The sequence below is a fragment of the Hyperolius riggenbachi genome, chromosome 12 (assembly GCF_040937935.1).
Source record: "Hyperolius riggenbachi isolate aHypRig1 chromosome 12, aHypRig1.pri, whole genome shotgun sequence".
Lineage (NCBI taxonomy): Eukaryota > Metazoa > Chordata > Amphibia > Anura > Hyperoliidae > Hyperolius > Hyperolius riggenbachi.
The window spans coordinates 137508176-137580264 of NC_090657.1; positions in this window are offsets into that span (position 1 = coordinate 137508176).

The following is a 72089-nucleotide window of genomic DNA, read 5'->3' on the forward strand; positions in this document are numbered from 1 at the left end:
GTAGTTCACAGATCTGTCAGTGACACCCCACCCTTGGTGTCACTCACACTCTGGTCCTTCCTTTACTCGGCCTGACTCCCCCCCCCCCCCCTTTGGGAGCCTCAGGGCGAGGAAGGAGCCTGTCCTTCAGGCAGTATCCCATACTGCCTTGTATCCCCTTTACGGGGACCCTCCTCAAAGTATTACTGTTGCACCAAACACTCATATTACTCAGGTGTCCAGAGGTTAGAGATATATCTGATTATCGGTGATACTGCAGATCATCAATAATCGGGTATATATCTGTATTCTCGGTGATACTGCAGATCACCGGTAATCAGATCCTCTCTGTGTTACACCGATCGTTACAGATTCCTTATGAGAGTGTTCTCATCTGAGCAGTTCGTTTACGCTCAGCAAAGTGCAGCCTGTACCATTTTCTGAGCGTTTTTGCTCAATAGAAGGTATAAGGAAATCGCAAAGCGCTCGAAAAAGCGCTTTGTATAGCGATTTCCCCAGCACTTTGATAAATAAATACATTGTATTCATTTTCGGGTCAAAGAGTTCACTTCCTGACTTGTGTCAGGAAGTAAAAAAATCCCAAAATCGCCCACAAAATTGCAAATCGCTGGCTTCAGCAATTGCGATTTTATATGTGAACAAAGCCTTACAGTGGTACAGGTAGTACTACTCAGAACAAGGTCCTATATTTTACTTTGCATGGGGCACCCAAGAGATTGCCTTATGTGTACCATGTGTAAGATTAACAATTAACAATATTTTTACGGATTCTGATGGTGGGCTCGCAATAAAGTACAATTGCTTTCTGGCACAGCAGCCGTTCTGAAGACCTGTTTCCAGATTGCCACAGAATCTAAAGGGAAACATTTCAATATGATTCAAGCCATTCTTTCAAGCATCCATGAGGGAGAGAAATTATGCTTGGGGGGGGGATCCTTATTTAATATTTACTAATGTCTGTGGCCAGATTTGACAAGTGTGATACAGGTTTATACAATTATCAAGCAAGACCTAAGCCAGCCATTTCACTGTCATTTTCAGCTCTATATACAGAATATAATTGATAACTTTGGTAATTTCATCTCTGTAGCTTTGACAGAACTGAAAGACTTCAAATATATCAGCTGCAGTGTCATCTTCTGACGGTTAAGAGTATTGCAGGAAGCACTGCACATGAAATAATGAGGGGGCAGGGTACGACCTACAAAATCTTAGACATGAGGCATGACGCAAGTTCTCGAAAAATGGGTCACATCATGTTTGGAAGAAGCAAAAAATATTCTAATCTGAAGCAATGTATAAGGCACGGTTACAGCAGAAACTACTTAGGGAAGAAAAAAATGAATATGCACTAAGCTACAGAACTAAGCTCTGAACAGAAACGATATTCACAGAAATAGCAATATACATTATTCAGTATCTTCTAACGGATTGTGAAACTAGTCGCAATTATTACTGTTGAATAACAATAATGAAACAACACTGCATACTTGTTTGCATAAGAATTAGAGCTGTTTGGATACCTATGATATGAAATGTAAATTTTAAGACAAGTTCTAAATTCTAAGATCAAAGACCATTTGTACAGTGGTTGAAAATATTAAGCTTATCAAGATAAACTGCAAATATCATAGCAGCATTGGTGGCTAAGTGGCTAGCACCATTTGCTTCTCAGCTTTTTAGAGACACAGGTTCTAATTGTGGCGTGACTACTTTCTGCATTAGGTTTACTTGCTTTCCAAACGTTTGTGTGAGTTATATCTGTGCATTTCCTCCTACATCTCAAAAACATACAGGTAGGTTAATGACCTTTTATTATTATTATTGTTACTTATAAAGCGCGAACATATTACACAGTGCTGGACAATAAATAGGGATACATACAATGTAAACAGGGCCGTGCAGAGGATCCTCAAGGGGGTGGTGCTCACATTTGAAAAAGGGGCCCTAATCAATCAATCGTGCTAAATGTTGCATGTAATACCTCTTCTCCTGAACGCAGAATTAGGCAGTCTTAGCCCCCACCCTCCTTCCTTTATAGCTGTATCGGGCAGGCTTTGTGTCTCCTTCCAACCAAGTCTTTTGGCGCCTCCACCTTTAAAACAGCAGTGATTGGTGCCCACTATTACAGTGGGCACAGTGCAGCCTGATGTAGGCACGGACTCACCTTTCATTACTGGGTCCTCTGTCCCTCTTGATCAGCACCCAAGATTCTTTTCAGGCAAAGAATAAGTGGTTGCCAATATGCAGTGGTTACTAAGTAGGTGCAAACTGCAGTAGCAGATGGTGATAAACAATAGTGGGTATCATGTGAGTGCTAATTGGTACTGGGAGCCATGTGAGTGCTGAGTACAGGCCAAGAGTGGGTACTGGGTGCATGGAGGTGCAGTGGGCAGGACATGAGTGAGTAGGGAGTGCCATGTGTGGTCTGGATGTGTTCCAAGGGAGAGTACTGAGTCTCATATGGATTTGGACCAAGGGTGGGTACTGGGTGCTATGTGGGAACTGGCCATGGACGGGTACTAGATGCATATTGTGGCTTGGGAACTTGGTGCCATGTGAGAACTGTGCCATGTGGGTGTTGATTATGGGGGGTTATAGGGTGTCATGTAGGTCCTAGGTGCAAATTCTGAGTGCCAAGTGGGTACTGGGATTGAGTACATGTTGCCATATGGGTGATGGGTGCTGGCTAGTGGGGTATTTGTTGTCACGTGGGTGCTAAATGCAGATGTTGCATGCCATGTGGGTTCTGGGTGCTGGCACAGGGTGTCATGTAGATTCTGGCTGTATGGGTGGGTATCAAGTATCTTGGGGGTTGATTGCAGGTACTTAGTGCCTTCTGAGTTCTGGTTGCATGTACTGGATATCATGTGAGTGCCTGGTGTGGGTGCTGGGCACCAAGTGGAGGCTTGGTGCAGCTGAAACTACTGCAGAGAAACATGTGGGTGTTGGGTGCAGGTACTGGGTATCACATAGGTGTAAATACTTGGTGCCATACCTGCACTGGGTGCTAGCTATGGGTGGGCATTTTGTGTCATGTGGGTTCTGAGTGCAGGTACTTCGGTGCTAGTACTGGTTATGTGGGTGCAGATAGTGGATACCGTGTGGAGGCTGTGTATAGGTGGGTGCCATGTCGGGGCTGGGTGCCATGTGGCTGTTTGATGCAAGTACTAAGTGCCATATGGAGTCCGGATGCGAGTAAGTGTGTGTGTGTGTGTGTGTGTATGTCTAGACCGGATATCATGTGGGTGCTTGTTGCAAGTACTGTGTGCTTGCTTTGCTATAGTATGGGTTACTGGCTGAGTGTAATGTGGGTGCTGGATATTGGTGGGATTGCTTTGGGTGGAGGGGGTGGGAGGTCACTGTGGGTGCTGCTATGAATGGCATAGTTTATGCTATGGGAGGTAGAGGTCAGTGTGGTTGCTGGGGAGGTAGAGATCACTGAGGGAAGGGTAGGTCAAAGTGAGTGCAGGAGACGTAACTGTGGGTGCTGTGGAAGGTAGAGGTCAGTATGTTTTCTGGAGGAAAGGGAGGTCACTGTGGGTGCTTGGGAGGAGGTCACTGTGGGTCTTAGGGGAGGAAGAGGTCATTGTAGGTGCTGGAGGAAGGGGAGGTTGCTGGGAGAGGTCAGCGTGGTTACTGGAGGAGGGAGAAGTCATTGTGGATTCTGGGTGTTGGGGATGGTCACTGTGGGTGCTGGAGGAGGTAGAAGTCAGTGTGGGTGCTGGGGGAAAGGAAAATCACTGTGGGTGCTGGTAGAGGTCAGTGTGGTTACTGGAGGAGGTAGAAGTCATTATGGATGCTGGGTGTTGGGAGAGGTCACTGTAGGTGCTGCTTTTGGTATGGAAGATCCCTGTGGGTGCTGCAGGGGACAGGAGGGTAGCCACTGAGGGAGGGAAATATCTGTGTGGGTGTTGGGGGAGGGATAGGTTAGTGTGGGTGGTGGGGGAAATCACTGTGGCTGCTGGGGAGGGAGGGGTCAGTGTGGGTGCTACATGGAGGGAGAGGTCACTGTGGGTACCAGGTGGATGGAGAGGTCACTGAGGGTGCTGTGGGAGGGAGACGTCACAGTGGTTGCAGGTTTTAGGGAGACCCCATCTTACTTGCTCCCACACAGCTGATGGAATAGCCACACTAGGATTCATGTGTGGGTCTCTTCACTGCAAAGTTTCCCATGTGGGTGGGGCTTTTACCGGTCAGGGGCAGAGCTTATTTTGTGCGGCCAGGTGGGCCTTTTTGAAGATTTTAAAAAGGGGGGTGTCTGGGTGTCACCCCCCCCCCCCCCCCTCTGCATGTGCCTGAATGTAAACAAGGGGTGACAGATAGAGAGGTAGCAAACAGCTATACAACATAGCTCAAGGTTATACATGCAAACAGGGTATAAGATGCATGATCATGTGATTTTACAGAGACCAGCAAATCAAGTCCGAGTTAGTCCATGAGAAGTGTGACATAGCTGGGGTTGCAAGATCAAGAAGGACACACTAAGGTGGGGAAGACTCTTCCAAAGGATTACAATCTACAATCTTTCCTCAACAAAACTGGTTCAAGGTTATGATAGCGGTTATAGACTATGCCTATGCCAGAGACATACGTTTATGAGCTCTTTTGAGGGACCTTTGAGGGTTTGAGTTGAGAGGGGTGGTGAGACACATCACTGGAGGGAGGGATTAACCGATTCAGGACCACCACTAGATAAAACTATGCTGCACTGTTGGCAGCCTAAACCTGATGCGGCATATTATGCTGGGGTCTCCCGTGCACGGAACACGATTGTGTCTCCACACCGGTACAGAACGCAGCTGTCTCAGATGCCTATGAGAGGTGATCACTGATTGAATCTGGGGGGAGGGAAGGAAATAATAAAAAATTAAAGGGGAACTTCAGCCTAAACAAACATACTGGCATTAAGTTACATTAGTTATGTTAATTACAATAGATAGATAATATAATCTCTTACCCACCTCTTTATAAAAGAACAGGCAAATGTTTGTGATTCATGGGGGCTGCCATCTTTGTCAAGGGGCAGCCATTTTTTTGGTTGAAAGGAGGTGACAGGGAGCAGGAGACACGGTTCCAACTGTCCTGTGTCCTGATCACCCCTCCCAGCTGCACGTGCTAGGCTTCAAATGTCAAATTCAAAATGTAAAAAAAAAAAAAAATTTGCACCAAAACAGCAGAACGAGAACAACAACATCAGAAATCCCATCATGCTTTGCACAGCATTAGGGGAAAAATGCCTGGGCAGTTTTTTTCTGCGCAGCTAAAAATGAGGCTTGTATAAGCGAAAAAAAAGTTCTGATGCTGTGAAACAGTTAAAGAAACACCACGCCTTTCCAGTGCTGCTGAGTCAATTTTTAGTCTGGAGGTTCACTTTAAGGAAATTTAATTAAAAAAATGCTTTATAAATTCATAAAAATTGATTTGTGTGCTAAGTTGTATGGCCCTGCAGCGAGCTGTTAAAGCTGCAGTATGCTGAATTGTAAAAAAATGCCCTGGTCACTAGGGGATGTAAGCCTGTATTCCTCAACTGGTTAATAAGTTTATTTTAGAAATTTTAATTTAATTTTTTTACATAATTTTGTATTTGAAACTTTTATTAAACTCAAAATGGATACTATACCCTTGCTTGATGACCTTTAGTAAGTTGCAGGGAAAAACTTCACGAAGATTAATTGAACCACGTTTTGCACAGAAATCCTGTGGAAAATTAACTCCAGGGAGGTTAAAAGGGCCAGAGCATGTTAAAGTAAAAGAAAAATTGATTTTTTAATAGGGCTTAAAATCTAATGCTAGGTACACACCATACAATTTTCTGTTAGATTCTTCTGTTAGATTTACCTACAACATGGAAAAAAGCTATCTGGCAGGTAAATCTAAGAGTAAATCTAACAGAAAATTGTATGGTGTGTACCTAGCATTAGAAACACTTGTCAGCACAGTTGAAAAAAATGTTATGAACTTTGTTTTGTCCATCGCGGTCCAAGTTGAGTCTGAAAATGAAAATAGCCTGATGAAACAGAGATTGCAGTCTCAGAGAAATGCGTCACATTTTAAATAAACTATTTCCCCTTTTCTTATATTTCTAAGAGTCCTCTAGCCTCCCTGTTTTTAGTTGTCACCGCTGCGGTGCTTAACAACCGTGTGACGCTGCTATTGTGCATATGACTACCAGCCACGCATGACGTAGGGACACTGCTCTCTCTCTTCCTGCACTGACCTCGAGGAGAGCATGCGCCTACCCCCGAAGGATCTAGCTCGTTGGCAGTTACACTGTGGATCATCCCAGCCAGCAATCTGAGAGCCCAGCCTGCCTGCAGCCCCCACTGGTTACTGCACCAGTGTCTTGGTTAGATCGAGAGCCCGGTCACTCCCTGTCTGTAAAAGGGATGAATGCTGAGAGAGGCTGCCTTTGACAGCCACTTTTAACCAGTTGAGACCTGTCTGGAAGAGGGTGAAATTTTTATTTATTTTACTGACACTTAAAGCGCTCTCTCCTTTGTGTGTTTTTATTCTGAAAATGAAAATAAGGTTTGTTACTTTGTTTATGATTACCGGTGACATCAGTCCTATCAAATTTACCCAGGCCTTTCAATCATAGGCTTCATCAGTGTGCTAATTTTGGCCGATGGGTATTTGTTTGCCTCATTGTCTATAAAAGGTTATACTGTACTTCTGTTTATTTCTTGTTTAACATATATGCTATGAGGATTTAAGTTATGATAGTATTATAAATAAAGGAGTGACACACCGAAGGAAAAAGGAGAGGGGGAGGTGGAAAAGAAGAGAAGATATTAAAAAAAACCTATAGACTCTGCAAACTCATTCAAGATCATTCGCTCATAGGTCTGTTTTTTCAGCAGATACCGTAGATGGCTCGAAAGATCATTTCCAACAGGTCCAATATGATTTCGATTGTTTTCTGATCGATTTTCTTATAGAAGTGAATGGAAATCAATCAGAAAAAGCGATCAGAAATTCAATTGGAAAAATAATTGAAAAATCGATTGGAAAGTAAATCTGCCAAAAAAACTCATTGTGTATTCCCAGCATTAGGGTGTCAGCACAATTTCTTCTGTATATTGATTTACTACTTGTTCCCATCTATTCTGTATTTGTTGCATAACTCTGGATGGAGGCAGTGTATCCCTTTCACCAGTGTCTATTAGCAACAGATATGGTGTACAGTTGACCCATTCTTTTAATGTCGGTATGTATAATCTTTTCCATTTGTCAAAGTATACGTTTTTTTTTCTTGCGGTTAGGGTTAGCATAAAGAATATGGTGTTCTGTAATATGTTAGTATGTTAGTCTAGCCTCAGTATAATCCCCCAGTATAATCATGCCTGGATCCAATTTAAGATATTTTTCTAGAAACCATACAATCTGGTTCCAGGATGGCTGCTGCTACGAGCAAACTAGGCAGTGCACAAAACCTGCATTGTGCTTTTTTTAATTTTTCAGGGCCCTTTCACACCAGGCATGCTCATGCCCGTTGTGGCGCAATGTGTTTCGTGTGTGGTTTACGAGGTAAAACAAAATTCCATAGACTTTCATTTACCTTTTACATCTAGCAAAGCGAACCATTTCCTGTCAAGTTAATTAGTATTAGCAACGCTGATTCCCACTGAAACGCAACTTCCCGATGTCTACTGTGCTTCGTAACATGTGCATGAAATTGAGTTAAATAGTGGGAAAGGGGCCTAAGGGCTCGTTCACACTTCAGCGGGAATCGCGCGATTCCCGCTCAGTGCAAAACGCTAGCGGTTTTTAAAAACCGCCAGTCCATGTAAGCCTATGGCAGTGTTCTCACTGCTGCGTTTGCGGTTAGCGTTTACTGCAAACGTGTAACATGCAGCGTTTTGCCGGCGATCCGCGATCGCGATTAGCATGCATAGCACCGCTAATCGCGATCGCTCCCAAAGCCTAGAACACTAACCCACCCCACTTGCCAACCATCAGCCTAACCTAGCCGCCCACCCACTCCACTAGCCACCCATCAGCCTAACCCTCCCACTCCACTAGTCACCCATCAGCCTAACCCACCCACTCCACTAGCCACCCATCAGCCTAACCCACCCCACTAGCTACCCATCAGCCTAAGCCACCCACTCCACTAGCCACCCATCAGCCTAACCCACCCACCCCATTAGCTACCCATCAGCCTAACCCAACCACCCCATTAGCTACCCATCAACCTAACCCATCCACCACCACACTAGCCAACCATCAGCCTAACCCACACACCCACCCCACTAGCCACCCATCAGCCTAACCCACCCACCCCACTAGCCACCCATCAGCCTAACCCACCCACCCCACTAGCCACCCATCAGCCTAACCCACCCAACCCACAGCCTAGAACACTAACCCACCCCAATTGTCACCAAGATCAGCCTAGATCACCCACCCACCCCACTTACCACCCATCAGCCTAGCCCACCCACCCCACTTGCCACCCATCAGCCTAGCCCACCAACCCACCCCACTTGCCACCCATCAGCCTAACCTAGCCACCCACCCACCCACTCGCTACCCATCAGCCTAACCCACCCACCCCACTCACCCTCCCACCCTACTAGCTACCCATCAGCCTAACCCACCCACCCACCCCACTAGCTACCCATCAGCCTAACCCACCCACCCACCCCACTAGCTACCCATCAGCCTAACCCACCCACCAGCCTAACCCACCCACCCCACTAGCTACCCATCAGCCTAACCTACCGACCCACCCCACTAGCTACCCATCAGCCTAACACGACCACCCACCCCCCTAGCCACCCATCAGCCTAACCCACCCACCCACCACACTAGCTACCCATCAGCCTAACCTACCCAGCCACTCCACTAGCTACCCATCAGCCTAACCCACCCACCCTACTAGCTACCCACTAACAGCCTAACCCAGCCACCACACTTTCCATCAGCTTAACCCACCCACCTCACTAGCCATCAGCCTAACCCACCCACCAACCATCAGCCTAACCCACCCACCAACCCCACTAACCATTTGCTTAACTCACCCCACTAGCCATTGGCCTAACCCACCCACCCCACTAGCCATCGGCCTAACTCACCCACCCACCCCACTAGCCATCGGCCTAACTCACCCACCCACCCCACTAGCCATCGGCCTGACCCACCTACCCCACGCCTGACCCACACAACCACTCTACTAGCCATCGGCCTGAACTACCCACCCATCCCACTGGCTATCGGCCTGACCCACCCACACATTCCACTAGTCATCGGCCTGAATTATTTATTACTTTATTCTTTATTAGTTACATTTTGCTAGTACTGAGTTGGACCCCTTTTTGCTTTCAGAACTGCCTTCATTCTTCATGGCATTCCTCAGATTTTGGTCATATTGACATGATAGCATCACGCAATTTCTGCAAATGTTTTGTCTGCACATCCATGATGTGAGATCACCACATCATGGTTAAAATGCTGCATTGTTGTGTGTGGGTTTTTTTTCTTTGTTAGGGAAATGCTGCCTTTTTATATGTGTGCTTTTTGGGGAAAACTTTGTCCAATTACATTTATGGTCACTTTGCCAAACTGGGTTTTGGGAAAAAATTCAGGGCCCTTCTGAGTTACACTGTTACATTACAGTTGGCTACAGCCATGCCCATTTTGAGGCACTCACGGCATGGCAATGCCCATTTTTTGCAGCAGCGCACTCTACCTTTCTCCTTGGTGCCCCATAGTGTCACATAGTGGTGCTCAAATACCCCTTTTAAAAATTCGAGTTAGGTCGAATTCGAATAGTAAATTATTCGAGGTCAGTCGAATATTCGAGTCGAATAATTTTTACTATTCGATTCGACCTCGGAATTCGAGCTCACTATTCGAGTCGGTATTTGAGCTCATTATTCGAGCTGACTATTCGAAATGGCCTTAAATAGCTTCCAACACTTGTTTTGAGGGTGAATGATGCAAGAAACCTCTTTTTTTCCAAGTAACAACAGCAAGTGATTATGTGGGGATGTTCCTTTAAAAAAAAAAAGTTGAAAAGAGAAGTTGTGTCCAGAAATTTGTTCAGTACTGTATATACTTCTTCTTCTTCTTTATCTTCTATATCTTCTTCTTCTTCTATATCTTCTTCTTCTATATCTTCTTCTATATCTTCTTCTTCTTTTATATTGTCTTCTTCTTCTTCTTCTTCATCTTCTTCATCATCATCTTCTTCTTCTTCATCTTCTTCTTCTTCATCTTCTTCATCTTCTTCATCTTCTTCTTCATCTTCTTCATCTTCTTCTTCATCTTCTTCCTCTTCTTCTTCATCTTCTTCATCTTCTTCATCTTCTTCTTCTTCATCTTCTTCATCTTCTTCATCTTCTTCTTCATCTTCTTCATCTTCTTCTTCGTCTTCTTCATCTTCTTCATCTTCTTCTTCATCTTCTTCATCTTCTTCATCTTCTTCTTCTTCTTCATCTTCTTCTTCTTCTTCTTCTTCTTCTTCATCTTCATCTTCTTCTTCTTCATTATCTTCATCTTCTTCTTCTTCATCTTCTTCTTCTTCATCTTCTTCATCTTCTTCATCTTCTTCATCTTCATCTTCTTCATCTTCTTCATCTTCTTCATCTTCATCTTCATCTTCTTCTCCTTCTTCTTCTTCTTCTTCATCTTCTTCTATATCGTCTTCTTCTTCACTTATTTCTCTTTTCAAATTTTTTTTTTTAAAGAAATGCAGCTATTTTTGAGCGTAACAAATAGCTGGTGGCGCACGCATGTTGGAAGCGCCATTGTATGTGCTCCCTGGCAGTGGAAACACACAGACAGCAGGAGGTAAATTCAGCAGCAGGAGGAGGAGGATGAGTGTGTGGCAGCAGGCAGTCAATGAGGCAGGCAGCGTGACATAATAGCCCTGGTACCTAGCGGTGATACCAGGGCTGTAAATAAACACAGCAGGCAGGAGGTCCCAGACAGCGGTCGTGCAGCCCACATTGTGTCCAATACACAACTGGGACAACACAGTTTTCAACCCGGGCACCTCAGAAAAATCAAACCTTTTTTTTTTTTTGGTTTTTTTGTTTTGTTTTTACAACAAATTACACAGATATAGCTATTTTTTGACGTAATAGCTGGTGGCAGAGTGGCAGCAGAAGGTAAATCTGTGTACCCTGGCAGTGGGAAACACAGACAGACAGCAGCAGCAGCAGGAGGAATGGAGGAGTAATTATGTGTGCAGCTATTGTTTGACGTAATAGCTGGTGGCAGAGTGGCAGCAGAAGGTAAATCTGTGTACCCTGGCAGTGGGAAACACAGACAGACAGCAGCAGCAGCAGGAGGAATGGAGGAGTAATGTGAGCAGCTATTGTTTGACGTAATAGCTGGTGGCAGAGTGGCAGCAGAAGCTAATTCTGTGTACCCTGGCAGTGGGAAACACAGACAGACAGCAGCATCAGCAGGAGGAATGGAGGAGTAGTGTGAGTGTGGCAGCAGGTAGGCAGCGTGACATAATAGCCCTGGTACCTAGCGGTGATACCAGGCCGTAAATAAACACAACAGGAGGTCCCAGACAGCGGTCGTGCAGCCCACATCGTGTCCAATACACAACTGGGACAACACAGTTTTCAACCCGGGCACCTCAGAAAAATTAAACCTTTTTTTTTGTAATGGTTTTGTAGTTTTGGTTTTACAACCAATTACACAGATATAGCTATTTTTTGACGTAATAGCTGGTGGCAGAGTGGCAGCAGAAGGTAAATCTGTGTACCCTGGCATTGGGAAACACAGACAGACAGCAGCAGCAGCAGGAGGAATGGAGGAGTAATTATGTGTGCAGCTATTGTTTGACGTAATAGCTGGTGGCAGACTGGCAGCAGAAGGTAATTCTGTGTACCCTGGCAGTGGGAAACACAGACAGACAGCAGCATCAGCAGGAGGAATGGAGGAGTAGTGTGAGTGTGGCAGCAGGTAGGCAGCGTGACATAATAGCCCTGGTACCTAGCGGTGATACCAGGCCGTAAATGAACACAACAGGAGGTCCCAGACAGCGGTCGTGCAGCCCACATCGTGTCCAATACACAACTGGGACAACACAGTTTTCAACCCGGGCACCTCAGAAAAATTAAACCTTTTTTTTTGTAATGGTTTTGTAGTTTTGGTTTTACAACCAATTACACAGATATAGCTATTTTTTGACGTAATAGCTGGTGGCAGAGTGGCAGCAGAAGGTAAATCTGTGTACCCTGGTGTTGGGAAACACAGACAGACAGCAGCAGCAGCAGGAGGAATGGAGGAGTAATTATGTGTGCAGCTATTGTTTGACGTAATAGCTGGTGGTAGACTGGCAGCAGAAGGTAATTCTGTGTACCCTGGCAGTGGGAAACACAGACAGACAGCAGCAGCAGGAGGAATGGAGGAGTAGTGTGAGTGTGGCAGCAGGCAGGCAGCGTGACATAATAGCCCTGGTACCTAGCGGTGATACCAGGCCGTAAATAAACACAACAGGAGGTCCCAGACAGCGGTCGTGCAGCCCACATCGTGTCCAATACACAACTGGGACAACACAGTTTTCAACCCGGGCACCTCAGAAAAATTAAACCTTTTTTTTTGTAATGGTTTTGTAGTTTTGGTTTTACAACCAATTACACAGATATAGCTATTTTTTGACGTAATAGCTGGTGGCAGAGTGGCAGCAGAAGGTAAATCTGTGTACCCTGGCGTTGGGAAACACAGACAGACAGCAGCAGCAGCAGGAGGAATGGAGGAGTAATTATGTGTGCAGCTATTGTTTGACGTAATAGCTGGTGGCAGACTGGCAGCAGAAGGTAATTCTGTGTACCCTGGCAGTGGGAAACACAGACAGACAGCAGCAGCAGGAGGAATGGAGGAGTAGTGTGAGTGTGGCAGCAGGCAGGCAGCGTGACATAATAGCCCTGGTACCTAGTGGTGATACCAGGCCGTAAATGAACACAACAGGAGGTCCCAGACAGCGGTCGTGCAGCCCACATCGTGTCCAATACACAACTGGGACAACAGTTTTCAACCCGGGCACCTCAGAAAAATTAAACCTTTTTTTTTTTTTAATGGTTTTTTGGTTTTGTTTGTAAAACAAATTACACAGATATATAGCTATTGTTTGACGTAATAGCTGGTGGCAGAGTGGCAGCAGAAGGTAAATCTGTGTACCCTGGCAGTGGGAAACACAGACAGACAGCAGAAGGGCAGTACACAGCAGCCCACTGTAGGTGTAAAATGTGTGGCTGCAGGCGACGTAATAGTCAAAGTGAACCAGGCTGGCTTAGTGAGCAGGAGCCAGGAGGTGGTAAAGGGTGGTAAGGCACATTAACGATGGTTCTTAGCCAGTTCATGTCCCCCTCTCGCCGACAACAGGGGCCAGGAACTCGCCTTCCACCCACGCCTGGTTCATCTTGAGAAACGTCAGTCTGTCCACAGACTTGTGAGACAGACGTGAGCGTTTCTCGGTGACCACACCACCAGCTGCACTGAAGCAGCGCTCGGACAGCACGCTGGAAGGGGGGCAGGACAGCACTTCCAGGGCGTACTGCGCCAGCTCGCTCCAGATCTCCAGGCGCTTGACCCAATACTCCATGGGATCAACAGGGGCATCGCTGTCAAGCCCGCTGTAGGACCCCATGTAGTCAGCCACCATGCGGGTCAGGCGCTGGCTGTGACCGGTGGAGGATGCTGCTGCATGCACCTCCTCTCTAGTCACTGCTGCCGGAGCCTCTACAGTCCTGTAGAGCTCGTGGCTGAGAGACAGCAGGTCTGTGGGGCGCTTGCTGCTGGATGCAGGCACCTGCTGCTGCCTCTGTGCTGGCTGCTGGACAGTGGGGGTGGAAGGCTGGGGGAAGGCTTCCTCCAAGCGCTCAACAAGGGCCTGCTGCAAGCTCCTTATTTGTTGCGCTGGGTCTCCTCCTGCAGGCGGCAGGAACTGGCTCAACTTCCCCTTGAGGCGTGGGTCCAACATCATGCTGATCCAGATGTCCTCCCTCTGCTTCATCTGGATCACCCTGGGGTCTCTGCGCAGGCACGTCAGCATGTGCGCTGCCATTGGGAAGAGGCGGGCCACGTCTGCTGGCACATCGACGGCAGTGCTGCTGTCCTCATCCTCCTCCTCTGCCTCGTCAGCCTCATCCTCTCTCCACCCCCGCACCAACTCAGCTGCACTGTGCTGCTCCCCCTCATCAGCAGCAAGGTCAGGGACCTCCACCAAGTCCTCCTCCTCCTCCCCCTCAGAGGTGGACTGTGCAGCTGCTTGCCGCTCCTGCTGGTCCAAGGCTGCCGCTCCCTGTTCCAGCAAAGCATCGAGGGCCCTGTTCAGCAGACAAACCAGGGGCACCCACTCGCAGACCATAGCATGGTCCCTGCTCACCATGTTAGTGGCCTGCAGAAAGGGAGCCAGCACTAAGCACACCTGCTGCATGTGCCTCCAGTCATCATCGGGGACGATGGACGGGATGTTGCTGGTCTTGTCCCTTCTCTGAGCGGCAGAAACAGTGGCCAGGGCAAGGTACTGTTTGACAGCGCGCTTCTGTTCAACCAGACACTCCAACATCGCCAGGGTGGAGTTCCAGCGAGTCGGAACGTCAAGGATCAGCCGATGGCGTGGCAGATCCAGCTCCTTTTGCACGTCTTCCAGGCTCGCACAGGCTGCAGCCGAGCGCCGGAAGTGACGCACAACGTTCCTTGCCGTTTCCAGCAGTTCGCCCATCCCCTGGTAGGTGCGCAAGAACTTCTGCACCACCAGGTTCAGCACGTGGGCAAGACAGGGGATGTGGGTCAGGTTTCCCCTGTCTATTGCGGCAACCAGATTGGCCCCATTGTCGGCCACCACCTCTCCGGCTCTGAGGCCTCTGGGGGTCAGCCAAATCCTCTCCTGCTCCTGGAGTTTGGCCAACACATGGGTTGCCGTCAGCTTGGTCTTCCCAAGGCTGACCAAGTGCAGCAGCGCTTGGCAGTGGCGGGCCTTCACGCTGCTGCTGAGGCGGGGGGTTTGGCCAGGTGTGCCGGAGGATGGCAGAGGATCGGAGGAACCTGCTGCAGTTCCCCTGACCCTGCGGGGTGGCACCACCCACTGTGTTGCTGCTGCTGCTGTGCCCGCTGCTGCTCTCCCATCCTCACCCCCTTCCACCAAGCTGACCCAGTGGACAGTGAAGGACAGGTAGCGGCCTGTCCCGAAGCGGCTGCTCCAGGAGTCCATGGTGACGTGGACCCTTTCACCAACCGCGTGCTCCAGCCCTCGCTCCACATTGGCCATCACAAAGCGGTGCAGTGCAGGAATGGCCTTGCGGGCAAAGAAGTGTCTGCTGGGGAGCTGCCAGTCTGGGGCTGCGCAAGCAAGCAGCGCACGAATGTCGCTCCCCTCCTGCACGAGCGTGTACGGCAGGAGTTGGGAGCACATGGCCCGTGCCAACAAGCCGTTCAGCTGCCGCACGCGACGGCTGCTGGGAGGCAGAGCCCTAACCACCCCCTGGAAGGACTCGCTCAAAAGGCTCTGACGTGGCCTTTTGCTGGCACGGGAATCAGCAGACACAGCGGAGGAGGCCACTGAGGACTGGCTGCCAGAACAGGCCTCAGTGTCGGCGGCAGGAGTTGCAGAGGGGGGAGGAGCAGTGCGTTTCCGCACTCCTGCTGGTGCTGCTGGAGGAGCAGGAGGGCGGGTGGCTGCTGTTGCTGCTGCTGCTGAAGGCTGTGCAGTGATGGGTGTGGTGCCACTGCCAGCACCAGATGCCTTCAGCCTCTGGAACTCCTCATGCTGGTGGAAATGTTTCGCAGCAAGGTGGTTGATGAGCGAGCTGGTGCTGAACTTTAAGGGGTCTGCACCTCTGCTCAACTTCCGCTGACAGTGGTTGCAAGTGGCGTACTTGCTGTACACAGTGGGCATGGTGAAATATCGCCAGATTGGTGACAGAAACATCCCCCTACGGCATGGAAGCGCTGCTGCCTGTCTCCCTGTGGTGGTTGGGGGGGGGGCTTGGGTGCGGCTGGTGGTGGTACTGGCAGATGCTGCTGCTGCTGCTGCTGAGCCTGAGACACCAGCAGGCTGTGGGACCTGCCTACTGCTGCCAATGCTTGCAATGATGCGCCTCCTTGCAAGGCCCACAAGCGCATCCTCCTCCTCCTCCTCAGAGCTGCTGAGGACGACATCCCCTGGAGGTGGTGGCACCCAGTCTCTGTCTGTCACCGGGTCATCATCATCCTCCCCCTCCTGAAACATGTCCTGCTGGGATGATGACCCCCCAAACTCCTCTCCTGATGCATGGATGGGCTGCTTGACTGTCGCCACAGTCTTGCTGTCCAATCCCTCATCCCCCAAAGTGCCCATCAGCATCTCCTCCTCCAAATCGCCAACAACAGCAGACAATACCCTGATGGTGCCTGGGGTAAAAATACTGCTGAGTGACAGGTCGCCAACTTGTGACGGTGAACTGGCCTCCTCCCCAGACCCTGCTGGGCGGCTGCTGCGAACAGGGGTGGTGGTGGTGGTGAGGGTGGAGGCCTCGGATGCAGAGCTGATGGCGGGCTGCTCATCCTCCGTCATCAGTTGCACCACAGTGGATGCATCCTTTTCCTCAATGGGACGTTTCCGACCCGGCTGGAGGAAAATAGGAGCAGGTGCTACACACTGCTGCTGCTGTGTCTCTGCAGCGTGAGTTGCAGATGCTCCTGCTGGGCGGCGCCCAAGGCGTCCACGGCCAGTGGCTATGGGAGGAATGTTAGCCACTGACGCTGCTGCTGCGGAACTGTGCATGGTGGCGCGGCCGCGGCCTGCCACAATGCTGCTCCCTCTCCTCCTGATTCCCTTGCTGCCCTTCCCCTTGCCCAAACCGCGCTGGCTGCCACTTCCAGACATCTTCGATGTTTTGGGCGTAAAGACAAAAGTTTTTGAAAAGGGCGGGAGAAAAGTGGGGTACTTTAATGGAGTGGGTTGGTGGGTGAGGTGACTGAGTGAGTGTCCCGACTCGCTAGTACAGTAAGTAAGTAGTAACAGTCAGGAAGTACAACTAGCAGCAGTTACAATAATCACTATCAGTAGTAATCACAAGGAAATAGAGTGTGTGTACACTACAGACAGTGAGTGCACGCACGCGCAAACACGCGCAGGAGCTGGCCTATGAACAGAGAGTGAGTGAGTGTCCCTAGTACAGTAAGTAAGTAGTAACAGTCAGGAAGTACAACTAGCAGCAGTTACAATAATCACTATCAGTAGTAATCACAAGGAAATAGAGTGTGTGTACACTACAGACAGTGAGTGCACGCACGCGCAAACACGCGCAGGAGCTGGCGTATGAACAGTGACTGAGTGAGTGTCCCTAGTACAGTAAGTAAGTAGTAACAGTCAGGAAGTACAACTAGCAGCAGTTACAATAATCACTATCAGTAGTAATCACAAGGAAATAGAGTGTGTGTACACTACAGACAGTGAGTGCATGCACGCGCAAACACGCGCAGGAGCTGGCCTATGAACAGAGAGTGAGTGAGTGAGTGTCCCTAGTACAGTAAGTAAGTAGTAACAGTCAGGAAGTACAACTAGCAGCAGTTACAATAATCACTATCAGTAGTAATCACAAGGAAATAGAGTGTGTGTACACTACAGACAGTGAGTGCACGCACGCGCAAACACGCGCAGGAGCTGGCCTATGAACAGTGACTGAGTGAGTGTCCCTACTACAGTAAGTAAGTAGTAACTGTCAGGAAGTAGAATTTACAATAATCAATCAGTAATCAGAAGGAAATAGAGTGTGTGTACAGTACACAGACAGTGAGTGCACACACACACGCAGGAGTCCGAGCTAGTAGCCTAGTATGAACAGTGACAGTGAGTGTCCTAGTACAGTTACAGTAGTATATAACAATCACTAAGTAGTAAAGGGACAGCAGAAATACTGTCTAATACTATCTAATACTAATACTGTCTAATACTGTCTAATACTAATGAGAAATAAACTAACAGAGGACAGGAGGACAGCTGCCCACACAGGCAGGCCCTGAGGCCTAAAGCTGTAAGCCTGCAGCAGCTGGCCTGTCTCTATGTAACACAAAAGCTACTAACTAAAATACAATGTCTATCTAACTAACAACAATATAGGTGTGTATAGGAGGTGTATGTGAGCAAAAACGCTAGGTAAATGACCACAATAAAGCGCTTGCTAAGCCAAAGCACAAAGGAGCAACTCTCTCTCTATGCAAGTCTCAGGCAAGGACGGAGAAACGGAACATGGCGGCCGCTATTTATAGGGTAGGGGCTGGCCAGGGTCCCCCTCTGTGATTGGCTGCCGTCAGAGGGCCTGGGAGCCCTCTGATTGGCTCTAAGGACATCAATCTGGGCTATGACGCTATTCGAGCTCGGTATTCGAGCTCGAATAGCGCCGTTTGCTCGAATAGCTCGAATAGTGAATGGGCTATTCGCGTTTACTCTAATAGCCCATTCGAATAGCCGCAGCTATTCGGAGCTCGAATACCGTGCTCGAATAGCTGGAAAAGAGCTCGAATATTCGAGCTCTGCTGAGCACACTGCCACAAATCTTTTAGGATCCTAGCCTCGCCCCTGGCAAAAACAGTAGCCATTCTGCCTAGTGTGCTCCTAGCCTGTAGCTTACTGCAAGACCTTCGAATACTGGTAATACTAATGATAACTTGTACATTTAATATGAACATATAGAGGGGGATCAATACCTATACAACATCTACAGCACAAACTGGAACATGATCATTAGAGCTAATGAAAGAACTGCAGTTGGGGCCTCATATGGGCCCCTTAAAGGGAACCAGAGATGAACGATTCACACAAAATAAACATATCAGTTGATAGCTTGTAAAGAATAAATGCTCTACCCGATAATTTTGCCACTCTGGTGTGCCTTTTTGAGTGCTTTTTATCCATTATTGCTCCAGGAAATATCCAATATGGCCGCCGGCTCATATTCCTTCTGCTTCCAGGTTATGAGGTGTTCTGGATGTGCTGTCTAGGCTATATGAGACTATAGACAAGCAGGGCTGCTGCAGGCTTTCATCTGTCTGCTTTCAACTTCATATTCTGGTATGCTGTGTGGCTGCCTGTAGGAAGTGTCTCTCATAGTAATGAAACTGCATACAGTAGATAATAATGATGACTGGCTGGACAGACAGAGCACACAGATCACACAGCCACACTTGTCTGTTAGACAGAGATTTTTCCTGCAGCAGCAGCCCCTCCCATGTCATCAGAGCTCTCAGTATGTAAAGCAGGAAATCTGATCCAGGAGGGGGAAGGCTTGAGGTAGCCATACACTGGTCGATTTGCCATCAGATTCGACCAACTGACAGATCCCTATCTGATCGAATCTGATCAGAGAGTGATCGTATGGCTACCTTTACTGCAAACAGATTGTGAACTGATTGCAGCCTGAAACCGTTCACAAACTGTTGTGGTGGTGGTGGTGGTGCTGCCGCCGCTCCCCCCGCCCGCATGCCCGCATACATTACCTGCTCCGCCGGCACGACTCCAGTCCCCAGGTCACCACTGCTCCGTCTCCGCTCTGGTCTCCGGCCCGGCATGCTTTACTTCTTCCTGCCCGGCAGGAAGTTTAAACAGTAGAGCGCCCTCTACTGTTTAAACTTCCTGCCGGGCAGGAGGAACTGAAGCATCCCGGAGACCAGCGCGGACACGGAGCAGCGGTGACCGGGGGTAGTCATGCCGGCGGAGCAGGTAATGTATGTGGCTCTATTGCGTCGGTCGTCGGGTACTCGAACGCCGCTAGCGACGCGCTCCCTACCCGCGGGCGATCGACGGGATTGGACGAAAAGGATCGAAATTCGGCGTGTAGCGCGAACGATTGGCAGCAGATTCGATCCCAGTGATCCCACTGTTGCGACGCGATTTCGCCGGCATTCCGACGCTTGTAAAAATGCATGCGGATGCGTTTCCACATGCGTTTTTACCCGCGATTTCGCGTGCGATTTCCCATGGCAGGGTGCCATGCGAAATTAACCATGACACTGCCAGGGCAAAATAAAATTGAAAAAGGTGCGAAATCGCGGGTAAAAAAGCATGTAACAAACGCATGCGTTTTTACTATTAAATACATTAGCGGCGATTCACATGCATTCCACTCGCAGGCGAATTCGTTGGCTCTTTTGTGCGTTTTTTTACCGCTGCTGAAAAAAACGCACCTCAACAACGCTACTGTGGAAACAGGCCCATCCACTTGCATTACATGTGTGAATCCGCATGCATTGGACGCATGCGGATTCGCGATAGTGGGAACGAGCCCTAAAGGACCTGCTGAGATCATTTCAGTAATCATTTTGTTAACTCAGGTGAGAATGTTGACAAGCAGAATGTAGCCTATTTCCTGTACATGCCTGTACACGGTGGCTCTGGATGTTTCTACTCCAGACTCAGTCCACTGCTTCCACAGGTCCCCAAGGTCTGGAATCGGTCCATCTCTACAATCTTCCTTAGAGTCCGGTCACCTCTTCTCGTTGTGCAGCGTTTTCTGCCACACTTTTTCCTTCCCACAGACTTCCCACTGAGGTGCCTTGATACAGCACTCTGGGAACAGCCTATTCGTTCAGAAATGTCTTTCTGTGTCTTACTCTCTTGCTTGAGGGTGTCAATGATGGCCTTCTGGACAGCAGTCAGGTCGGCAGTCTTACCCATGATTGCGGTTTTGAGTAATGAAACAGGCTGGGAGTTTTTAAAAGCCTCAGGAATCTTTTGCAGGTGTGTAGAGTTAATTAGTTGATTCAGATGATTAGGTTAATAGCTCGTTTAGAGAACCTTTTCATGATATGCTAATTTTTTGAGATAGGAATTTAGGTTTTCATGAGCTGTATGCCAAAATCATCAATATTAAAACAATAAAATGCTTTGAACTACTTCAGTTGTGTGTAATGAATCTAAAATATATGAAAGTCTAAAGTTCATCAGTACATTTCAGAAAATAATGAACTTTATCACAATATGCTAATTTTTTGAGAAGATCCTGTATATGTTGGTTGCTATGGGCAACAACACTACACCTTAGTTCGGCACCATATCACAGGAAGTGTGATAACTCGACTCTCATCACAGCAACAGCATAGGAGATAGAACTTCTTAGACGTCGTCAAAGTTTCAGGAGTTTATTCAGTAAACAGATATGCTTATCTCTACATGTTCATTACACCTCAGTGAAGCAATTGGTCTGTAGTAAGTCCTCTTTGCGTTACAGGCTCTTGGTCCATTCCTTTTGAATGGCAACCAGGCTTTCTCTTATGTTACATCTATACTATGTTGCATTTAGGCCTATACAGGGAGTGCAGAATTATTAGGCAAATGAGTATTTTGACCACATCATCCTCTTTTTGCATGTTGTCTTACTCTAAGCTGTATAGGCTCGAAAGCCTACTACCAATTAAGCATATTAGGTGATGTGCATCTCTGTAATGAGAAGGGGTGTGGTCTAATGACATCAACACCCTATATCAGGTGTGCATAATTATTAGGCAACTTCCTTTCCTTTGGCAAAATGGGTCAAAAGAAGGACTTGACAGGCTCAGAAAAGTCAAAAATAGTGAGATATCTTGCAGAGGGATGCAGCACTCTTAAAATTGCAAAGCTTCTGAAGCGTGATCATCGAACAATCAAGCCTTTCATTCAAAATAGTTAACAGGGCCTAAGTGGCCTAAAGTGCTTTAAAACATCTTGCATGTGTATACATCAATCAGGGAGTGTAATTAGAGTACTGCTTCACACTGACACACCAAACTCACTGTGTAACGCACTGCAAACAGCTGTTTGTGTTGTGACGGCCGTGCTGGACTGGTGCGCACCATGACGAGATTGCTCTTCCTCAGTGATATCTGGTAATGTCTGACTGCCTTATCAACTTTCGATGGTTCTTTCTCTACCATTGTTAAAGCTTACATCTATTTTTTTTAAATTACATTTTCTGCTGGGTGTTCAGTACCTGTAACCAGAATCTGTTATGGAGGGCAAGTCTGCCATTGTGACCACGGGTAATGGCCGGGGAATCGGGGTTCGATTCCGGTCCGGAGTTGGAGCCTGAGAACCAGCTACCACCATCACATCCAAGTAAGGACCCATTTGTTGTATAAGTAATGTACCTGCCCTGACTGTGCTTTGCAGACCAGGCATCTGTGGTCAGATGGACCTTTGGCCCAGCGCAAGACGAACCAAATCGAAAGCATTTGCCAAGAATGTGTTATGGAGGGCAAGTCTGCCATTCATTCAACTGTGTGAAACTTTCGATGGTACTTTCTCAGTACCATGGTGACCACGGGTAATAGCCGGGGAATCCTGGTTCAATCCTGGTTCAATTCCGGTCTGGAGTGGGAGCCTAAGAAAAGGCTACCACCACCACACATAAACATAAACTGGTCAGCCCCTCACAATCAGGATTTATAAAACGAAGATCCGCAACTATAAACATTAGAAAGGTCCTTACAGTCCTTGACCATGCAAAGGCTTACCCAACCACATGTCAAAACTAAGCACTCCTATTCCTCGGTGCAGAAAAGACATTTGACAATGTGAATTGGGTGTGGCTTCGCAGGGTCCTTCAAAAAATGGGCTTCACAGGGGAAATTCTAAACCTCATACAGGCATCACACAGAAAACCAACAGCACATATTTATACGCCAGGATTTCTTTTGGATGACTTCCCACTATTCAAAGGTACTAGGCAAGGGTGCCCGCTTTCTCCATTGCTGTTTGATCTCGCCCTGGAACCGCTTCTGAGAATCCTGCATACCCACATAAAAGGGATTAAAGTTGGAAACGAAGTAGTAAGCCAAGCTGCTTTTGCAGACGAAATTCTCCTCTTCATAGCTTGTCCAAAAGAGGACATACCCAAGGTCTTTACTATATTACGAAATTTAGGACAGAATAGTGGCTTTAAAGTAAATAAACATAAGAGTGAACTGTTATATCTAACAAATAGAATGGACTCAATCAGAGAAGTAGAAAGCTTTGGTATACAAATTAAATCACAGGTCACTTATTTGGGTATCAACTTGGGCAAAGATCCAAACTCTCTCTAACTATGGTCCTCTCCTGGGCGACATCAAACAGCAATTTGAGCGCTAGAAAAACCTCCCCTTGAACTTAATTGGATGAGCAGCTGTATTAAAATCAGTAGTCTTTGGCAAACTTTTATATTCCCTACAAACTATACCTCTCTTAATAAAACACAAGGACTTACAAGAGCTAGATAGACAATTCACAAATTATCTATGGGCAGGCAGAAAATCTAGGATAGCCCTATGCAAGTTAAAACTTCCCAAAGTCTGGGCAGGGATGGGTGTTCCAGATGTACATCTCTACAATTTGGCATGTTTATTTCATCAAGAGATTGGATAATGCATACAAGCACATATTCTAATACTTCACTTGAAGAGGCCTACATGGAACCATGGACAACAATAGCCATACTACACTCGCCACTGGCCATTCAAACACCTTCCACAAAGACTAAAAAACAGCAAAATGATAATAGATACATGGGCGACATGGAAAGTGGTCAGGAAAAAATTTGGTTTGCCATATCACATTTCTAAATATATGCCCCTGTAGGGTCACCTGGCTTTTCCCCCTAGTATAGCACATGGAGGTTTCCTGAAATGGGAGCACAGAGGAATCACCAAAATAGGTAACCTCTGGCATTACAAAAATAATAGATGGTACACGTTCCAGGAACTCAGAGCCTTATACGCAATCCCCAAACATCATTTTCTGTACTATGCGCAACTAAAGTCTTTTGTCCACGCCCAAGTATGAAACATTAAAACTATCATGGAACCAAATGCATATGCTCACATATCATTGATGGAAATAACCTAATACGATCCCTAGTACTCAGTGAAAGCTGGAGGGAATCACATTTTAAGCTAATACATAGAGCAAAATACCTGTCTGCTTATAACATAAGTACAAAACTCCACCCGCACACTACTCGCCACTCTGCCGAAAATGTCAGACCCCAAATGCGGACTTATATCACTGTATTTGGAGCTGTAAATATATTACAGGTTTCTGGAATCAAGTACGAAAATATATCCAGAATGTTTGTAACATAACCATCCCAATGTGCCCACAATTATGCTTATTCAATAGTGAGCCACCCATCCCCACAGAAACGAGAGAAACCACTCAACCCATCACACCTCTCTCAAAGCTAGCACACCTTATCCTTATAGCCTCCAGGAAAGTTATCTACAATAAATGGATCTATTCCACTGTACCCACGACATGGGACCTTAAAGAAGAACTACTGCATTTATTCTACTATGACAACCTGGAAACCATGCTGCACAAAGATTGTTCATCCAAAAAATTATTCTCCTTATGCAACTTTCTCAAAGCAAGAAATTATAAACCTGATGGAACCATACAAATACACTTCATGGTACTCTATAAAGGACCTACTAGCTCAAAATCTAGTGGGAACCCGCCGCCCAGACATTAATCCAATCCAACAAGCTACCTTTCATATTACTTATTTGATCACCGAAGTAAAGATACACTCAATTTACATAATATAAATATAGAGGAAACAATGGCACAGGAGAGGGGGTAGGGGTGTTCAGGAAAGGGGGGAGGGTATTGGGTTCGGGATGTTTTGTATAAGCAAAATGTTTTGAACAACTGTCTTCTCTGTTTGTCGAGAGGACTATATCTTCTGTAATGTTTCATGCTCTGAAAATGGTTTTGCTTATAATTTTTGTTGTTGTTATTGTGAGAAAATCTGCAAAACTTTGAAATAAAATATGTTTAAAAAAAAATAAATCAACAATTTATAGGATCAAGAACTTCAAGGAAAGAGGTTCAATTCTTGTTAAGAAGGCTTCAGGGCATCCAAGAAAGTCCAGCAAGCGCCAGGATCGTCTCCTAAAGAGGATTCAGCTGCCAGTGCAGAGGTTGCTCAGGAATGGCAGCAGGCAGGTGTGAGCACATCTGCACGCACAGTGAGGCGGAGACTTTTGAAAGATGGCTTGGTGTCAAAAAGGGCAGCACAGAAGCCACTTCTCTCCCCCCAAAAAAACATCAGGGACAGATTGATCTTCTGCAGAAAGTATGGTGAATGGACTGCTGAGGACTGGGGCAAAGTCATATTCTCCGATGAAGCCCCTTTCCGATTGTTTGGGGCATCTGGAAAAAGGCTTGTAAGGAGAAGGAAAGGTGAGCGCTACCATCAGTCCTGTGTCATGCCAGTAAAGCATCCTGAGACCATTCATGTGTGGGGTTGCTTCTCATCCAAGGGAGTGGGCTCACTCACAATTTTGCCAAAAAACACAGCCAACAATAAAGAATTGTATCAAAACACCCTCCAACAGGAACTTCTTCCAACAATCCAACAACAGTTTAGTGAAGAACAATGCATTTTCCAGCACAATGGAGCACTGTGTCATAAGGCAGAAGTGATAACTAAGTAGCTCGGGGACCAAAACGTTAAAATTTTGGGTCCATGGCCTGGAAACTCCCCAGATCTTAATCCCATTGAGAACTTGTGGTCATTCCTCAAGAGGCGGGTGGACAAACAAAAACCAACTAATTCTGAGAAACTCAAATAAGTGATTATGAAAGAATGGGTTGCTATCAGTCAGGATTTGGCCCAGAAGTTGATTGAGAGTATGCCCAGTCGAATTGCAAAGGTACTGAAAAATAAGGGCCAACACTGCAAATACTGACTCCTTGCATAAATTACATAGTTACATAGTTATTTTGGTTGAAAAAAGACATACGTCCATCGAGTTCAACCAGTATAAAGTACAACACCAGCCTGCTCCCTCACATATCCCTGTTGATCCAGAGGAAGGCGAAAAAACCCTTACAAGGCATGGTCCAATTAGCCCCTAAAGGGAAAAATTCCTTCCCGACTCCAGATGGCAATCAGATAAAATCCCTGGATCAACATCATTAGGCATTACCTAGTAATTGTAGCCATGGATGTCTTTCAACGCAAGGAAAGCATCTAAGCCCCCTTTAAATGCCGGTATAGAGTTTGCCATAACGACTTCCTGTGGCAATGCATTCCACATCTTAATCACTCTTACTGTAAAGAACCCTTTCCTAAATAAATGGCTAAAACGTTTTTCCTCCATGCGCAGATCATGTCCTCTAGTCCTTTGAGAAGGCCTAGGGACAAAAAGCTCATCCGCCAAGCTATTATATTGCCCTCTGATGTATTTATACATGTTAATTAGATCCCCTCTAAGGCGTCTTTTCTCTAGACTAAATAAACCCAGTTTATCTAACCTTTCTTGATAAGTGAGACCTTCCATCCCACGTATCAATTTTGTTGCTCGTCTCTGCACCTGCTCTAAAACTGCAATATCTTTTTTGTAATGTGGTGCCCAGAACTGAATTCCAGATGTGGCCTTACTAGAGAGTTAAACAGGGGCAATATTATGCTAGCATCTCAAGTTTTTATTTCCCTTTTAATGCATCCCAAAATTTTGTTAGCTTTAGCTGCAGCTGCTTGGCATTGAGTACGATTATTTAACTTGTTGTCAATGAGTACTCCTAAGTCCTTCTCCAAGTTCGATGTCCCCAACTGTATCCCATTTATTTTGTATGGTGCTAGACCATTAGTACGTCCAAAATGCATGACTTTACATTTGTCAACGTTGAATTTCATCTGCCATGTATGTGCCCATATAGCCATCCTATCCAGATCCTGTTGCAATATGACACTATCTTCCTGAGAGTTGATGATTCTGCACAATTTTGTATCATCTGCAAAAATAGCAACATTGCTCACTACTGCATCTACTAGGTCATTAATAAATAAATTGAAGAGCACTGGACCCAGAACAGACAGATCTCACGTAATTGTCAATAAAAGCCTTTGAAAAGTATGAAGTGCTTATAATTATATTTCAGTACATCACATAAACAACTGAAACAAAGATCTAAAAGCAGTTCAGCAGCAAACTTTGTGAAAACTAATATTTTTGACAGTCTCAAAACTTTTGGCCAGGACTGTAGGTGCCATCATCAGTGATGAATACGGGTGAGATATTTCATCAAGACTGCCATCACATAAAAGGATAACCAAGTCATGTAGAGTGGCTCCCCATGGCTGGAACCCTTTAGGTGAAGGCAGGGACGGATCTAGGGGGGGTGGGGGGGCAAGCGGGTATCTTGCCCCAGGCACAGTTTGTTGAATTCTTAAAAAGGCGGCAAAATGAATGGCAGTTTAGGGGTCAAAACCTGACCTTGCCCCAGGCGCAACTTGGTCTTGATCCGTCCCTGGGTGAAGGAACATAGATAAACAAAAACAGGTAATTTGCAGATTATACATTTAGAATTGTAATCACTTCAGTACCAGTGGTCTCTGCTCCCTTAAGGATCAGAGACTGCTGGTACCAGAAACTTACGAATACCGTCGAATCACTGCACATACCTGCCGCTACCACCGTCCGCACTCTGAACAACTGTCGCCTCAGGCCACCCACTCTGCCGTCTCTATGACGGCAGCGCTCTGTAAGCCTGTCAGGAGACTCTTTCATCAATGTAAGCCAATGAGAGTTGCTTACATTGATGACAGAGTCAAGAGCCAATGAAATTGCCAGTTCACAGCTCTGCCATCAAAGAGACAGCAGGGTGAGTGAGCTAAGGCGGGGAGACAGCGACGAGAGTGGCAAAAATGTGCAGTGGCCGTGATGTGAATTCTACGTCCTAGCAGGAATAACAGCATCAAAGCGGCGTAGATTTCAATCACCGCCACCCGGAAGCAGATAATAGTCATAATCTATACAATAATTTCAAAAGTTCACTGTGGGGAAAAAAACTTATTTTCCATTATTGGATGGTTTTGGAAGGAGTTAGAATGCCTTTTGAATTGTTATTGCTGTCTGCAAGATCTCCTCTGTGAGAATCCTGTTCCTGACAATACCAGAAGTGGACAAATCTCTTCAAGAGTAACCAAGAACTCAACAAATAAAGCATTTATTTTTATAAAAAGGAAGACTAAGGGCCTGAACATACTGTTCTGTTTCTATGCTGATTACAGCAAGGGTTCTCAATGAGGGCTATGCAGGGACTTCAGACAGTGCATAGAGTGCACCAGAGCCGCCTTCAGAAATTTCTGGACAGTGGGCCCCATACTTGGTAAACTAACTGAGCCTCCCCCCCCCCCCCTCCCCACCATAGTGAAGACGATTCCTTAATAAAGTCAATTGCTTTGTCAATGGAACCATAATCGCTTTATGTATGGCCACCTTTAGGTACGGTCTACAAAACTATGTATGATTCCTTATTAGTGGCTAAGAAGACACAGTCATTACAACAACTGTGTGTCAGAGCAGAAAGCTTTTGCTCTCTCTGCACCCTTGTTGTCAGGCTCTCTGGAAAGGAAAAATAAACTTTTTTCCTGGACTGCCAGAAGATTTGCAGTCTTTTTAGATAGCTTTGCACTCCAGAGAGTGTTAGGAAGGTCTGCGTAACAGACGAAAGCTGGTGCTGCTATTGAATGACATTCAGCAATGTACGCTATACTAGCAAGCATCCCCCTTAGAACTTGCAGTTTGTTACATACCTCGGATGTAGGATACCGATGAGCTGAGAGCAGCTACTCTTGCAGCCTGTTAACTGTTTACCCTGGGTTTGAAACAGGGACTTCCAGTGAGCAGGGGGCAGGAGTGCTGGCGACACCAATGGCGTGACGCCAGAGCGCGTGACCAGGTTGGCGACGTGGCACTCCCACAGTCCAAGTCTGGTACTACAATGACTTGGTACACCGATGATATCAAGTGAAGGAGGTCCGCACAATGTCGACAATCCACAAATTTATTCAGGATGTATCCCATTCACATAAAAAAGTACTCCGACTGACATGTTTCGAACCTATTCTATTTCGAGGTTCGAAACATGTCAGTCGGAGTACTTTTTTATGTGAATGGGATACGTCCTGAATAAATTGTGGATTGTCGAGACATTGTGCGGATCTCCTTCACTTGATATTGAGTCCGGGCTGGGCAGCCCTAGTTCCAGCACTGTCTCTCTGTTTTGTGAGTGGAGCGGTATTTTCTTTGGTTACTTGTACACCTATGATCCTGTAGATGATACAAGTAGAGAGGTAAGGTACACAGGCAGAGGTCAGCAGCAAATCGGGTTCTCGGACAGGCAAGGGTTTGGCAACGAATCGGGTTCTCAGACAAGCAGAAATCGGCACCAGAGCGGGAAGTCGTACATAGCATAAGTCGGCAACAGAGCGGGTAGTCAGGCAGGCCAAGGTCAACATCCAGGGATCAATCAGACAGAACTAAGTCACGCACGGGAACACACCAGCAAGCTGCAATACTACAGCACCGACTGGCTGCATTCTCCAGACTTATATAGGCCTCTTGGTGCACAAAGCGTAACACGTCACTCACGACGCGCGCACACGCAAGCACGCACGCGCGCATGCGCAAATGTGCACGCCATCAGAAATGCACAAAATAGAGTCCAAACGCGCGCGCATAGCGCTACACCAACAGATTTCGCCACCAAGGATTACGCCGCGCAACGCAGCGCGCATGGGCACTGAACGTTGGAGCCGCAGCGAGCCATGCCAAGACGTCTGCCGGCACCCGTATGTACCAGCCGCCTCGTCTGGACAGGTAACTGACCGTGACAATGCCCCCTCCCAAGGGGCAGACTCCGGATGCCCTCAGGAACTGGCTTATCAGGAAACTTGGTGTGGAATTCCTTCAATAGTTTAGGTGCATGTAGATTGGAAACTGGCTCCCATGTATTGTCTTCTGGCCCATAGCCTTTCCATTGCACCAAAAACTGTACCCGACTACCCCTTTTCCTTGAGTCCAGAATTTGCTCCACTTCAAATTCTTCTTCACTGTCCACTGTTATTGGAGATGGAGGTGCCATGACCCGGTTAGGAAAGAGACTTTCTTTTACTGATTTCAGTAAGGACACATGAAACACCGGATGAATCTTTAAGTTTCGAGGTAATTGAAGTTCATAGGCCACCTAGCCAACCTTCCTTTTGATCGGAAAAGGTCCAATGTATTTGGGTCCCAGTTTCTTAGATGGGCAAGACAGTTTCAGATTGATCATAGATAGCCATACAGAATCTCCAGTCCTGAAGTCCACATTATCTCTCCTGTGACAATCCGCCTTCCTCTTAAATGACTCTTGTGCTGAAGACATTGTTCATTGTAGCAGTTTGTTATTGTCCGAAAAGAATTTTACTAGTTCCGCTGCAGCAGGTACAGGAATTTCCAGGATGAGATTAGGTAAGATAGATGGATGATATCCATAATTAGCAAAGAACGGAGTTTGTTGAGTTGATGAGTGGACGGAATTATTATATGCAAATTCGGCTAACGGGAGAAGTTGAGCCCAGTTGTCTTGAGAACCGGACGAGAAGCATCTGAGATATTGTTCAAGTGTCTGATTAGTGCGTTCGGTTTGTCCATTAGACTGCGGATGGTAAGCGGCTGAGAAGTGTAACTGAATGTTCAATGACTTACAGAGGGCTGCCCAGAAACGTGACGTAAATTGCGTACCTCTATCAGAAATGATGTCCACCGGAATTCCGTGAAGACGAATGATCTCCTTGACAAATACAAGTGCAGTAGCTTTAGCTGAAGGCGTATTTTGCATGGGTACAAAGTGTGCCATTTTTGATAGATGATCTACCACAACAAAGATGGTGTTGTAATTATCTGAATTAGGTAGCTCAACAATGAAATCCATGGATATGGAATGCCAGGGTCTTGGGGGAACCGGAAGAGGATTCAGCAGTCCCCACGGTTTGAGTCTGGAACCCTTAGATCAATTACACACAAAACATGATGTTACATAAGCCTTGCAATCTTTTCTTAGTTCTGGCCACCAAAAGCTGTGCTTTAGTAGTTCCTCTGTCTTAGCGACTCCAAAGTGACCCGCCAATTCATGGTCATGGCACAGTTTGAGGACAGAAACTCGTAACTCCTTAGGAACAAATATCTTGCCTTCCTTCAGCCAAAGGCCATTCTCCTGTAATAATGATGTTGTCATATCTGCAGGAGGACTAGGTACTGCATGCATGGGAGGACTGGCCAGGGGGGAAGGGGGGAGATTTCCCCCCAGGCTGCCTCTCATTTATTGAATTAGGGCTGGTACATTGCCTGGTGCATTCACATTTTTGTATAAGGTGAACCACTAGGCTGGCTGAGGGAAATAAACCCCCAATGACAGAGCAATTAGTGGGCGGGCAAGCTGGTAAATATACACAGCATTATGCAGAGCAGAGGCTTGCCTGCAGGGTCCATGGGAAAAATTCTGTCTGGTCTCTCACCATTGTTAAAATGACTGCATGTGCACAGCTACATAAGGTATTGTCTAGGTTGAAAAGTTTTCTTCAGTCCCTAGACTCCAGAAGGGCTGCTGCTAGAGGAACGATGAACGCAATCGAAACTCCGGCCGTTGCAACTCAAAATGTATTACATGCCCCCTGGTGCCAGTGCATTTATACTTTACCTGTCATCCTATCACGGAGTGTTCTTGCTGTATTTCCCACATGACTACTGGCATATAGCACGTGCGGCACGTGTGTGATGTCTGGGCTGCTGTGAAAACGGCCTCTAGTTTGTGTTTTCCCTCCAGGCCAAAAGGTCCCAGTCCTCCCCTGAGTCTGCATGTCGGATCTGATTGACCAGGTCGGGCTGAATCATTAAGAAATTCTGACTGGATAAATTCGTATCGTGTACTGACTGAGTTCCTTCATCCGTAAACATACGTGCGTCGGGCTTGGTATTTTTTGATCCAGGTCGATAAGTGATGTGAAATGAAAAACGAGTAAAGAAGAGGGCCCACCTGGCTTGTCTGGGATTTAGACGTTTTGCAGTTTTGAGATACTCCAAGTTACGGTGATCAGTGTAGATGAGGATCGGTTGCATAGCTCCTTCCAGTAGATACCTCCATTCCTCAAGTGCATCCTTAATGGCCAGTAATTCCCTATCTCCCACATCATAATTCCTTTCAGGCAAAGAAAGTTTCCGGGAATAGAATGCCACCGTGTGAAGAAGGGCCTTTGGACCACTTCTTTGAGAGAGTACTGCCCCTACTGCGGTTTCTGATGCGTCCACCTCCAAAATGAAAGATAAAGCTGGGTCCGGATGTTTAAGAATAGGAGCTATAGTGAAATGATGTTTTAACTTAACAAAGGCTTCTTGGGCTTCCTGGGTCCACTTGAAATGAATCTGCTGTCGGGTTTAGTTGTGAAATGGGCAATATTGTAGCTGAGAAGTTGTTAATAAATCTGCGATAAAAGTTAGCGAACCCGATAAACCTCTGAACAGCTTTACTATTTGCAGGTGCATGCCAATCTAGTATAGCCTGAATCTTCTGGGGATCCATAATAAATCCATCAGCCGAAATGATGAGTCCCAGGAACTGAATCGAGATTTGTTCGAATTGACACTATTCAGCTTTAACATAAAGTTGATGAATCCTCAGGCGTGTAAGTACCTGTGACACTTGCTGACGATGAATCTCCAGAGAAGGTGAAAAGATCAGGATGTCGTCCAAATAAACGATAATAAAGCGATCAAGAAAATCCTTTAACACATCATTTATGAAGTATTGAAAAGTTGCAGGAGCAATGCAAAGCCAGAAGGGCATTACTAAATATTCGAAATGTCCATAACGGGATCTGAAAGCCGTCTTCCACTCATCCCCTGCTCTTATCCTGATTAAATTGTACGCTCCTCTCAGGCCAAGTTTTGTAAATATTCAGGCTTCACGTAATTTCTGAAATAGTTCTTGTATCAGTGGTAATGGATATCGTTTTTTTATGGTCACCTTGTTTAATTCCCAATAATCAATGCAAGGACGGAGTGTCTTGTCTTTCTTCTCTATGAAGAAGATATCAGCACCTGCAGGAGATACTGAGGGGCGGATGAATCCCTTCCTTAAGTTTTCCTCAATAAATTGTTTAAGAACTCTCTGTTCTGGCTCTGATAATGGAAGCATCTTACCGAAAGGGACCGCTGCACCAGGAATCAGGTCGATTGGGCAGTCGTAGGTCCGATGTGGAGGTAGCAGATCCTCTCCTTTCTCATCAAACACATCTAGGAATTCGTGATAATGTTCAGGGATGATTCCTTTCAGGGTTGCGGTACAAAGTAGGGAGCCAGATGTGTTGCCCTCCATATTAATACAGCAGCTCTCACTGTAAGAAGAAGGAAAAGACAATTTCCCAGCAGAGCAGTCAATTACAGGGTTGTGAGCTTTCAGCCAGGGTAAGCCCAGAATAACTGAATAAAGAGGAGAAGCAACTAAATCAAACTTGAGTAGCTCCGTATGCTCCTTGAAGATATGTGTGTTAATTGGGAGGGATTCCATAGTTACAGGACCTCAGCTGATTGATGATTCGTCTGCTAGATGAATGTGAAGAGGCTCCTGGCGTGGTTGGATTGGGATTTAATGAAAAGTGGCAAAGGAAATGTCCATGAAACAGCTGCAGGCTCCAGAATCAATTATGGCAGTTACATTAAGGGTTCTTCCTGGAAGCTGAAAAGAAACAGGAATGGTGAAATCATTACTAGCAGCAGGAACAGAGGAGGAGTATGAAATCTTGTGAACAGGTTTCTTACCAAAAGGACGTACTGGACATGACTGGATGAAATGGCCCGAAGCTCCACAATAGAAGCAGAGGTTGTTCTGTCTTCTTCGTGCCCTTTCTTCTGAAGTTAAAGTTGGGCGGATCATTCCAATTTGCATTGAATCTGGTTGGTCCAGGGAAGCAGGAGAGGAGGCGGGTGTCACAGGAGGAAGTGATGCAGTAGGAACTAGGAATGCCCGGGAATAACCTGCTGCTGATCTTTCTAATTGTCTCTCCCAAAATCGGCGATCAATCTGAAGTGTGGCAAGAATCAATTCGTCAAGTGTTGCAGGCACTCCAATTCTGGCTAATTCATCTTTCAGGCTTTCTGACAATCCGAGACGATACTGATGACGGAGAGCTGATTCGTTCCAGTCGGTATCAGATTCCCAACAACGGAATTCAGAGGTATATTCCTCAACTGGTCATCCTCCTTGGCACAGGTTACGTAATGCGGCTTCCGCAGTCACCTACCGCTGAGGATCATCATAAAGGAGAGACATTGATGTAAAGAAAGCTTCCGAAGAGACTAGACTTGGATGTTCCTTTCCCATTAACTGATGTGCCCATGACTGAGGTTCACCCTGTAATAGCGAAATAATAAACCTTTCTTCCAGAGCAAATGTTTGGGGTTGTAGTGAGAAATATAATTGGCAAGAATGTTTGAAAGCACGGAACTTGCTTCGGTTTCCTGAGAAACGCTCTGGTACCGGCACTCGGGGTTCTGGAACAAGGACTGAAGGGGTCGGATTTTGCACAGCTGCTGCTGGTGCCGGAGATGGTGGAGCCGCAGCAGGGGCAAGGGCTGCCTGAGCAGGAGCAGGATTAACAGTACTTATAGCATTTAGTTGTCCTTGTAAACGTTTGTGTCCAGCCTGAAGCTCCTTGATAGCGTCTGTTAGAGCAGTAACTTGAGTGCATAATGTGCTCAGGATGTTAGCTGCCTCAGTGGTATCCATCTTCTGGCTGTAGTATTCTGTTATGTACCTCGGATGTAAGATACCGATGAGCTGAGAGCAGCTACTCTTGCAGCCTGTTAACTGTTTACCCTGAGTTTGGAACAGGGACTTCCAGTGAGCAGGGGGCAGGAGTGCTCGCGACACAGATGGCGTGACGCCAGAGCGCGTGACCAGGTTGGCGACGTGGCACTCCCACAGTCCAAGTCTGGTACTGCAATGACTTGGTACACCGATGATCCTGTAGATGATACAAGTAGAGAAGTCAGGTACACAGGCAGAGGTCGGCAGCAAATCGGGTTCTCGGACAGGCAAGGGTTTGGCAACTAATCAGGTTCTCAGACAAGCAGAAATCGTCACCAGAGCGGGAAGTCGTACATAGCATAAGTCGGCAACAGAGCGGGTAGTCAGGCAGGCCAAGGTCAACATCCAGGAATCAATCAGACAGAACTAAGTCACGCACGGGAACACACCAGCAAGCTGCAATACTACAGCACCGACTGGCTGCATTCTCCAGACTTATATAGGCCTCTTGGCGCACAAAGCGTAACACGTCACGCATGACGCGCGCACACGCAAGCGCGCATGCACAAATGTGCACTCCGTCATAAATGCACAAAACAGAGTCCAAACGCGCGCGCATAGCGCTACGCCGACAGCTTTCGCCGCCAATGATTACGCCGCGCAACGCTGCGCGCGTGGGCACTGAACGCCAGACCCCCATTCCTGGAGCCCCGGCGAGCCATGCCAGGACGTCTGCCGGCACCCGTATGTACCAGCCGCCTCGTCTGGACAAGTAACTGACCGTGACACAGTTCTAGTCAAGTGTCTGATAAGTGCCTTCATGTGCTCTACGGTAGGACCCCCTGGTAGGGCCCCAGAATCCCCTGGGCCCCATACACTAGTCCCCCCACTGATGGTCTATCTGCAACCCTGGAGTGCACTGCCTGATGGGCACACTTAAAGGACTTACGAGCCCAAACAGCTAAAAAAAGATAAGTACCTTATTCAGTTTTAAATGCACGGAGGACGCCGTCCGCGCCCTCCGTGCAGTTCCGCCGGGTTCCCGCAGTCTGATCGCCCCCCGTGCCGCTCCCGCCCCTACGGACGGGGTCGGGCTCCCCTTCCTCTCCTAAGATGTCCGCCGGAGCCGGCCGCGGCTGCGCAGTCCGCATACGCGTTAGTGCGGCTGCGCAGCTCTAGGGCCCTCCCCCCGATCCACGCACAGTAGCGTGGATCGAGGGGGGAGGCCCTAGAGCTGCGCAGCCACACTAACGCATATGCGGACTGCGCAGCCGCGGCCGGCTCCGGCGGACATCTTAGGAGAGAAAGGGGAGCCCGACCCCGTCCGTGGGGTCGGGAGCGGCACGGGGGGCGATCAGACTGCGGGGACCCGGCGGAACTGCACGGAGGGCGCGGACGGCGTTCTCCGTGCATTTAAAACTGAATAAGGTACTTATCTTTTTTTAGCTTTTTGGGCTCGTAAGTCCTTTAAGCACTGCACTGTGTTCTGACAGCGCACAGCTGCACGCATTTTGTGGACAATGCAGTGCTGTTTCATACCAAGGTCTGTCTTGGATTGGGAGGTATGGAATGTCCCCCGGAAGCCCCCCTCCCTGGTAGTCTAGCGTTTCCCCCTATCTCACCAATAAAGAAACTGTCTCACATTCATCTTTTCTTACAATGAATCTGGGATTGTGAACTAGGGCTTTTAAAATGAGTTTTACAGCAGTTATATGTACATTAGCCCTAAAACCTACATCAAACTGAACTCAAAGGTCTGTGTATGCTAGCCCTAAAAAACACCTGTGTATATCCCAGAGGCCTGCAAACATCAAAATCAATGTCTTGTTTTTTGTGACTCCTCTATAATAGCGGCAGTCAGGTTGTATTTTCTGCCAGCGCCTGGAGTAGCATGTTCCACCAGACGATTTGCATCAAATGCTTACACTCCCTGACTCTTCGTGCATAATTTACTTTGTACAAATGTCATAATTCTCCCACAGTGCTCCTAGGAGGCAAACCTTAAAATATTTTACCTACCGTAAACAATTTTCCCTGATTAGAGCAAAAGGCTGATTTTTACAAATGAAACATTCTGTTTCTTGGCGCAAGGATGTTGTAATGTAAATGCAATCTATACAAGCAGATTTGGAATGTAGGTGGTGTGACCTTGTAAAGTCTATCTTTGCTTTTTTTTTCTTTAACCCTTCCCTCTTATCCCCCCCCCCCCCCACCAACTAAAACTAAAGACTGAACCCCTTTCCCAACCCCCTCAATATACTCTTATGAAGATCAAAGACTTCATTGTCTGTCGGGAGAAAGTCACTTCATAATCTCAACAGCCCAGCCGCCTACTGTAACTTCTGAAAAGGGGTGTGGCACTTGCAGCACTGAGCCCCCCCCCGCCACAACAACATATGATGGGGCATGGGTTGGCAATGTGGGGGGGGGGGGTGTTGGAGAGAATGGCATCAGATCAGCATGATTGCATCCTGAAGTAGTCAGCAGGATAGCCAATCAGTGGGTGTGTTCACATGGTTTCAAAGCTGAGGACCCTGCACATGAGGTTTTTGGGGTAAGGCGACACATTGTAATTTTAGATTGGTATAGGCGAAGAGAGGCAAGGCAAGGGATGAGGCAGAAAAAAAAAGTTTGTGGAATTGGGTTTTATGTTGGTTGAGGCTTTGCTTTTCCCAAGTAAGGAGACAAAGTGGTGAAGCAGGAGCACCAATGCCATCCTGGAAGGCATATGTAGATTTCTGGTACAGGGTTTGGATTAGTTTTTGCCACCTTCCCTAACCATTATTATCAATAGCTAACTCTCCATATTGATGTCTAACTGCCCTTGGGGACACCTAACCTTAACCCTCCCGACTGGCATCTAACTGTAGCCTTCAAATTCAATGTCAATAACACGAAAGTTCCACTACCCCTATCCTTTAACCCTGACCCTTCCTAACTAACCCTAACCCTGCCTAACCCTAACCTTCCTTATTAGTATATAATCCTAAGGTCGTCTTCACCTCTATAATTCTGTCAATTCTTCATGACCATATGTACTTTTGCACAACAGATTTGCAGGTCAAGCACTGCTTTTGCATAGGCATGTTCATAGCTTCACCTTCCTAAAGTGCTAATCCTTGCCAATAAAACCAAAATTTCCCTATGCGTAACCCTAAACCTTGAATGAAAGGTGAAACCGAAGGCCAAAGGTGAACACACACGATACAACAAAATGATTCACTTTTACAGCAATTCGATAAAAAGATTGGTTGTACAGAAAAATTGATTTTTTAATGAAAAAACTTGATCAGGAGTGGTGGAAATTTCTGTACAAATTTTCAGAAGACTGAATGGTGTAGGATAGATATTCACTTTCTTGGTGTATAGACCCAAGCAGATTTTTAATAGTTTTCAATCTATTATTTCATTACTGGGGAAAAATGTAAGGGGTTGATTCATGGTTAAGCAGTGCAGCTTAATGAGAGGAGCGTGAGCTCAGTGCATGCTATGCTGCAGTAGTGCAGCGTAGCGTGCTCTGGTAACTTACTCGCGCTCCTTGTAACTAACGGCCACTCCACTGAACCTGCCCTGAGCTCCGGCAGGTTAATGGACATGATCCTAGCCAGTGGCGTAGCTAAGGAGCTGTGGGCCCCGATGCAAGTGTTACATTGGGGCCCCCCAAGCACTCTATACATAACAATTGATACGACGCACCAAAACCTGTCAATGGCAACTACAGTGTCAGAGGTACAAGAAGGGGATGGGGAACAGCTTGTTTATGATGATCACTATTCAAAGTATCTATAGAAGTGATTATTATGAGCACAGGACCAATAGAGAGCTAATACTGCAGTTGAGGGAGGGCCCTTCGGGGCCCCTCTGGCCCAAGGGCCCCGATGCGGTCGCTACCTCTGCAACCCCTATTGCTACGCCCCTGATCCTAGCGCTTTGATTAGCCCAGTAGGCTGCCTGTCATGTTTCCCGAATTAAAAAGACCTATGCAAAATTGTATTTAATGTAGCCACCTTAGTGGTGAAAACGTATGTCAACAGATATGTTAAGCTAAACCCTGGTCAAATACACATTCTCCACTAGAACTGTTATAAAAATGTATGCTTTGTCTTGATAATAAGGCTCCTTTACTTCATGGAAAAAACATTTCTGTTCCTTATCCTGAAAAAAGGCAAAAGCTCCAAAGAATTTGGAGTAAAACATAAATCGGTGTCAGTATCTCTGTGGCACACATGCTGTTATAGAGTGTAGGCGCTAATGCACAGAATCAACTGCACTTCAGTGCTCACAGGAAAATGATAGAGTTCCTGGCATCGCAGTACCATCCATCCATGTGAAAGAAATCCAGCAGACTTACGGATTTATCTGTAATACCTTGCTAGAGAGCAAATGTTATTTTTATCGCATGCATTTTGAAAATAGGATTGTGTGACAGCTGACATCCCGTGTTCTGATTGTGACCTTCCAGTGTTTTTCCATGTGCTGAAATCTGCCTCCATTTATTCATCTAATCAAAATCTGCCCTTTCCCAGCTCTCATAATAGATCTAAAGCTTAATCCTGCATGGCTGCAGTGGGAGAGCCAACAGTTAACAGAAGCCTAATGAAAGAAAAGGTTATGAAGAATTTACATAAGTGGATTTTTTTTATTTATTTTCTCTATTTTTAAACTGCATCCAGTGGTTGCTAGGCAGCCAGATGGCTTTAGAGACATGCTTGCCACTCTTTCTCCTGTGTCCAATCAGTGCATTATGCCCGTGTGTTTGTGCGTCTGATCTATTGCACCTGTGACAGCATCTCTACTGTGCTGTATCTATGGGCCACAGAGCAGAGACACCTCCAACTGCCATAAGAAAAAACAAAAACAAATTAAATCTAGTCACATAGTGGATGCCAGACTGACTTACTACAGGGTCACGTTTCAAAGACTAAATAACCACAGGTTAATGATACAGAGAACACAGGGACAATTTGCAGAGACCAAATGAACAAAAGCCCATGTGTCCAATGTTACAGAGGCAGGTTGTCTACAGGGCCATATTACAAAGACCAAATGACCACAGGGCTATAATACAGAGACCTAGTGACCACAGGACAATGTTACAGATAAAACAGGGCTTTTTTGGTGCCCGGCAAAGCTTGGTGCAGCTATAGCAGTAACGCTATAGTCCACGCCCCGTGCATGGGTAATCCCGGGGATCCAGCGATTGCCACAACCCGAATTACTTATCCCTCCGTGTTGTGATGACTCGGAGGGGGAATAGTATTTAACACCACCCCCACCCCTAATTTGTGCGGCAGCAGGGTGAGTCATCATTCTGGCTCATACTGCGCCAAAAAAGCCCTGCACCAAACTGCCATGTGTTACAGAGGCAACCTGACCACATGGCCATGTTACTGATCAAATAACCACAGTGCCATGCTACAAAGTTAAAGTACCACATGGTCATGATGCAAAGACCACATAATCAAAGGGCCATTCTACCAAGGCCATGCTATAGATATGACGTGATCACAGGAGACGCTACAGAGATCAAGTGGCCTCAGAGGAATGTTACAAGGACCATTGTGACTATAGGACCAGGTTACTGAGACCATGTGACTGTAGGACCATGTTACTGACACCAAGTGACTGTAGGACCATGTCACAGAGACCAAATGACTGTAGGACTATGTTACAGAGACAAAATGATCAGAGTGAATAAATTGATTCTTTTTTTAGTATTACTTATGTAAATTATATAGTCCGTGTTTGCTCATTGTAAAATCTTTCCTCACCCTTTGCTCACCCTGATTTGCCAGTACATTCTAAAATTTATCACAGGTGGGGGCCACTTTAGTGCTCTCAGATGAAGTTCTGCAAAATGTTTGTATAGTCAGTGTTCCAAAACCTGTAAAAAAAATACCTGGTCTCCCAGATTGCTCTTGGGGAGAATTACGCCTAGCTAAACAGCTTAGTTTGTGACATCACTGGGACAGCAGAGCTACATACCAATATACAGCAATATACATAGATATAGGAAGTGTTTCTGATGCAGAAACCAGGATAATTAATTATTTTCCAACCACAGTTTTTTTTCCCCTTACAAAAAACATTAATTCGCCAATAACTTTGTTACTCATCACACTGAAATGATCTATAGATTTTTCTGCCACAAATTAGACTTTCTTTTGGTGGTACTAAGAATTATTTTATTTTATATGCATTTTAAAATGAATGATAAAAAAAATGAAAATAATTTCTCAGTTTTCAGCAATGATAGTTTTAAAATAAAATGTGCTACAATAGATAAAACCAACACGTTATTTGCCCATTTGTCCTGGTTATTACAGCATGTAAATTGTGTCCCTAGTACAACGTATGGCAATAATATTTTATCTGGAAATAAAAATGTATTTTTTTCCATTTAGTAATTTGTAATACTATATCTATAATCACAAGACTTTATTTGCAAAAATAAAGGTAATAAACCCTCATGACATACATATTAACAACTTCAGCCTTAGTTGTTTTTCATCTTATGCACCCAAGCAATTTGCACCTCCCATTCATTTGTCAATAACTTTATCACTGCTTATCACAATGAAATTATCTATATCTTTTTTTTCTTTCCGACACCAATTAGGCTTTCTTTGGGTGGTACATTTTGCTAAGAATTATTTTTTTCTAAATGCATTTAAATGGGAATATTAAGAAAAAAAATCGAAAAAAAATCATTAGTTTTCAGTTTTCGGCCATTATAGCTTTAAAATAATACATGCTACAATAATTAAAACCCACGTATTTATGGGTATTTTTGGGTGTGTGAGAGATAAACAGTTAATTGTAAATGTTATTGATTGTGTGTATTTTAAAAAAATGTATGTAGATGTAGTTTAACTATTTGGCCACAAGATGGCCTCAGTCATTTTTTTTCCTGTCGTGTAAGCGAGCGATCACACTTACAGGAAGTGAAGGGAGGACATAAAACTTTGTTTTCTTTAGAAAGATTGCAGCTTCTCATAGCAGGGACTTAAATCAATGAATGGGAATTGCGTTCCCATGCATTGATCTCCGGGCTAATGGGCAGAGGCGCGTGAGGGAGTAGCAGCAGCCTTTTGGACGTAGCAGATAAATCCAAAAGGCTTAAAGGATACCCGAAGTAACATGTGACATGATGAGATAGACATGTGTATGTACAGTGCCTAGCACACAAAATAACTATGATGTGTCTTTTTTTCTTTCTCTGCTTGAAAGAGTTAAATATCAGGTATGTAAGTGGCTGCCTCAGTCCTGACTCAGACAGGAATTGACTACAGTGTGACCTTCGCTGATAAGAAATTCCCCTTTTTATCTCTTTCTTGCTCTCAGAAGCCATTTTCTGCTAGGAAAGTGTTTTATAGTTGGAATTTCTTATCATTGAGGGTCACACTGTAGTCACTTCCTGTCACTACCACTTACATACCTGATATTTAACTATTTCAGGCAGAGAAAGAAAAAAAGGAACACAGCCTAGTTATTTGTGTGCTAGGCACTACATACCCATGTCTATCTCATCATGTCACATATCACTTCGGGTATCCTTTAAATGGTTAAAAAGTCCATAAGGTAACAATTTTGTATTTTTTATATTATATTTATTTATATTATATTATATATATTATTTTTTTATACAGCACAGGGGAAGTAGTACGTGTATCTGTTTACTTTCACTTTAACGAATGCCAGTGTCTCACTGACATCGGCTTTCATTGATCACAGGCGCTTTGATCAGGTTTGGGAACAAGCTGTTCTCCATTCACCAATCACGGCACGGCGGGATTGCAATGGAAATGAACGGCAGTGACGCGGTGATCAGGAACTGCAAGGTAAAAAAAAAAATACACATATCTACTCCCCTGGTGCTGAAGTGAAGTCCACAAGGGAGTAGATATGCATAGTAGCAGTCGGGAAACCAGTTAATGTAAAAATGGATAATATACTACATTCTACAATATGTGTCTATGATGCCTCTTTAATACAGATACTGACCAATCATAGGACCATGATAAAGATACTAAGTAACCTCAATGATATGCTAATAACTCTATCTTTTAACCAAATTCAGCACAAATTGAATACAGTTTGGAACTGAGGAAATCAAAAAGCACTTCCTGGTGAAAGTGGGAGTGCATAAATTTGGCATTAAATTTGCAATCCAGAATTGTTAGCTTTCCATCTGTCTATGTAATGCACTATAGCCTTCCCCCGACAGACTTCAATAAAAACAAAAATGAACCGGCACATCCTATTTTGTTACATATTGTGATGTGCACCCATTCTGCTGCAGCTGCTCGCAAAGTGCACATCACAGACTTTGAGTGCATAGTGCATAGGTGATGTCACCCTAATGGACTACTGACAGATCCTAATCTATTTGCGTCAGACAGATTATTGCCTTGAGCAATTCTCTCAATTCTCTCAAGGAACCCTTTGTAGCTGTGAAACGTTGGTTTAATACTCTCTGTGAAACAATAAAGACGTTAATAGGATGTGCCAGCTCATTGTTATTAGTATTGACGAGGAGTCATCCTCTCTTTCTGCTTTAGCACTCCTGTATATGCATGAAGGCTGTTCACGTTGCAAGTGTGAGACGATCCTTGAAAATTGTAATTAGATTTCAAGAACAGCCTCCCAGTAGCAGATCAGACCTCCTACTCTCTACACTGCTCCTGGCTGTCACTATGGCAGTGATATATATGCTATATTCTGCAATAAATCCCCTCCTAGCAAGGGTAGGGTGACAGGGCTCATGTGTGTAGAAATGTTACACCCAAGCCAGCATTTATGGCCACCCCATTTTCAGCTGTGCAGCATTGTTGTACTGCAGCAGCTAATCTACGACCCCAATAATCTGGTGCCCAGGACGTATGCCATGTTGTGCCTTACTCTAGATATGCTTCTGGGTTACACAGACTAAGTGGCCACAGAGTCATGCTATGCAGACTGACTTTACACATTTAGGGTTTTCCAAAAATTAATTGCACGGTTATTGCCTAATAACTAACCTGGCATAGAGCTCCCATTTCTTTGTGCCTGTCATATGACCTCTGATGTTACCGTCTCAAAAAACACTAAAGAGTTTATTGCCAAACGGGGCTGGAATCAACCAAGTTATTTTGCCTTCACAGCTTCATGTACAAAAATACCCCACTGTGCTATTAACAGAAGGTTTGTGTGAGGAAATGGTGGTTCTCCTATGCCCAGGTCTGATAGTGGCAACTGTGGCTGGTACGTCTATTACTACCCCAATTCAGTTGCATTGGGTATACAGTATATTTCCAATTAGTTCTCATGTACATATGGTACTTAATTATAGGCTAGTTTTGATCTTTAGGGGTCCTTTAAATTTTGATCTTTAGGGGTCCATTACGTTTTTAACTTTAGGGGTTAATCAAGTTTAGATATGGGCAATCTTGCAAATCTACTAGCAAATGTTCTTTTACAGAGTGGCGGCAAAGGCAAGACTGGTGACCCTTCCTCAACAGGCTTTGGTAAAATGAGGGATTTTTTTCAATATTTAAGCTGATGGCACCCCTGGACCCATAGCAACCACCATATGCCTTGATATGACCACCTCTAGGTTAAATCGATGAACTTTGAAACTAAAACAAACCTGATGCTTTATGGCCTAGAGAGCAGTAAGCTATTCTTACTCAGTGAGGAGGTGATTTATTGGAGAAGATAGTGTGTATATATATATATATATATATATATATATATTGTGATATTCAGGGGATCTGGGATCAAGTTTCACATAGTTTAGGCAGCCATAAAGTTGAAAAAAACAACAGTTTTGTTTATTCTTGCAACACAAGTTAGGCATCCGCCAGAAAAACAGAAAATAAAGTGCAGCTTCACTCAGCCAACAAAACTATGCAGTTCATTGTTCAATTCAACATAAGGGAAAAGTCCATCTTTCTTCAGCAACCCAAACTTAAAAGTCTTTGCAAGAAACACAGTTCAATTTCTGACACACCTCAGTATTTCTTTTCTTTTTAGCAAGAGGGTTACCTTCCTTGTAACACTGGGAAGTCCAGCCAGGAGCTCTGATCCACACACACACTGTCTGCAGCCTGCACAGCTCATCAGCAATGCACACCTGCTCAGGAAAATCACACACTCCTTTCCCAGAGCTCCTTGCAGATATTGCTTCCTGCAATAGGTTAACCCCTGCTGTACTGGCATTAATTTTATCAAGGCTATCTCCAGACAAGCCCTGGGGTGGAATGGAAGAGCCCGCCCAACCATTTCCCTTCCATTCCAGAGTCCGGGCCCTAACAAATGAAAGAACATGCAACCCTGGGTTGCAAACTACCCCGGACTCCTTCCCCAACTGCCTGTCTAAAGGGAGCCAAAACCAAAAATAGGGGAAATGTATCTTCCGTCCAGGACCCATCCCTGGAGTCCTGTACATATCCCCCCCCCCCTTTGCCTCAACCCGGAGGAGGTGGAGGCATCACTAGACACCATACAGTGGACTCGGGAGAGGGCATCAGCATTTTGATGCAGTCTCCCGGGTCTGTGCTCTACCACAAACGAAAATTCCTGTAGGGACAGGAACCACCTTGTCACCCTGGCATTGGTTTCCTTGTTTCTCATCATCCAAGTCAAAGGAGCATGGTCTGAAACTAACCGGAATTTCCTACCTAATAAAAAGTAGCGTAACGAGTCAAGGGCCCACTTGATAGCCAAACATTCCCGTTCGACCACAGCATACCTTCTTTCAGCTGCTGTTAACTTCCTACTCAGAAACAGCACAGGATGCTCCTCACCACCCACTATTTGTGACAGGACAGCCCCCAGCCCAACATCTGATGCATCAGTCTGTACCACAAATTCTCTTGAAAAATCTGGAGCAACCAATATCGGGTGCTGACACAAAGTGGCCTTTAGCTCCAGAAAGGCCTTTTCTGCATCTGTGTTCCAGCTCACCATGACTGACTTCCGACCCTTAGTCAGATCAGTCAGTGGTGCTGCTAGAGTGGAAAAGTTGGGTATAAACCGCCGGTAATACCCAACTATGCCAAGGAATGCCCTTACCTGTCTTTTTGTAATGGGGCGGGGCCAGTCTTTTATCGCCTCTACTTTATTGAGTTGGGGTTTTACCAAACCTCTACCCACAATGTACCCCAGGTACTTAGCCTCCTCCATCCCAATGGCACACTTTTCAGGGTTCACTGTGAAGCCTCCCTCTCTTAGTGAGTCTAACACAGCTTGCACCCGGGGAAGATGGGAATCCCAGTCCCTACTAAAAATCACAATATCATCAAGATACACAGAGGTGTAACGTTGATGAGGCCGAAGCAACCTGTCCATAGCTCTCTGAAAGGTGGCTGGAGCAGTGTGAAGACCAAAGGGCATTTTTTTGTACTGGAACTGACCATCTGGAGTGGAGAACGCGGTTTTCTCCCTGGCACTTTTGGATAGAGGTATCTGCCAGTACCCCTTTGTCAGATCCAGAGTGGTAATAAACCGGGCTGGGCCTAGCCTTTCTATCAACTCATCTACTCGAGGCATGGGGTAAGCATCAAATTTTGACACCTCATTCAATTTTCTGAAGTCATTGCAAAACCGCAGAGTTCCATTGGGCTTTGGGACCAGCACGATGGGACTCGACCAGTCACTCTGCGATTCCTCAATTATATCCATTTCCAACATTTTTTTAACCTCGTCTGAAACTGCTTTCCTGCGGGCCTCGGGAATGCGGTATGGCCTGACACGTACTTTGACTCCAGGCTCAGTGATAATGTCATGTTCTATAACGTGGGTAAGGCCTGGCAGTTCTGAAAACACTTCTTTGTTTCTCTGCAAGAACTCTCTCACCTGTTGGGATTGTGCCCCTGACAACGTGGGGGATATTTTCACATGCTCAATCCCTTTGTGGGGTTCAGGGCTTAGGCCTACCAATGCCAGTGCTGGTTCCCGGTCTCTCCAGGGTTTTAACAAGTTTACATGGTAGATCTGATATGGCTTCCTTTTCCCAGGTTGGTACACTTTGTAATTTACGTCTCCCACTTTTTCCACCACTTCAAATGGCCCTTGCCATTTAGCCAGGAACTTGCTTTCCATGGTAGGTATTAAGACTGCCACTCGATCACCCACTTGAAACTGTCTAACCTTTGCTGACCGATTGTACACTTTTCTCTGTGCTTCCTGAGCACTCTGGAGATGTTCCCGGACCAAGGGCATCACCTTATCGATTCTGTCTCTCATTTGGGAGATATGTTCAACCACTGTTTTATGAGGCGTGGCCTCACTTTCCCAGGTTTCTTTGACAAGATCAAGCAACCCACGTGGCCTCCGACCATACACTAACTCAAATGGTGAGAAGCCCGTGGATGCCTGAGGAACCTCCCTGATAGCAAACATCAATGCAGGTAGCAGACAGTCCCAATCTTTACCGTCCTGTTGTACTACCCTCTTTAGCATGGACTTCAGGGTTTTATTGAACCTTTCGACCAGCCCATCTGTCTGGGGGTGATAGACAGAGGTCCGCAACTGCTTAATCTGAAACAGTTTGCAGAGGTCTGCCATCACCCTCGACATAAATGGGGTGCCCTGGTCGGTAAGGATCTCCTTAGGAAAACCAGTTCTTGAGAACATCTGAAACAGTTCCCGTGCAATGATTTTCGAAGTAGGGTTTCTTAAAGGGATGGCCTCTGGGTATCTGGTAGCATAATATAGTACTACTAGTATGTATTGGTGTCCCCTGGCTGATTTCACTAGAGGGCCTACTAAGTCCATGGCAATCCGCTCAAAGGGAACTTCGATTATGGGTAGGGGCACCAAGGGACTTCGGAAGTGTGGAGCCGGAGCGGTTAACTGACATATGGGGCAGGAACTACAGTATTTTTTAACATCTGCCTTAAGCCCTGGCCAGTAAAACCGGTCCATAATCCGCGCCTCCGTTTTTTCAGCACCCAGGTGTCCTCCCAAAACCTCATTGTGGGCCATATCCAACACCATTCGCCTGTAAGGTTGGGGAACCAAAAGCTGCTCTATTACATCAGAGCGTACCTTGGCTACCCGATACAGCAAATTATCATTCATTGAAAAATAGGGATATCTGTTCTCAGCCCCAGGTTCTTGAGGCACCCCATTTATTACAGTTACCTGCTGACGGGCATGTACTAAAGTGGGGTCTTGTACTTGAGCTGTACCAAAAGCTCCTTTCCCCACTTCCAAATCTGGATAAACCGTATCAGTGGAGGGGTCTCCTTCATCCTCCCCAAGCATAACTTGTAATGGGGATATTTCCCCCCCCTTAGAGGTTAACTCAGACTCGTTTGTCAACTCTAGCAGGGGTAATTCCACTTGATCACCCTCTGACATAGGTACAAGTGGATCACCATTCATTTCTACTTCTTTTAACACCATAGTTGAATCATGCTGCATCAAGCTCCATAACTCTGAAAACAATGGGAAGTCACATCCTATTATAACATCATACATTAGGGAGGGTACCACCCCCACATTATGTGTCATAGTTCCACACATGGTAGAAATGGAGACAGCCACCAAGGGATATGCCCTAGTGTCCCCATGTACACAAATAACCCGCAAGGTGGGTACCATTGGATCGACCTGTCCCACCACCCGGGTATGCACCAGAGTCACCATGCTTCCTGAATCTAGTAAAGCATGAGCAGGAAAACCATTTACATTAACCCTGCATTCAAATTGCCCCTTATTCTCAGGGCGTGCGGTGCAATTTATTTGAGCATGAAATGATACTCGACGGACAGTTCCACATTCCATTGGCTCTTCTTGCAACGGGCATTGTGCCCTCACATGCCCCCAGGCTTGGCACTTCCAGCACTGTGTTAAGCCAGCCTTCCGGGACACAACACCCTCTTTAGGGGGGCTGTTATTGCTAGATCCCCTGCTTGAGCCAGGAAAACGTGTAGCTCCTCCTTCCGACACTGAGGAGGTCTTTGTCACTCTGTTAGCCGGGTAGTTCCTAGGCCTTGAAGGTCCTAGCAGATCCTCTACAACAGTGAACCTTTCCACCATATCTACAAGCTGGTCCGCAGTCTTGGGGTCCCCATGGCTCACCCAGCGCTGTAACGGTCCAGGAAGGGCCCTTAAATACCGGTCCAGGACGATGCGTTCCACTATCTGTGGTCCTGTCAAGGTCTCCGGCTGCAACCACTTCCTCACCAGCTGTATAAGGTCATGCATCTGTGACCTAGGGGGTAGATCAGGTTGGTACCTCCAGCTATGCACTCTCTGCGCTCTGACAGCTGTAGTAACACCAAGGCGGGCTAATATCTCTGCTTTTAAGTCATCATAACGTTTAGCTTTCTCTGAAGGCAGATCAAAATATGCTTTTTGTGGATCTCCTGTTAAGAAAGGTGCAATAAGGCCAGCCCATTGCTCTCTTGGCCATCCCTCTCGCTCTGCAGTTCTCTCAAACGTGGTAAGAAATGCTTCAGTGTCATCTGAGGGTGTCAGTTTTTGCAAAAAATGACTGGCCCGAATGGTTGCCTGGTTGCTAGGGGTAACAGCAGCTGTTTCACGCCCCTGAGCGAGCTGCTGCACTGCCTCGGACAACATTTTAGACTGTGCCTCTGTAGACTCTCGCAAGGCATTCGCTTGCGCTGCGGTAGATTCACGCAGGGCTGTCAGTTGGGCCTCAGTGGCTTGCTGTTGCACTGCCATACTCTGCTGCATCTGCACTGTAGCCAGAGCTAATTAGCGCACTAATTCCTCCATTGTGTGCACCACACTAGGCCTTTAAATGTTAAATTAGAAAACAGTACATGTACTTCTCTGTGATGGCTGCTGCCTGCATCCTCCACCAATTGTGATATTCAGGGGATCTGGGATCAAGTTTCACATAGTTTAGGCAGCCATAAAGTTGAAAAAAAACAACAGTTTTGTTTATTCTTGCAACACAAGTTAGGCATCCGCCAGAAAAACAGAAAATAAAGTGCAGCTTCACTCAGCCAACAAAACTATGCAGTTCATTGTTCAATTCAACATAAGGGAAAAGTCCATCTTTCTTCAGCAACCCAAACTTAAAAGTCTTTGCAAGAAACACAGTTCAATTTCTGACACACCTCAGTATTTCTTTTCTTTTTAGCAAGAGGGTTACCTTCCTTGTAACACTGGGAAGTCCAGCCAGGAGCTCTGATCCACACACACACTGTCTGCAGCCTGCACAGCTCATCAGCAATGCACACCTGCTCAGGAAAATCACACACTCCTTTCCCAGAGCTCCTTGCAGATATTGCTTCCTGCAATAGGTTAACCCCTGCTGTACTGGCATTAATTTTATCAAGGCTATCTCCAGACAAGCCCTGGGGTGGAATGGAAGAGCCCGCCCAACCATTTCCCTTCCATTCCAGAGTCCGGGCCCTAACAAATGAAAGAACATGCAACCCTGGGTTGCAAACTACCCCGGACTCCTTCCCCAACTGCCTGTCTAAAGGGAGCCAAAACCAAAAATAGGGGAAATGTATCTTCCGTCCAGGACCCATCCCTGGAGTCCTGTACAATATATATATATATATATATATATATATATATATATATATATATATATATATATATATATATATATATATATATATAGTCCAGAGGGATCAGCAGCTATCACGATCCGATCGTCTGTGTGTGCACGCAACTGGGGTGGCCCAATTCCCACAAGAGTATACAAGAAAAAAGCAAAGAGTTGCAGCACACTTGCTCTATTTATGCCCATTGGGGCATTGATGAAGGCTGGGGACAGCCGAAACTGTTTGCCTGTATATCACTTGTGAAGCTCAATAAATAGAGCAAGTGTGCTGCAACTCTTTGCTTTTTTCTTATATATATATATATATATATATATATCACTGCCAGCATCAGATATTCTTTGATAAGCCTTTTTTTACTGGCAGGGTTAAGAAAAAAAGAGAGACATCTAAACTGCTCTTTAATGGAAAACTTCAACATTTAAAGAGAATCTGTATTGTTAAAATCACATAAAAGTAAACATACCAGTGCGTTAGGGGACATCTCCTATTACCCTCTGTCACAATTTCGCCGCTCCCCGCCGCATTAAAAGTGGTTAAAAACAGTTTTAAAAAGTTTGTTTATAAACAAACAAAATGGCCACCAAAACAGGAAGTAGGTTGATGTACAGTATGTCCACACATAGAAAATACATCCATACACAAGCAGGCTGTATACAGCCTTCCTTTTGAATCTCAAGAGATCATTTGTGTGTTTCTTTCCCCCTGCATCTCTCATGCACTGAAGTTTCAGGCTGCTCGTTTCTTCCTGCAAACAGCTTTACCCTTGTCTGTAATTCCTCACTATGTGAAAGCCCAGCCAGCTCAGAGGACGATTTATCCAGCTTGTAAAAGATAAGAGAGAAGAGAGAAGCTGCTCTAATCTAAATACACGGGCAGTGTGCATAGAGGGGCCTGGAAGGGGGAGTTCATAGCAGAACCACAACACTGAAGAACTTGGCAGCCTTCCAGACACAGGCTGACAAGTCTGACAAGAGAGAGATAAGTTGATTTATTACAGAGACTGTGATAGTACAAAGTGCTGCAGTAAGCCAGAACACATTAGAATAGCTTTTGGAACTTGTAGGATGATAAAAAACAGGATGCAATTTTTGTTACGGAGTCTCTTTAATAGTCATCCACCAATAAGGATTGCTACTTTTAGGTTTATACTACACTACAAATTCACATTTAGAGTTAGCGGTGTCACAGTCACTAAAAATAGCTAATATCCATCTAAACACCTATATTTTAAAAAAGGATTTCTACTCTCCCCATGACCCCAACGCATGCATGGCATCACACTAGCACTATAGACATCATGATACAAAGGGAACTAACCTACCAAATCTATCAAAGTATTGTTAAATGGTGGGATAAACTGTGCATGAAGAAACAACATAATATAATTAGTTTTGGGATCAGAGCCTTTAGCAGCATACTGTCCATCATCATCCTCCCGGCATAAAATACTGTCCTAACAATCCCCCAATATAAATACTACTCTACAGCCATGATTTGGAGTGATTACCCACATGCATATTTGGACTGGGAAAATGCAGCCTGTTGAAATCAATTAACCAGTTCACCCCCAAGGGTTTTTATCCTAACGGACCAGAGCAATTTTCAGTTGTCAGCGCTCCTCCCTTTTATTCCCTAATAACTTTATTACTACTTATCACAAGAAAATGATCTATACCTCGTTTTTTTCCCCACCAATTAGGCTTTCTGTGGATAGTACATTTTGCTAAGAATTTTTTTATTCTAAATGCATTTTAATAAGAAAAAAAGAAAAAAAAAGAAAAAAAATCATTATTTCTCAGTGTTCAGCCTTTATAGTTTTAAAATTAAACATTCTCCTGTGGATAAAACAAACACGTTTTATTTGCCCAGTGGTCCCGATAATTAAACCATTTAGATTATGTCCCTACCACAATGTATGGCGACAGTATATTATTTTGAAATATAAGTGGTTATTTTTCTGTTTGTTCTGGCCATAATTACAAGCCCCTATGTAATAAATTAAAATTAATTTTCCCCCATAAAATATAGAATAAAAAAAGCTGAGTCCCTAAGGCAACTATTTATTTATTTTTTTTAAGCTGATTTTTTTTTTTTACAAGTGTTTTTTTTGGAGGGGAGGGTTGGAAGTGTAATTTTATTAATGATGTGTATATACTTGAAAATGTATATTTTGTAGGTGTAATATACTTTTTGGCCACAAGATGGCGCTAGTGAACACTCATATGACGTGTTCACTTTTTTTTTTTTTTTTTTTTTACACTTTATTAAACTGTTACATTTCCTGTTTATGTGAATGGACGTAGCCGCTGTTCGCGGTCACGTCCATTCACTCCAGGCACTGCGATTGGGTAGAGGACTGTTCGGTCCTCTTCCCCAATCACCCAGCACGGGATCCCGACTGTAATGGCGGCGGTAGTGGCGGACACACGGCGGTAGCAGCGGCGGGAATGCGCGACGTATTAAAACGTCATGTTGCTGTTAATAGCGGTAAGCATGACGTTTTAATACGTTAGGATGGCGGTAAATGGTTAATCTATGGAGCTGGAATACCTGAAAGAAACTCATGCACACATGGGGAGAACATATTAAATCTATGCAGATAGCGTTCGTGAAGCAGAACACTTTTTTTTCATACTTCCAAAAATGTAATGTGTCATAAACATATAACTTGTGATTGGTACTTTTCAGCATGAGCATGACAACATGAATGCCACCAAAAATTCTGACACTTCCAGATTGAATTAAATTGGAAGCTTCCTGGCATTAAATTGCAGCATATAAACAATGCTCTGTGAACTTATCCTCCAGCATGTAGTTCAGATTTTTCCTCTCAACTCAAGGAGCTAGAGCCTGTAGCTGCGAAGAATCTGTGGGCTAATAGTAGGGCTATACAGCTGGATTCCTTGACTGGGAGAAACGCTTGCATTTGACTATAGATGACACATAAGAGCTCCCTTAGTGTTCTGGTGACGAACTTCAAGTTACTCTCATATTGGTATAGGACTCCAGCAAGACTCCATCAGTTTTTCATATGATTCTGGATATTTGCTGGAGATGTGGGACTGATAGAGGTGAGCTACTTCATGTGTGGTGGCACTGCACTAAAATAGTTTCATTTTGGACGCAGGTCCAGTGAAACGCTAAAATGGAAACCAGAGATTTTTCTCCTGCATTTAACTAGGGAAAGTGTTCACTCTTACAAAAAATCTTTGGCCAAGCATTTGCTGAATGCGGCTAAGGCTTGCATCCCCCTGAAATGGAAGTAATTAAGATGTCCGATGGAGTGTAACAACCTAAATGGTTTACAGACAAATTGCATCACCCTGAAATGGAAGTCTCCAGACCCCCTTCCTCTTCATCTCTAGTTTCAAAAAAAATAAAACAGAAAGCTTGAATGGAGGAATTAATTCACTCCAAGGATGAGATGATGGAAAAATACTTTACTATGTGGACACAGTGGTATGTGTTTCAGGACAGTGACTCGTATCGTTCTATTATCTCCTCCAACCCGTTCCTTTCTACTCAACCTTCTTATTGTTGCATGGGTCACACCCAGGGTGTGGATAGCACCTGATTTATACTGAATTTTATCCTTTCAGATTATTTTGCTCTTCATAGGGTCATTATTGTTTTTCTTATGATAAGGTTACTATACTGTCTTTTGGTGTTCTTTTTTTGACTTGAGTTATTCTACTTTGTGAGCTGGCTGATCCATGAATCAAGGCTTATAGACAGAATATGGAGGAATCAAGCTCTACTGATAATATATTTGGAAGTACTACTATAAGAACTTATTATGGTGTGTACTTAATTGGTTTACTTTTATTTCTATTAATGTATTCTCTTTTTCTTTTCTTTTTTTATTGAGCCTTTGGATTCCTCTTTGATAGCCTTTATCTATTATAGTCTGTACTTTTGACCTCCAGGTTCATGTTGGACCTTGTTCTAAATTTGTCTATGAATCATTTAGGTTGTTACACTCCATCGGACATCTTAATTACTGCCTGCTATGAGGTGTTCTGATTAGCTTTTGGTATCGTGAAATACCTATTTTTCTTGATGTTGATTATTTGAAGGTATGTCTTGTTTGGTGATATATTTTTACTATCAATAAAAGATTGTTTGGGAAAAAAACAATGCTCTGGTCATTGTAGAGTAAAAATTGTCAATTTTCTTTCTTTTCCACTTTCAAAATTGTAATTTTGCGTGATAATCACAGACTAGATTGCTACTTTGCAGTATGACAATGTGAATGCCACCAAAAATTCAGAGTCATGACACTATCTAGAGGAACAAGTTGGCACATAAAGCACCAATTGGCAGCCTGCTGGCATCATCACTAAATATTAATACAGCAAAGTGAAAATTGTCATTGCTACATTTTTTCCACACATTTGAATCTTCTGTTATAAACATATAGACATGATTGCTAGTTTGCCCCATGATGACTTAAATGCCACCAACATTAAGAAAGTAATTAGCATGCATGTGTGTGGAGGTCATTGTGACAGTCACAACCAGCATCAGTTGGCATCAATCTGTGACATACATTCGCAGTGCATGGCACATAGATATTAGTAACAGGCAGCAGTGATGTAGGGGCAGTTACTTATTATAAAGCCAGCAAAATGGAAAATGTCACCAAAATTTAAATCTTTTTTTTTTCTCTTAAACAGATTCTAGTATACTCACACTTGGTGTGATGATGAAACAGAATATTTGGACAACTGTGTCACACTTGTGTTGCTAGCAGTCTATCTATCTATCTATCTTTCTATCTATCAATCTATCTATCTATTGGGCAGCACGGTGGCGTAGTGGTTATCACTCTTGCCTTGCAGCATGGGTTTCATCTGGGCACTCCGGTTTCCTCCCACATCCCAAAAACATACAGAGAAGTTAATTGGCTTCCCCCTAAAAAATTGGCCCTAGACTATGATACATGTTACACAATACATACATAGACATATGACTATGGTAGGAACTAGATTGTGAGCCCTTCTAAGGGACAGTTAGTGACAATATACTCTGTACAGTGCTGCACAATATGTCGATGCCAACCCGCTCCAATTTTGGATACTCCCTGTACTGTCCTGTGTCCTCTTTTTTCCCCCTGAATCCTCCTCCGCTCCCCCGTGCAAAGTAGTTAGCAGCAGGTGCAACTCTCACCTGATCCGAGGGCGCCAGCGATCAGCAGCATCTCCTCTCCCTCACTCTTCCCCTAGTGCTGGTCGTGTGTAATGATGCAATTAACAGAAGCCGACACCAGGGGAAGAGTGAGGGAGAGGAGATGCCGCTGATTGCCGTGGACGCCCTCGGATCAGGTGAGAGATGCACACGATGTGAATTATTTTGCATGGGAGGAGTGGAGGGCGAAAGGAGAACAAAGAAGACACAGGGGGTTAAACAGAGGGCACGGGGACACAAAGGTGTATGGATAAGCACACAGGAGACAGAGGATACAACAATAGAGGACGCAAAGGGGCATGGATGGGGACAGAGGCAGACACATGGGGACACGGGAGGAGACAAGGGGGGCAGAGGACACAGGTTCAAGGGAGATATAATAATTGTTGAGAGAACATCCACAAGACATCCCTGCACCATGGACGCACCAGGTTTAGTATATTTATGATAGTTGGGCAGATTGATCAACCGGTTGGATCTGGCAAACAACCTATTATCAGTTAATAGTCTGGTTATTTGCCAGCCGTACACATGCCTAACTATCTTCCAACAGACCAAGTTTGAAAGATAGTTGGGAAGATTTTTGGGATGTGAGTATGAGCCTTTAGCCTCTTATCCCAAAAGTTCTGGGGCTATCAAGCACCACAGCTGACTGGCCATAAATCTGTTGTAGACAAAACTTGTAAACCAAGTTCTAAAGCAAACTGGATGGCTACAAACTTTACATCTCAACACAGCTGGCTGGAGTTCAAAAGAGATTTCAGGACTGCTAACACGTAGTTTTGTCTCAAACCCACTAGAAGCCTTTTCTAAGCGCTAGTGATTTGAAAAAGATCTTGCTAATGCAATGCTATGGGGAATTTTTATAAAATCACACCACTTAAGTGGGATTATACCCATAGCATTGACTTAGCAAGAAAGAAAAGCACTCCTAGTGGGATTCAGGCCTAAGGCTAGTCTATCAAAAGCTTTCTAGGCATACATGAACAGCATTAATTATTGAGTAAGCCAGATGTGCATATTGAGGGTCTGAGGGCAGAGACACAGTGCCAAGCATTTTTCGATTCTTTTTAGTTTTTTTTTTTTAAAACACTTCCTTTGACTTGCATTAAAATCGCAACAAAATAGCCACAATTGGGATTTTTTAAAAAATCGGGATAGTGGCAAAATGAAAACAGATTGCAAAGCACTTGGCGGTGTGGCATAGCCCTTAAAGGAACTCCGAACAGTGCCTGTGGGTATGCCTTTAAGCATACCCACAACTAATTAATTATATCCTCACACCTACCGGCATGATGTTTCTAATTATATTCCCCTTGGTTCCTTGTATTTAATTGCATTGCACTGGATGGAGCTGGCGACACTGGGGAAAGTGTCGTCCTGCATAATACAATGCTGAATAAGGAATCCAAGATGGCGACCGCGATTTTGATCGCGAAAATAGCTAAAACTAAAAGGCGTAGGGTGGCGGTTTACATATCAATGGAAAGAGAAGAAAGAGAGCTTCAAAATGGTATGCATCTTTCCATAGTTACTGCACTGCTCGGAGTCCCTTTAATTGTATTGTCCCTGTTTTTGCTTTTATTAGGGACAAAGCCTGCCTGGTCCATTTTGATGGATTCTAGAAAGAGAGGTAGTAGTCTGCTTGCAATGAATGCACATTGTTACACTACCAAATAAAGTACTGGCAATAATAAATAATCACACTTTGCCCACTGGGCTAGGACCAATATATACAAAACTGGTTTTGAGTAACCTTTTCCACATCAGCCGGTGGTACACTGATCTGTGTTACCCTAGGATTAGAGGAACATAAATACACAAATTGGATTGTTTGGAAACCGTGTAGGGTGTTCTCAAATGGTGAGGAGAATTGTATGGAGGCAAGGGTCTTTGCTAATCCCCCCGACTGATATATTTTTAGTGAGGTGTAGGTATCTCGTCCCAAATACAACCACGAGACTGTCTGCTCTTGGTTACTATTAAATCTAACACTTATTACCTATATTAGTATCAGTTTTGGCTATAACCTCAGTGTAACCCACCCTTAATTGTGGGGGGCTGTTTGTCCCACAGAGGTCATGTATGCAACTAGCCAAGTCCAGACCCCACAGGGGTCAGAATATAGGTATATAGCCTTCACGGAAGGTATACTGGGCTTTAAAATAAACAGTGGGTGCATACAGTGTATATACATATAGTGCTGCTCAACAATTGTTTCACCCCCTAAAGCGGGGCGTCATCAGGAGAAGTGCACAAAACGAAAATACAGGTATAATAATCCCCCCACCAAATAACAAAGTTTCCCCCAGCAACAGGCCAAGTCAGAGCTGATCGGGTGGTCATCTGGCCAGGTTTAAACAGGCAGGTCCATCCAGGCCCCTCACCTGCGTTTGCCTGCATTCCCGCCTCTCAGATATGTTATATACCGTATATTCCGGCGTATAAGACGACTGGGCGTATAAGACGACCCCCCAACTTTTCCAGTTAAAGTATAGAGTTTGGGATATACTCGCCGTATAAGACTACCCCTCTTCCACTGCACACCAAATAAAAAAATAATAATAATAATAATGACAAAATTAATACCTGCGCCAAGACTTCAGTGGGATGCTGAAGCGTTTAATGATAAAACGTTAATAAAACGTCAGTAAAACGTTAATAAAATGCTATAGCGTTTAATTATCAAGACGTAAAAAAACAGTTAATACTGTCAATAATCACTAATATACAGGGCAGAAAATAACACTTGCATGTGATCACAGCAACACACAGTGTTGCTGTGATCACATGCAAGTGTTATTTTCTGCCCTGTATATTAGTGATTATTGACAGTATTAACTGTTTTTTTACGTCTTGATAATTAAACGCTATAGCATTTTATTAACGTTTTACTGACGTTTTATTAACGTTTTATCATTAAACGCTTCAGCATCCCACTGAAGTCTTGGCGCAGGTATTAATTTTGTCTGTCTTTCTGTCTCTCGAAGGGGATGAGAGTGTAACCCCTTGTATACTGTGCAGCCATATTTTAGAAACACGCAGAGCGCTACAACTGTCATTTAACGTAATAATAATAATGTACTGGTGCTGTGTATGAACATATACTGATGCTGTACTGTATGTGTTACCCAGTATATAACAGTATATAGTCAATTGACTTGTTGCATTGGTCAACTCTCCTTAAGTAGACTAGTCTGCTCTCCTTGTCTACCTGTTTATCAGAGTGGTATGGAAGAATAGATTGCGCTCCCTCAGCAGGGAGATCTGAGAGGCGGTAAAAGGATAGGGCGTATCACCTGGCATCAATGACACCCGGCGTATAAGACGACCCCCAACTTTTCAGAAGATTTTCAAGGGTTAAAAAGTAGTCTTATACGCAATATATGAATATACAGTACACGTTACCTGCTCCAATGCAGGTCTATGGGTCAATGTATTGTTACATACCGCCGCCACCTCTGTATACGAGAGCGGAGTGAATCGATTCACCCTCTGCTCTCCAAGCCTCACTTTGGCCATACGTCGTCACTTCCTGTGACATTTCCTCCCAGTTGCCACGCATCCATGGCAACACAGCAGCGCCTATCACGGACGGCAGAGCAGTGTTTATGTTTATGTGCTGTGCATCCTGAAATAAAGGGCATTGATATGGCAACTAATCTCAGATAGTATATGAAATTTGCCAAGGTTACTCCCTTGCCGATCGTGCCACTATGATGCCCTCCGCCAAAACTTTTATTTGCGGGCACTTGATTCGTCAATTGTCATCTCGTGAACATAGCAAATCTTGCGTGGCGTATTTAACCTCCTCAGCGGTAAGCCCGAGCTGAGCTCGGGCTAAGCCACCGCGGAGGATTTCTCAGCCCCTGGTGGGCCGATTTGCACGCTTTTTGCTTTGTTACACGCAGCTAGCACTTTGCTAGCTGCGTGTACAAGCCGAGTGCTGCCGTTCCGCGCAAAATTCGCCACTACCCGCCGCGTTAGAGGGCCCCCCCAGACCCCTTGCGCAGCCTGGCCAATCACCGCCAGGCTGCACTAAGGGGTGGATTGGGACTTCCCCAGACGCCATGACGTGGATGACGTCTTCCCGATCGTCACCATTGTGACAGGGGAAGCCAAACAGGAAATCCTGTTCTGTTCTAGCTAGCGCTAGGCTAGCTACATGATTTTATAAAAAAAAAAAAAAAAAATTTAAAGTGATGCGCCGCCATCCTGGCGGTTTTAATAGACTGCCAGGGAGGTTAAAAAGGCTAGTCCCAAATAGTTTATTTCTAACCTATGGGCCCTAAATAAGGTATAGGGTGGCGAAAAAAGGCCAGGGGGGGAGGGAGATCAATGGCAGGGACCCTTCCATTATAGGGGGGAGAGGGGGGCGGATAGAGTCATAAACAGGGACCTATGTCAAAGGGAGGGGAGATGAAGCGATAACTGACATCAGAGCAGGGACAAGGTTCGCCAGCACCCAAGGCTGAGACACCAAAGTGCGCCCCTCCATCCCCCCCCCCCCCCCAGCCGTCACACACTGATTGCTATTAGACTAAGAGGCGCCACAGGGCCCACAACCTCCCCAACACCTTAATATCTAGTTATCTGGATTGCAGTCACTGCTATGTATCCCCTTTTCTTATTTTTTTCTGCTTCATACACAATAAGGAATGACAACTGAATGAATTGTGCGCCCCCTCTTACACTGCGCCCTGAGGCTGGAGCCTCTCCAGCCTATGCCTCGGCCCGGCCCTGACTGACATAAGTATGACAGTAGAAAATAACAAGATTGAAAATAGAACATGGAACCAGGTTACAATTGCATCCGTATGCATCATTATAAAAAGCATTCCACAGAAAAATCCTCGTTTAACCCCTTAGATACCAATGTATCCATCCTAAAGATCCATGCTGCCTCTAGTTGTAACAATTTTTTGTCAAGATCGCCTCGTCAAATCCCACATTTCCACTGTTGGAGGCACCAGAAGGAGATGACAAAAGGGGTGGAGCTGTGTTTGGCGTTCATGTGTCTCATCAGGGGGGTGTCTCTTTTGTGTTTGATGTCCCCTACATGCTCCAAAACCCTGTCTTTCAGGGCCCTAGTGGTCTTGCCGACATGGCTGGGACAAGGTCCACCATCAACAGAGTCTGAGCTGCCCAAGAGCGCCCCCCCCCCCCTAACCGGCCGTCTCTGTAAGCTTACTGTGCATGCGCGGCTCTCTGATGACTGAACTGCACGTTCAGCAGCATAAGAAAGGGGGCAGGACTCACACAGACAGGCTGACACTGGGGGCGGCGGCACATGGTGACCATGGCACAGGGCCGGATTTCTACTTTTCAGTACACTAAGCCCACTTTTATGAACTGCCCCCCTCTGAGTCTGAAAATATACACACAAACCGTAACTGTCTCTCGTTGGGACGAGAATCCGATTCTTAAGGTGACAAATTTGGCCACAAGTTCATACAGACACATCTCTTGGCTATAGCTAAAGTGATGAATGCTGTTGCTGTGGGAAAGGGAAGAGGGATGACTACATGATGGAACACGATGTAATGACTAGCTGGTGGGGTAAGGAGGAGAATAATGCATTCAGATGTTGATCTAGTGTGTGCTATATAAACAATAGTAATATGGCAGACATTAGACTATGACAGGATTCGATTGTGAGCTCCTCTGAGGACAGTCAGTGACATGACTATGTACTCTGTAAAGTGCAGCAGAACATGTCAATGCTATATAAATACATAATAATATTCATATGGTAAGACATTAGACTATGACTATGGCAGGATTAGATTTTGAGCTCCTCTGAAGACAGTCAGTGACATGACCATGTACTCTGTAAAGTGCTGCAGAAGATGTCAGCGCTATATAAATACATAATAATAATATGGTAGTACATTACATTATGACTATGGTAGGATTAGATTGTGAGCTCCTCTGAGGACAGTCAGTGACATGACTATGTACTCTATATAGCACTGACATGTTCTGCAGCACTTTACAGAGTACATAGTCATGTCACTGACTGTCCTCAGAGGAGCTCACAATCTAATCCTACCATAGTCATAATGTAATGTACTACCATATTATTATTATGTATTTATATAGCGCTGACATCTTCTGCAGCACTTTACAGAGTACATGGTCATGTCACTGACTGTCCTCAGAGGAGCTCAAAATCTAATCCTGCCATAGTCATAGTCTAATGTCTTACCATATGAATATTATTATGTATTTATATAGCACTGACATGTTCTGCAGCACTTTACAAATACATAATAATAATATGGTAGAAACATTACACTATGACTATGGTAGGATTACATTTTAATCTCTGAGGATAATCAGCAATATTGCTATGTACTCTGCAACATGCTATGGAGGGCATCAGTACTATATAAATACTTAAAGTAGCCATTAATTATACAATTCCCCAGACGATGATCGTCTGATTTGATAATAACTTTGATCAGAAACGATCTTTCAGGCCCACTAATGGAAGGAAAGCTGCTATCCAATTTGCTCAGATTGATGGAATGTATACGTTTTTTGGATCGATTTCATCACTTTGATCAAATTGGATATACTGGTAAGCTTTCATTGATTGTCCGGAGGATTGTATCAGTAATGGCCACTTTAAAGCGCACCTGAACATCCTCTCTGGTCGAAAAGATAAGCAACAGCACAAGAACCTTTTAAAAAAAATTACACAAAGCTTTAGAGGAAAGATAAGGAGGGCGTATATCCCAATAACATCACCAAAAACCTTTATCTATTTAAAATATCATAATTTGTATTAATTCCATCATGCAAAAATACAAAATCTTAAAAAGCCAAGCGTGGTAAATCAAATCACCCCATCGCTCACACACACAACTCCAACCACATTCCAGACTCACACACCTCCCCTTATGTATAATTGTGTTCACAGCCACTGGTACCAGTGATATTGTCGGTCATAGTTCCTCCAACACATTAAATCCTGATGGAATATAGTAGTTCCACTAGAATTGTTGTAAAGAAATGGGAAAAGGGACACATGCAGTGAATCCTCCTGCTTTAGCTCAGTTCACTTGAATGTAATGGGAGACCATGCACTGTTATTGAGTTGATTCAACAAAAACCTTGCTGTTTGTTCAAGATAGAGCACCTATAGGAGGCATTGAATCAAAGCACATTATGATGATATTGATAGCAGAGTAGCATAGTAGAGTAGTAGAGCCACAGATGCATCAAAAGTATTTCAAAGCCAGCAAGCAGAGGAAGCCGACACTGTATGTATGGAGTGAAGAGATTGAACCATCCGGGCCGGCACTGCATGTCCAGGTTTAGCATATTAATCATTTATTGTATCCATTAGTCCGATCACACAGACAAATCCATCAATAGTACATATGCATTGACATACCCTTCCTGTTCCTAGCTGTGGGGTAGTGTGGGAGCAGCGGTCTGCCTGACAGCTGTTTCGCTCTGTACTGAGCTTCTTCTGAGGCTCCGTGCGCGGTGTTTACCGATTCTCTGGTTATTTTATAGTGCCGGGTAGCCGCTCCGGCTTCCGCGTACGTCACGCCGCCAAACGTCACTTCCCTTCCTTCATGTTTACGTTCCGTGCGCATGCGTCCATATCTCCGCGTGACGCATAAAAATACCGTTGCGCATGCGTGTGACCGTTCGCCTATGACGCGAACCTTCAAAACATTTGATACGGAAGTAGGAAGTGTTTTTGCGCTCCGCAGTGGCTCTCCAATTCCAACTCACTTGGTGGACATTTAGAGAGCCACTAGATGGTGCTAAATCCAGCAAGAGGCTGACTGCTTAGGTATCTCAATGAATCCTGTCTTAAAACCACATATTTATTATTAAACCATTCTTAAAAAATGTATATATATTCTAAATGATAAAATGTGTTATTTTTAAAAAGAAAGGGGAAGGAAAAAGGAGGTGTATATGTATATTCTTACATTATTCCAGATGAATGGGGACAGAGGGCGAAGGACAAGGAAGGCTATATCTAATTAAACATTCAATTTGTCCTATGGATATTTCCAACTAATTTTTACTCATATATTCTACCTTAGACTGCTAGATTCAGCACCTTCAAAAAAGCTCCACGTCCCACATTACCCCATCTGTTACATCCACTAAATTCCATCCCCAAATTTTAAAAACAACCACAAAGATAAATTCTGGGCAGCAAAGGAAAGAGGAAGAATTTTGCTTTCAAAACTGACTAATTTCCCTATTTCTCTATTTCTCTACTCCACACGTCTAGGGGTCCAGAAAGCAGGCCATCTCGATATTATCGTTGAGGCCTAATGCCCCCATTGCATCAGTGTTGATTATCCATCTGCTTTCTTGTCTCAATAATCTCTGTTCCCTATTTCCTCCTCTTGATGGAATTTGGACCTGTTCTAGACCTGCGAAAAGTAAACAAGTCGTATCCCCTCCATGTTCCATCCGGAAATGTTCAATTAACCTTGTACAACCTTTCCCAGTTTCCACCGATTTAATATGCTCTCGTACACGTTCTCTCATCTCTCGTGTTGTCATTCCGATATAAAAACGTTGACACGGGCACCATACCATATAAACAACATATCTCGTTCTACAAGTAATGAAGTCCTTCACTTTATTCTCCACTGGTCCCACTTTTAGATACTTCCCTGTTTTCATATGTGGACACTGGGGACAATGGCCACATCTATAGTTGCCTTTTAGTTGTCCCTGATCTAACCATGTGGTTTTCTTCGGACTTCTAAATTCACTTGATGTAAGTTTGCTTCCTAATGTAGGTGCCCTTTTAAAGGTTATCAGTGGTGGTTGGTCATAAATATCCTTTAGAACTGGATCCCTTTCAATCATCTTCCAATTTTTCATAATACTTTTTCTTATCTCTCGATACATTGGTGTATATTCAAAGGAGAAGGTTAATCTATCACTATCTACATCTTTTTGTTGTCGTTTTCTCTTATCTCTTTTATTTTTTCTTCCTTCCATTAGACAACTTCTCTCCACATCCCTAGCACGTTGCAGAGCAATATCCAAGTCCTTTGGTTCATATCCTCTTCTTTCTAAATTCTTTTTCAGTTCCATTGCTTGATCCTCAAAGTCCTCTTTCCGGGTATTATTCCGTCTTAGTCTTAGGAACTGCCCATACGGAAGGGATTTAAAAGTATGTTCTGGATGGTAGCTTTTCCTATGTAGTAGTAAATTGCTATTTACCAGTTTCTTGTATCCTTTTGAGATAATTTTATCTCCTTCTATTATCAAATCTAAATCTAGGTATGCTACTCTCTCCTCACTGTACTCATAGGTGAACTGCATATTTTCCTTTCCTGTGTTCAGATAACTCATAAATTCTTCTAGGGCCACACGGTTCCCGGACCAGTACACCAGGACATCGTCCACAAATCTGGACCATCTCCTGAGGCAAGTGCCATGTGGGACGTCCGGGCCATACACATATTTCTCCTCCCACCATGCCAAAAATATATTGGCATATGTGCATGACACCGACGTCCCCATGGCTGTGCCCGACAGCTGCCAGTACCATACGCCATCAAAAGTAAAGGCGTTATGCGTAAGTACGAACATCAAACATTCGCACACAAAATCAATAAAGTTCTCGTCTTTTTGGCCTCGTTGGAGGAAAGTTCTAACCGCTTCTACCCCTGCATTATGGGGAATTCTATTGTATAAACTAACAACGTCGATAGTTACTAAGGCGTCGCCCGCCTGCCATTCTTCTCCTTCAATGCTTCTCAGCACGTCAAGGGTATCTTTTAGGTAGGATGGCACCTGTCGGAGCAATGGCCTCAGGAGATGGTCCAGGTATTTTGACAGTCTCTCGGTCAAAGAACCTATGCCGGAGACTATCGGGCGTCCCGGTGGACTGGTCCGGGACTTGTGGACTTTCGGTAGGTGGTACCACACTGGTCTCCTTGGATATTCAGGTAATAAGTCGCTAGCCATTTTTTGTGTTAGTATTCCCCTTTCCACTCCTCTCCTTAACAGGGTTCTCATAGAATCTTTAAATTTTGTTATCGGGTTTCCCTTTAGACGTTGGTATACTTCTGTGTCCCCTAGCTGTCTTAAGGCCTCATCTTTATACTGATTCGCTGTCATTACTACTAGGGCACCTCCTTTGTCTGCCTTCCTCAGGATAAGGTCTGGTCTATCCTTGAACCATTTGATAGCTAATTCATCCTTCTTTGTTAGATTAGATTTTCTCTATACTTTAAGGCCTTCAAGTCATTCTCGACCTGTATTTGGAATAAATCTATTGCTGATCCTGGTGTTACCGCAAAAGGCCTAGTGGATTTGCACGGTCTAAACAGTTCTTTTTCTTCTCCTTCCTCAACAATTTTATTCTGGGGATCATTCTGGGGATCATTTTCTGCCTTTGCCTCTATGTTACTTTCTAGCCAGAGTTCCTCTAAAACTTCCAGAGTTTTGAGATCTCTTTCATTCCAGTTTTGTTTCGGGGTGAAACCTATCGGGCCTATACTCTTTTCCTGTTCTTCCATCCAACGTTTATAATTCAAGTCTTTTTTCTCATAGAAATTCCTTATATTCATTCGTCTCACGCCCTTATATAGATCTATTTTAAAATCACAAAAATTGAAATTTTGGGTACATGAAAAGTTCAGGCCTTTACTTAGAAGCTGATTGCATTCTTCTGGCAGTAATTGATCGCTTATATTGATCACTTCTACTTGGTGTTCCTCCTGAAGTATTTCCGTTTCTTCGATTTTTGCTCCTCCCATCCTTTCTGATCCCCTTTCCAACTGACTTGTTTTTCTTTTGGTCTTGCCCCTCCCCCTGCGGATCCTTTTCCTTGATGTTCGTTTTTTGACTGGGTATTGCTCAGGTCCTCTCTCAAGCGGGGAGTTCCTCCATTACCATTCCCTTTTTCATCTCCACTAGATTCTGTATCTGTTGTCCAATGACCCTTCTTCTGATATGGTTTCTTTGGATGTTCTTTTTTCGGTTTATTGTATTTCGGTTTATTTGAACTCCATGTGAAGAGATTTTGTTTATAGTCATCAGTGTCTCTTATGTATTTATTCAATTTCCATTGTTTTATTTCCTCTTGCATTGGCACTTGTTTCTTTTCTATTCTTTTTAAGGTCTTTGTATACCTTTCTTCTGTCACCAACTTTTTATATTGTTCCTTCAGGGACTTTATTTCCATAATCAGTTTTTCATGCTCCTCTTCGGTTCTTTCTAACACAATATTTTGCAGAATTACTGCCTGCGTAGCGTGTGCCTCTCTCCATCTTTCCATAAACTTTGTGTCATTTTGATATTCCGCCGGTTCGTAATATCGTCTGAACCCTCTTGCGGTAATTTGTTTACTTTTATACTTTTTTAAAGTGGTCATAGTCCAGAATACTTTGATTTCTTTTTCACAGAGCCTCTCGAGTTTCAGCTCCACCACTCTTGCCCCCACAGCTTTATTCTTCGTAATTGAGGTGGCTGGGTTATCGAACAAATTGTCCGTGTCTGCTCTTCCAGCTTCTATTGCCTCCTCATAATCACTTTCATTATCAGAAACTGATTCCTCTTCTAAATCTTCAACGTCAAAATTTTCCTCATCTTCTAAATCCCGCTGCACCCCGCGTGCACTAGTCATATTGACACTGACTGTATAACTTCAAAAGACCAAAGAAAATACAAAGCAGACTGGCACTGCGGTCATGGGACTAAGTTAGAGGTGACAGTTGAACCAGGAGGAATCAGGGTATTCACCTTATGCGTGCACTGGATGCTGAAGCAAACATCAAATATACATGGAGTGAAGAGATTGAACCATCCGGCACTGCATGTCCAGGTTTAGCATATTAATCATTTATTGTATCCATTAGTCCGATCACACAGACAAATCCATCAATAGTACATATGCATTGACATACCCTTCCTGTTCCTAGCTGTGGGGTAGTGTGGGAGCAGCGGTCTGCCTGACAGCTGTTTCGCTATGTACTGAGCTTCTTCTGAGGCTCCGTGCGCGGTATTTACCGATTCTCGGGTTATTTTATATTGCCGGGTAGCCGCTCCGGCTTCCGCGTACGTCACACCGCCAAACGTCACTTCCCTTCCTTCATGTTTACGTTGCGTGCGCATGCGTCCATATCTCCGCGTGACACATAAAAATACCGTTGCGCATGCGTGTGACCGTTCGCCTATGACGCGAACCTTCAAAACATTTGATACGGAAGTAGGAAGTGTTTTTGCGCTCCACAGTGGCTCTCCAATTCCAACTCACTTGGTGGACATTTAGAGAGCCACTAGATGGTGCTAAATGCAGCAAGAGGCTGACTGCTTAGGTATCTCAATGAATCCTGTCTTAAAACCACATCTTTATTATTAAACCATTCTTAAAAAATGTATATATATTCTAAATGATAAAATGTGTTATTTTTAAAAAGAAAGGGGAAGGAAAAAGGAGGTGTATATGTATATTCTTACATTATTCCAGATGGATGGGGACAGAGGGCGAAGGACAAGGAAGGCTATATCTAATTAAACATTCAATTTGTCCTATGGATATTTCCAACTAATTTTTACTCATATATTCTACCTTAGACTGCTAGATTCAGCACCTTCAAAAAAGCTCCACGTCCCACATTACCCCATCTGTTACATCCACTAAATTCCATCCCCAAATTTTAAAAACAACCACAAAGATAAATTCTGGGCAGCAAAGGAAAGAGGAAGAATTTTGCTTTCAAAACTGACTAATTTCCCTATTTCTCTGTTTCTCTACTCCACACGTCTAGGGGTCCAGAAAGCAGGCCATCTCGACATTATCGTTGAGGCCTAATGCCCCCATTGCATCAGTGTTGATTATCCATCTGCTTTCTTGTCTCAATAATCTCTGTTCCCTATTTCCTCCTCTTGATGGAATTTGGACCTGTTCTAGACCTGCGAAAAGTAAACAGGTCGTATCCCCTCCATGTTCCATCCGGAAATGTTCAATTAACCTTGTACAACCTTTCCCAGTTTCCACCGATTTAATATGCTCTCGTACACGTTCTCTCATCTTTCGTGTTGTCATTCCGATATAAAAACGTTGACACGGGCACCATACCATATAAACAACATATCTCGTTCTACAAGTAATGAAGTCCTTCACTTTATTCTCCACTGGTCCCACTTTTAGATACTTCCCTGTTTTCATATGTGGACACTGGGGACAATGGCCACATCTATAGTTGCCTTTTAGTTGTCCCTGATCTAACCATGTGGTTTTCTTTGGACTTCTAAATTCACTTGATGTAAGTTTGCTTCCTAATGTAGGTGCCCTTTTAAAGGTTATCAGTGGTGGTTGGTCATAAATATCCTTTAGAACTGGATCCCTTTTAATCATCTTCCAATTTTTCATAATACTTTTTCTTATCTCTCGATACATTGGTGTATATTCAAAGGAGAAGGTTAATCTATCACTATCTACATCTTTTTGTTGTCGTTTTCTCTTATCTCTTTTATTTTTTCTTCCTTCCATTAGACAACTTCTCTCCACATCCCTAGCACGTTGCAGAGCAATATCCAAGTCCTTTGGTTCATATCCTCTTCTTTCTAAATTCTTTTTCAGTTCCATTGCTTGATCCTCAAAGTCCTCTTTCCGGGTATTATTCCGTCTTAGTCTTAGGAACTGCCCATACGGAAGGGATTTAAAAGTATGTTCTGGATGGTAGCTTTTCCTATGTAGTAGTAAATTGCTATTTACCGGTTTCTTGTATCCTTTTGAGATAATTTTATCTCCTTCTATTATCAAATCTAAATCTAGGTATGCTACTCTCTCCTCACTGTACTCATAGGTGAACTGCATATTTTCCTTTCCTGTGTTCAGATAACTCATAAATTCTTCTAGGGCCACACGGTTCCCGGACCAGTACACCAGGACATCGTCCACAAATCTGGACCATCTCCTGAGGCAAGTGCCATGTGGGACGTCCGGGCCATACACATATTTCTCCTCCCACCATGCCAAAAATATATTGGCATATGTGCATGACACCGACGTCCCCATGGCTGTGCCCGACAGCTGCCAGTACCATACGCCATCAAAAGTGAAGGCGTTATGCGTAAGTACGAACATCAAACATTCGCACACAAAATAAATAAAGTTTTCGTCTTTTTGGCCTCGTTGGAGGAAAGTTCTAACCGCTTCTACCCCTGCATTATGGGAAATTCTATTGTATAAACTAACAACGTCGATAGTTACTAAGGCGTCGCCCGCCTGCCATTCTTCTCCTTCAATGCTTCTCAGCACGTCAAGGGTATCTTTTAGGTAGGATGGCACCTGTCGGAGCAATGGCCTCAGGAGATGGTCCAGGTATTTTGACAGTCTCTCGGTCAAAGAACCTATGCCGGAGACTATCGGGCCACAGAGCCACAGATGCATCAAAAGTATTTCAAAGCCAGCAAGCAGAGGAAGCCGACACTGTATGTGGTTAGTCATAGCAGCAGCTGCTTAAGTTCACATAATAAAGAGTCTGTAACATACAGTACCGATTCATCGGCGTCCAGCTTCCAAGAATCCTGCAGGTGCATCCATATGATATGGCATCCAAAGCAAACCGCTTTTCACTGTGCAAAAAGGTTCATAGGGCAGGCAGATGATCATAACCGAGGCCGGTGAGGAAAGGTATGGACAAACTGACCGGAAGAGAGTGATGAGGAGCGTTGGGGCAGCGATTAAACACACACCAGGCAAGCCACGCTAGCCCACGACATGTTTCACCGGACACTTCCGGTTTCCTCAGGTGAGCGTGGTTCAAGCATCCATCATCCTGCAACTTCCTTACACACTATGTGGCGGCGCCCAGCCAATTGCAGCGTGCAGGGCCTGCCCACCCCCAACTCAGCCCCCACAAGGGGGATCAAAGGAGAGATGATGCATCATCACCCCAGCTGGGACGGAGGAGGGCGGGCACGGCAACTCACGCGACCAGGAGGGCGCAACCATTCAAGGCTACAGAGTGTCGCTCGGACGTCCCATGGAGGCGGCGCCCACCCCCGCCCCATCCCCACCACCGCAGCGCCCAGCCAGGAGTGAGGTCAGAAAGACTTCATCCTGGAGGTGCCGAAATGAGGGGGGGGGGGCAAGGGGAGGGCGGGCACAGCACCCGGAGACAGCCAGCACGAGCACAACTAACAAAAAATACATAAAGGTACATATCCAGCTCCACCTAAATGCCATAAATGCCATACATTAGAGGCTCGAAAATACACTCCCCGCATCATCAAAAACTCTCCATTATAAGGAGAGGGGAGAAGAATGGGTGATGACAATAAAAAAATCATACATCCTCATCACAGTGCGACCATAAATAACTGGCTAAACCAGATATGGTCGTCCTATAATTAATACAGGTCAGCTATTTTTTTGTGGGATTTCAAGTGGTGGAACGCCGCATCCAGTACCCCCGTGGCATAAGTTCACAGGCGAGGGGTGACGGCCCCCATCCCCAGGACACACAGGAGCCCCATCAACCTACAGGGGTAAAAAGGGTCTCTAGCTTATAGATTCATTGAGACCCAGTGGGTCCGTTGCACGTAAATCAAAAATCCATCTCTGTTCCTTTTGTAATAAGAGCGGTCAAAATTGTCGCCTCTAATCGTTTTGTGAATGCGATCCAGACCAATGAAACGCAGTCTGTCATGACTGCATCCCTGTCTCGCTCTAAAATGTCTTGTTACTGGAGTGGGAACACCAGAGACATTCTTCGTCACAATGCTATTAATATATTGGGACATGCTCGTCCTAAATTCATTCTTAGTTTTACCCACGTAGAAAGCTCCACAAGGGCATATCAAAAGGTATACCACCAAAATAGTGGCACAGTTGACAAAGTGATTAAGTTCCCAGGTCCTCCCACTCGGCTGCAAGACAGTTTTTCCCAACTTAATGTTTTGGCACATTGCACAACCTCCACAGCTGTACGTGCCATTGACCCTGCAGTGTTTGCGAGAACTGTCCTGTCCCTGAAAATGACTTCTAACTAAACGATCACAGATAGAAGGTGCCCGGCAGTAGGCTATCTGTGGCGAACTTGAGACTACGCCATTTAATTTGGGGTCATTAGTAAGGATGTGCCAATGATGTCTGAGGATCCTCTCAACGCGATCACTTTGTGAGCAAAATTGTGTACAAAATCGCAGAAATGGAGACTCACCCCTCTGGGTGCCTCAAGCATTTAAAAGTTTATTACGATCACTGATTTGAGCTCTGTGAAACGCCCGTTTCAATGGCTTATCTGGGTATGTGGAACCTTCTCCGGAGGTCATTGGCTTCATCCTGAAAATCTGTTTCTCTTGAGCAGTTGCGTTTTACTTGCAAATACTGCCCAACCAGAATCCCTCGAACAGTGTGTCCAGGGTGGAAACTGTCCGCCCGCAAGAGAGAGAGAGAGTTGAAGTTTCTTTGCGATATAGGGTAGTATAAATATGTCCCTGTTCATCCAGATTTATCTTCACATCCAAGAATGGCAGTGTTTGCATATCCCACTGAAGAGTGAAACGTAAATTACGATCATTCTTGTTTAACAATTCAACGAACTCTCCGAGTGCGGCCGGGCTCCCAGACCATAAAACAAAGATGTCATCCATGTACCTGTGCCACGCAAGAATGTGGCACAGGTACATAGAGAGACCCTTGCTTGAAAAAACTCTCCGTTCCCACCCTCCAGGTACAAGTTAGCATAGGATGGGGCACACGTGGTCCCCATCGCTGCCCCCTGCACCTTTAGGTAGTGGGAACCCTCAAACACAAAGATGTTATTGCGTAGCAAAAACTCCAACAGGGAAAGGAGGAGGATGTTGTGCGGCAC